Genomic DNA, 72,089 nt, shown 5'->3' on the forward strand with positions numbered 1-72,089 from the left:
TCCACAAGTAAATGCTGGAGAGGGTGTGGAGAAAAGGGAAGCCCCCTACACTGTTGGTGGGAATGTAAATTGGTGCAGCCACTATGGAGGACAGTATGGAAGTTCCTTAAGAAAACTAAAAATAGAGCTACCGTATGATCCAGGAATCCCACACCTGGGCATGTATCCAGCGAGAACTCTAATTTGAAAAGACATATGCACCCCAATGTTCATAGCAGCACTATTTACAATAGCCAAGACATGGAAACAGCCTAAATGCTCACAGGCTGATGAATGCATAAAGAAGATGTGTACACACACACACACACACACACACACACACACACACACACACAATGGAATATTACTCAGCCATAAAAAGAATGAAATAGTGCCATTTGTGGCAACATAGATGGACCTAGAGATTATCATACTAAGTGAAGTAAGTCAGACAGAGAAAGAAAATATATGGTATCACTTATATGAGGTATTTTAAAAAGTGATGCAAATTCTATTTACAAACCAAAAAAGACTCACAGACATAGAAAACAAACTATGGTTAGTTACCAAAGGGGAGGGGGAGGGAGAAATTAGGAGTTTGGGATTAACAGCTATACATTACTATATATAAAATAGATAAACAACAAGGACCTACTGTATAGCACAGGGAACTATATTCAATTTCTTGTAATAACATGTAATGGAAAATAATTTGAAAAGAAAAAATATATATGTATGTATATGTACAACTGAATTTGCTGTAAGCATGAAACTAACATTGTAAGTCAACTACATTTCAATACAAAATAAAATTAAAAAAGAAAATAATAAAAAAGATAACAAACAAAAAAGAAATTAGAAGCTTTTGTTTGAAACATAGGAAAAGCAGTTTACTTGCTACACATCAGCAAACTGCAAAGAGGGAAACAAAAAGAGGTTTCAAGAGTTATTTTTTTAGAGAGGAGCTCTTTTTCTAGGTTTCTTGGCAGCATTCTCACAGCCTTTACTGTGATTTCTTCCTGTGAGTCTTACCCCCTGATGTGAGAAGGGAAAGAATAAAGATTGTGACTTTTCCTTCTGTTTCTACAGTCACCATCAGGAGTTAATGGCAAAACTGGACGTGGCTGAATCAGAGTATAAGAATTTGGTTTATTTTCATGCAGTCATATTGGTAGGTCAAATGGTCGGTCGAGGGTATGGAGCAAAGTAACCATCAATACGCATTGCTAAATAAATGATGTCCAGGAAATTAAGCAAGCTGCTTTGAGAGTATCAGCTTTTTTGATCTTAACTGGCTCACGACACTTGTAGCTGACATATTCTTTTTTTCACATTTTGTTTTCATTAGTGAACTCAAGATTTTTGCTGAGGGAAGGTGATCCTAGCCCCAACTCAGGATAAATTCTCATTAGCTCAAGCCACTCCTTGCCAGTGTTAGTCCTAGTGATAGGCATGTGATAGAATTTTGGCCAGTGAAATATAAGAGTATGATGATGATGATTATTATTTTTTTTGCAAATGGTTTCCTCACATAAAAAGAAATCCTTAGGAAGAAATAGGCTTTTCTCCTCCTGGAAACATGCCAGCTATTTTGTCTGATCTTGACTGAGGACAAAGCCAATTCTCTGAGGATGGCAGAGTGGCATACAGGAAGAATTCAAGATCTTGATAATGTCATCAAGTTTAGAAATGACCAACTCTGGAGACCTGTTATATTTTATTTATGTGACAAAATGAATTCTCTACAGTTTTAAAGTTATTGTTAAGCTTCTTTTACTTGCAACCCAAAGCATCCTAACTGATACAGTACCTTAATGTGCTACATTTTTTTCAAAAAGGAGTGGTGATAATTCAATTGTGGAAGTGCACATATTCAAACACACATGGGCCATGCAGCTTAGAACAAATGGCAGTTGGAGGATAAGTTTCCATTTGATAATTCCATTTCTTCTCTGAAGAAACATGGATTTTGAACTAATGTAGAATTATTTGATAAATACAGCGTTACAATTTCAGAAGTTATTTATAGATCTGAAGAATGAAAGACACTATTACATTATTCTGCAATCCCCTGGATGTTTCTGAATTACCATGCATCTTTCCAAACAGCATAACTTACTTCCAAGAGAATCCGAAAGAGGTGAAGGAGATCTCAGTTTATCAAGAAGAGATAGTTTTCACATAATTTTTGGACGAAGTTAATGAGTCCTTAGGTTACACTGGCATTTCTGACTATGTGCTAAAACACTGAGATATGTTTGAACTAATTTACTCTCTGAAAGTGTATTTTCTTGTGAATTTACAGAACTCAAAATTGAGTGCTATTTCTACAGATGTGAATTTGAATCCAGAACTGAGTTCTGACCCATGAACATTTCTGTAGTTCTCCAGAAGAGTTCAGTTCAGTCTGCTAAACATCACCATTCTTACCAATTAACCACAGTTGATCAAGGACTAACACTAGACCTATAGACCTTTCTATGAAGTCTTCCTTATTGAAATTACAATATATTACTTTTATGTCAGTATACCTTTTCAGCAGCCTTGGGAATTTCACAGCCGCTGTAATCAAAATATGATTTACCTCTATATGGGATTTCTTTGAAAAGCTAAAATTGAGGAATTAGCAATCAAGGCAGCCATGATATTAGACAGGCAATGAACATTTGCATATAGAGACAGAGATAGGAAAAATGCCTTAGTCATATTATTGGTTACAAAAGCAATGAAATTACAAGCATCTTATTGGCATTGTGGAGAAGTTTATAAAATTTCCTGGTAACGAAGAAATAATAAATAATTAATTTTAGTGTTTCCATTGCTAGTAATTGAATATAAAATAGAATCATTGATATTTTCTTTATTCAATGTGCTCTCTATATTAATTTATTTGAATGAATGTTGTTATATTTGCACGTCTATAAATCACTTTAACAAAATCAGTTATGATTTCAGTTTCCTTACCGCTGTTTTCTATCATTTTTTATCTTCTTCAAAATTGAGGTTTTCAGGAATCTGACTTGTCTACTTTGAAAATGTCTGCTGTATATTGACATTTTTGGGGGTACAGTTATTGTATTACGGCTAAAAAATCCATGTTTTTGAATAGCTTTAAAAATAAGAATTTTCATGAAGGATACATGTACACATATGTTCTACTTTTGAAAATTTGTATTCGTCCATGCCCAGGACTTTGCATACCATCTCTTAGCAAACGCCAGCTGTGATATTGTGATATAATAAGTACGTATTTGGTCTCTGTCCCTAGTTCCTGGCACAAAACTCCTAAAACCCTTGCCGTTTCCTGAATGATAGAGATGACAGGAGCATGTTTTGTTCTTTGATAATAAGTCCCTTTGAACCATACCTGACTTTATGCTAATGAGGTGATGAAGGATGCAGGTTGGTTGCCAGAGGAACCAACCCTGTGAGTGGAAGACTAGAACTTCAGCCCCATCCCCTGAGTTACCAACAGGCAGTGATTTAATTAATCATACCTACATTACAGAAACTCCCTAAGAACCCTAAATGAAGAAGTATGGAAACCTCCCACATGCCAGGAGGGTGGTGCACCCCAAAGTCCATGAGGACAAACGTTCCTGTACCCAGGACCCCTCTGGACCTTTTCCCATGTGCCTTTTCATATGGCTGTTCATTTGTATCCTTTATAATAAATCAGTAATAGTAAATAAACTGGTAATTAGTAAAGTGTTTCCCTGAGTTCTGTGAGCCATTATAGGAAATTATTGAACCTGAGGAGGGGGTCATAGCCAAGTCAGATAGCAGTGTGGGTAACCTGGGGGACCGAGTTCTTGCAATTAGTGTTTGAAGAGGAGAATATTTTGTGAAACTGAGCCCTAACTTGTCTGCACCAACTCTGGGGCGTGTCAGAATGAAATAAATTATGGATAATCCAGCTGGTGTCCACAGAGAACTGGAGAATCACTTGGTGTGGAAAACCCACACGTTTGGCATCAGCAGTGTTGTGAGCAGAAAACCAATGAGATGTATATCTCCATATATTATATTACATATATTACCTATATCTGAATATCCTATTGGTACTACAAATATAATATTTCTGTAGTCAAAACTTATCATTTGCATTCCTGAAGACCACTCCTCTATCTGATTTTTCTATCTTTTCAGCATCCTTCTCATAGTGTCTCAGGTTTGAAACCTCAGAGCCATTTTTGATTTCACTTTGCCTCCTGTCTAATCTGCTGCCAAAATGCATTTTCTGCTTCAGGTGCTATTTGAAATCAATCAAACACCAAGCGTTTCTTAAGCCCCTCCATATACTCAATACTTTGCGGGCTATAATGGGGGACACACAAGAAGCATTACATTTGACGCAACACAAGAACAGATCACACCCAGGGGGTCTCCTCAACTGCCTTATCTGCCAGAATGAGGAATGCCAACACTAACTTGTTCAGCAAGTAGTCACTGTGTGCAGAGATATGACACCAATTCTATTCAGTAGTGTTCATGAATTAGGTGCCTAATTTGTAGGAGGAAGCTGTTGCAAGAATCCCAGCACTTTGAAAATGTATCCGAAGTGGAATGACAAGAAATCGCAGAACAAAATAACCCCCCCACCCACCCCAGGCTGATCCATTATTACATGAGGTATGAACTCATTTCACAGAGTTTAGATGTTAGATTGGGAGCCTTCTTTGCGCCACCTGAGAAGACAGTCATGTGTGTGGGTGTGAGTGTTCTCTCTCCCCTGCCCTGCCACTCCCCTGAGAAAGCTTGGATTGGGTAGATGGACTGTCTTAATTTTGGCATCCAGTATCTGTTAGGGACCACTACTTCTAAACTATTGTAACAGAAAACAACAAATCTGACTCCATATTAGATCTGCTCCTTTGGCTTTAACCCTTTGCTCTGTTTCCTGGGCTGGTTCTGCACCTTTTGTGAAAGAATGCTGCCTAGAGCCTGAAATAGACAGGAGAGCCTGTTCTCAAGGCTCTGACCTTTAAGGGTATTAACAATTTTCCATTCATATAAAGATAGAAAGTTGCAGAAGAGAAAATAACATCCGTTTTGTTGGAGGTTTACGGGGACACCATGACCTGGCCCACGTGGACGGCTGCAAGAACAAAGGATCCTTACAGCAAGAGGTTTGCAACAACCATCCACACTCCTTCCCTTTTTAGAAGAAAAGGCGCAGGAACAAGGATTCTCACACCAAGACGTTTGCAACAAGCACACCCCCTCCCTTTTATAGTATAAAAGAAGCCTGAATTCTGACTTGGGGAAGATGGTTCTCCAGGACATTCGTCTTCCATCTTCTCAGCCTTCTGGCTTTCCGAATAAAGTAGTTATTCCTTGCCCCAGCACCTCGTCTCCTGATTAATTGGCCTGTTGTGCGGCGAGCAGAATGAGTTTGGACTCAGTAACACTACTACTCACCAAATCTCTTTTCAAATTAATTTTTGGTGTTCTTACCAATGACTTAGGCCATTAACCACTAGCCTTCACAGATGATCAGAATTCAGGGTGATGATGACTAGGACAGAGATACCCGGTGAGATTCATGGGGTTACGTAGGACCAGCATTTCCCTTCTGAGGCTCTGGGACGGAGCGGAGTGGGGGTCAGTTTGGATGTGGTAGAGGAGATAACACCTGAACTGACTCTTACAGAACGAGTGTGAATCACCCAGTGGAAAGGCATTAGAAAGAGAAATTTCGGTAGAGAATGTAGAACATGTGAAGGCTTGAAGGTACGAGAGAGCATGGCACCTTCAGGGAGCTGTAAATTAAGACATGGAGTGTGGTATAACAAGTGGGGGCAGAGGGGGAGAGTAAAGGGGACTGGACTGAGCTGGGAGTCACAGGCCAGAACATGAAGTTCCTGATACGCATGTTGGAGAGTTCACGAGGTGACTAAATACACGCATAGGGCAGACTTTTAAATAATGGATTATTAGAGGACAAGACAAGAAGCAGGAGTGCAAGTGTGCAATTAGGAGGCTGTTGCAATATTCCAAGCAAGAACAGTGCTGTAACTTAGGGTACAAATGGCCGATGAAAGGGCCCTGCCCGATTTAGCATGGCTGGATTTTCAGAGGGGCAATTAAGGAAATGGATGAGGCAAAGCCCCTGGATTTGATGGCCACTGGAGGGTGTCAAGAGAGCGACCTCAGTGAGGGGCGGGAGGCTGCAAGCCAAATTATAAGGGCTTCAAGGAGTGAGGAGGAGTGAGGAAGTGGAAAACTCTGGTTTAGGCCAGTTTTATTTTTAGACTTTTGGCAGGGAGAGGAAGGTGAAACATGGTGGCTGGTGAAGGAACAACAGGATAAAGGGAAGTTTTGTAATGAGTTTTAAAAATTGTAAATGAGATCTAAGCATGTTGGTAGACTGAGAAGAAGTAGTAAGGGAGAGATTGGAGACCAGAGAGGAATTAGAACAATTAAAGAATGAAGGGCTCAGAAGGCTCGCTAGAAAAAGATAGAGATAATTAAAAAAAAATGTCGAGTTTGATTTTGGAAACAATGACTATGAATGAGTCCTTTTCTCTAAGACAGGAGGGAAGGAAAAGTTCGTATGAGAAAGATAAAAGGAACTTGATATGGAAAGGAGACAGCAAGTGCAGAAGAGCTTGGAGGTGGAGTCCCAGCAGCTCGTGAGGACAGTACCTGCCTCCCGGAGACACACTTACCGCTCATGGCAATGGTTTGGCTTAGCGGTGGTGGGGAGAAGGCTGGGAGTCAGTGAGCGACAACCGACAGCGTCATGGAACGTGAGCGAGCACTCCTTCGGGGTCAGTTACCGGGAATTCATAGAAGACCTTTGAGCGTGATTCCGAAAATCTTTCTCAGGGCTCAGCTGCCTGCTTGAAAGAAAAACTACGGGAGAGACCGCAAGAGCGATCTGACAGTAGCCTCCCTACCTCTCATTTCTCATGTCCAGCACCCACTCTGCGTGCTGTTTGGTTCTCAACTCGTCCGTGTTTTCCAAGTTTATCAGTAGCTATGTTTCAACACTGAGACACAGTGCTTACCAGCGGATACATTTGTGAAGGAAGTGGAGAAGCAAAGAGTAGCAGGTAAGCCAGACAGTGCTAGATAAGGCATCTCCTATATCCCGGCCACATCAACGTACTGGCTGTTTCCTGGATGGTAAACATTTGCTTTTTCCTGCCTTTACACAATCGCTCTGCCTCTCTACCAGAATTTCCTTCTTTTTACCATCTGAATGTAGTTAAGATCTACCTCAAATGCTCCCCTGGGAAGCCTTCTCTGGTCACTTCGCTGAGAATTGATGTCTCGTTCCTGAATGTCTCTGGTACTATGCACAACATTTGTGGATTTCATCATGTTTTATATGATTTCACTGATTGTTTGTGTGTCTACCAACCTCATTTCATTTGTAGGATCCTCAGACAGAGTAACCACGTTTTAAATTTCTTTGTATCTTAAACCAGAGACTGATGGATATAATAATTGCTCAATAATATTTATTTTAAAAATACAAAGTAAACAAAGGAGAGCTACCAAATGATATCTTTGAGATGCAGTGGCATACTGAAAGACCCTAAGCTTAAAGTTAGGCAGCCTTGAATTTAAACACAGCTTATAATCAGATCATAGTTCTGTGATTTCAGACTAACTAGTCAACCTCCCTGAAATTCCGTTCCCTTAACTATAAGATGGGGATAATAACTGCTTTACAGACTTGTTAGGAAAATTAGAAATGATGCAATCATCTAGCAGAAAGCCTGGCACATAGTAAATGCTCAATAAAAAGGCAGCAATTATTGTTATTATTTGCTTTACCATTTGTTCTTTTTTAATGTAATTTTTAAAATTGACCTATAGTCAGTTACAGTGTGTCGGTTTCTGGCATACAGCACAATGTCCCAGTTATCATTTGTTCTTTAGTTCTTAAAACTTAAGTAACGGAGTGGCAAAGACCCACATTTACACTATGTAGCTTAAATAGTAAGAAGAGGAAGCCAGCAACAAGCTATTGACACGCTGTAAACTGAACTGGAAGAAACCCGGGACATTCTGTTTATAGTCTGGTCTTGGATCCAGTGAGCAACTGACCACAGCTGCTGGATGGACAAATCACAAAGACGTCAGGTGCTCCCAACCCCACTGATCAGGGCAAGTGCTTATCCGGGGGTCTGCTCTCACCACTCAAAAATGGCTTCATGCACAGATGGTCTGGGCTTCACTTCATTTAGTTTGTATAGTTGACCACAGCCAATCTGTCACAGGGAATACTCCTGCCCTAACCAGATGGAAAGATCAGTTCACCAAGTATTGTCTCTTTTTCGTTTCTAACGACTCTAAGTACACAAAAGTAGTCTTTCTATTAAGCAAACATCTTTTATGCTAACAATAATGCTCACGGCTAAACCTGGAGGAATTCTTTGCTCAGGAGTTCTGGAATTAGCACACGTCTTGTTGGGTGAACAGCAGGGAACGAAGGTCTACCATCCAAAGTGAAAACTGGCCACAGTGCAAGAGCAACCGCTGGGGTAATTGGATGCGTGTATTCAGGGAACCACAGGGTTGCCAAGGAGACAGGCACTGTGATGAGCTGTTTAGAACAGAGTGAGTATTTTAGGAAGAGTAAAAAATACCCAATTCTATTTTGCCAGACATCATTTGTATATATCTTTCCATCCAGGGATGAAAGATTATATGTGAACAAGGATGTCAGTAACTCTTTCAACAAACACTTGTCTAAACTTGGCTAAGAAACCTAACATTGTCAAGGAAGTTGTTGCAAATGATGTGCTTCTCTTTGCTATTATCAAACATTCCTAAGCTGGCCAAGCCACGCTCTCCACAGAGTCACATTCTTGGAGGGGGTGCGGGTGGAGGTCTGTGTGCGGCAGGCTCTGGGGCTGGATGACTGGAGCTGGCAGTGATCACCTGGGTGAGAGAGCCGGTGCACGTGCTGATGGTGCTTCAGGCGCTTCCGGAAGGTCATCCTCTGGGCTCCCTGCCCCCAGGCTTGTGTCCTGACACTTCCTTTTGCACTTTCTCTGCCTCACTTATTCTCAGCTGCTGGCAGTGTCTGCAATAGGACAGGCTCCTGCTTCTCCCTGCAGCTCCTCTCTGGATGCTGCTTCCTCTGCTGGCACACACGTGCTGTGCTTCTCCTCCTCGGTAATTCTTTAGTTTTCCTTCAAGTCTCAGAAGTACACCGTGATGGGATGCCAGATCCATCTTTTTAAAGAAAGTTTTCTCTGAATACATCCTAACATACTTCCCCTCTGTTCTCTCATACCACTAGTGGAATGTGGAGACAGCTGGAGTCAGCAGGACAGTTGACCGTTCTACACATTAGCCACAACATAAAGAACCTTCACACCGTGATAAGTTGTCATGACACAGAGTCACAAGTTAATATTGGGTGTCAGTATCCTCGGGTATTTCCCCAAACATGGCACATGTCACATTACACGCAATGGTCACTTGCTTCCTTGTCTGCCTCCCATTTATCCCAAACTCCTCAGAGTCAGATGCCGAATCTTGTCCTTAGTTAAATTCTCAGTGTCCAGCCAGTTACTTGGGACATAGGTGATCAATAATTGTTTAACAGATGAATGAATAAACAAATAAATGTACTCCCCAACAGCCTAAGAATACCAGAAATGGACATGATGTAGAGGCTTGATGTTAAAGAAATCAGTCATCACAGAGGGGAAACAAAAAGATGTCGTGAAAATGTTTTACTTTGTAAAAATAATTTATTTTAAAAGAAACTTAATTTACACAAATTATTTAAGAACAGTATTAAGAATGTTTACGTACCCAGCCATTTGAGAGTAAATTGTTGATAAGATGCCTCATCAGCTCCAAATTCTTTATTGTGTATTAAAAAAAAAAACAATAAGGGCATTTTCCAATATAACACAATATAGAAAATCAGAAAATTAACTTTATAAATAAACTACAAGGATATATGGTGCAGCACAGGGAACATAGCTAGCATTTTATAACTTTGGAGTATAATATATAAAAATTTTGAATCACTATGTTGTACACTTGAAACTGATATAATGTTGTAAACCAATTATACTTCAATTTCAAAAACTGAAATTAAAACAGAAGAGAAAAGAAAATAAAGTGGATTACTGTCTAATCCTCAGGTCCTCTCCAAGCTTCACCAATTATGCCACAGTCCAGTCTAGTCCAGAATCACAGCAAGTCTCCTTGGTCTCCTTCAGTCTGCAGCAGCCTCTCAGTCTTTCCTTGGCTTCCATGACCTTGACATTTCCAAAGATACACAGGTTCAGTTTTTTGTTTTTTGTTTTTTTTAAGAATATCCTTCATTCTGGGTATGTCAGATATTTATTTTTGTGTGTGTGATTATGTTAAGATTAGGTTGGATTGGCAGGAATATCACAGAAATGATACTGAATTTAAAAAAATGTTCTCATTGAAGTACAGTTGATTTACAATGTTGTGTTAGTTTCAGGGGTACAGCAAAGTGACTCAGTTTTACATATATATATATATTCAGATTCTTTTCCATTATAAGTTATTGTAAGATGTTGAATATAGTTCCCTGTGCTGCATGGGAAGCCTTTATTGTTTATATATTGTATATATAGTTGTGTGTGTCTGTTAATCCCAAACTCCTAATTTATGTCCTTTCCCCTTTGATAACCATTAGTTTGTTTTCTATGTCTGTGAGTCTATTTCTGTTTTGTAAATAAGTTCATTTTTTTTTAGATTATACATATAAATGATGTCACATGATATTTGTCTTTGTCTGACTAACTTAGTATGATCACCTCTAGGTCCATCCATGTTGCTGCAAATACCATTATTTCACTCTTTTCTATGGTTGATTAATACCTCACTATATATACATATACACCACGTCCTCTATCCATTCATCTGTTGATGGACACATAGGCTGCTTCCTTGTCTTGGCTATTGTAAATAGTGCTACTATGAACACTGGGGTGCATGTATCTTTTCAAATTAGAGTTTCCTCCAAATATATGCCCAGGAGTAAGACTGCTAGATCATGTGATAAGTCTATTTTTAGTTTTTTAAGGAACCTGCATGTTGTTTTCCATAGTGGCTGCACCAATTTATATCCCTACCAGCAGTGTAGGAGGGTTTCCTTCTTCTCCACATCCTCTCCAGTATTTATTATTTGTACTTTTTGATGATGGCCATTCTGACTGGTGTGAGGGGATGTATCACTGTGGTTTTGATCTTCATTTCTCTAATAATTAGTGATGTTGAGCATCTTTCCATGTGGCTGTTTGCCATCTGTTGCTCTTCTTTGGAGAAATATCTGTTTAGGTCTTCTGATTATTTTTTGATTGGGTTGTGTGGTTTTGTTTTTTTTTTTTTTTTATTGAGCTATGAGCTATTTATACATTTTGGAAATTAATCCCTTGTCGGTCGCATCATTTTCAAAAAGTTCATGGTTTCTGCTTCTCTTTTGGATCATTCACTCTGCACCAACTCATTGCCCCAGGTCTCCACATAGTCATCCATGTGGACAACCAGGGGAGAGTCTGGTGCCACATCCGGAAAAGAGGCTCAGATAGTGAGGAATTGAGACCTCCAGCCAACCATCATAGTCAAGAACTATCTTCAGAATAAACCCTTCAGCTCCCAATGGCTGCACTGCTGGTCATCCACTTAACAACAATATCATGAGAATCCTTGAGCCAGAACCACCCAGGTAAGCTGCATCTGACTTTGTAACCCTCAGAAACTGAGAGATAAATTAATATGCATTGGTTTAAGCCACTAAGGTTTGGGATAATTTGTTATGTAGCAGTTGATAACAAATACATGTTAGTAGAGTGACTAAATCATCCTTTTTTGCCCTTAATTAAGGTTCCTGGCTTTAGCACTGTAAGTTTCATGTCTTGAGAAATCCCTCAGTCAGGGTAAATCAGGATAGTTGACTGTTCTACACATTAGCCACAATATAAAGTACCTTCACATGGTAATAAATTGTCATGACACAGAGTCACAAGTTCATGTGCACAGCAGAGAGCATCAGCTTAGTCAGCAGTGTAGTTAATATCATCTGTAAAATGAAATAATTAAAACGGATGATTTCTAAATTCCTTCCCAGCCCAAAATTAATCCTGTGACTTCAGCTTTTGGGTGGTGGTTATAAAAATGATTCCAAAACCTGGTAAGCTGAGGCTAACCAGTGAACTTTAATACTTAAGCTGCTTTACTGCAATACGGGGAATGTCTTGCATCATGGGCCCACAAAAAGTCTCTGAAACCAGGGGATTTTTAATCTAATTAAGCTGCCTGGCTGAAAAAGATTTAGGTCCTCATCTAAGCGTTTGAGCATTTTTTTTTCTCTCTCTAGTCCATGTGCGATTTTCCAAAAACACAAATTAATAGTCCCAATCACCTGTCATTTAAACAAAAGATTTTTTATTATTTTTATCCAAAGAGCAAATTATTACCTAGCCCAGCAGAAGTTTTGTGTGAAACTGCCCTCTGTGTGTGTGTGTGTGTGTGTGTGTGTGTGTGTGTGTGTGTGTGTGAGATAGAGATTCCCTGGACACTTTAATATTGAAAAAGAATCTTATTTTCCCCTAGAAATCCCAAGAACTTCAAGAATAGATAGTGGCTGAGGGTTCCATGGGGGAGCAGAGGGCACTAGTGGAATCTGGAGAATCTGAACATGGGCACAGTGGGCCTGGGAGGAGAAATATTGCGTGAGGGACAAAGAGGATGGGGAAACTTACAAGGGGGCTTGTGGCGGCATGATCAACACCAAAAGTGGACATGTAGGAGTCACTTGCTCTGCAGATGGCTATGTGGAGATGTGAGGCAAGGAGATGGTGGAGTGGTTCCCATCTAACATTCAACAGAGGTTCTGCAAAGCCTAGGGGAGCAGAGATAACCATCATAATAGCCAGGGAGATGCCAGAGTTCTCCCCAGTTTGGCTAGACCTTTAACTAGATTTCATGTTTGTATTGTGTCCTTTTGGGGTACTACATTGTACAGCAGACAAGGGCAGGCACAAAAGGATAAAAATGGATCTTCTGATGTGGTGGTTTTAAAACAGGTCAATAAATTCTCCAACACTACTCCATGCAAAAGGTGAAACCTAATTCCCTTCACCTTGGCTGTGGACTGTCCTTAGGACTGGTTTCTCATTGATCAAATATGGTGGAAGTGAGGATGTGTGACTTTTGAGATCATATTGTAATAGGCATTGAGGCTTTCTCCTTGCTCTCTCATGGAACACTTATTCTTTGAGTCATGAGGACTGTCAGGCAGCCTTACAGAGAGGTCCATATGGCAAGGAATTGAGCCTACCTGCCAAGAATCAGCAAGGAACAGAACTGAGGCATCTTGCCAACATCTGTGTGAATGAGCCACCTGGAAGCAGATCCTCCAGTTCCAATCAAGCCCTCAGATGACAGCAGCTCCACTGCCACCTTGACCACAACATGATGGGAAGACTGGAGGCAGAACCACACAGCTAAGCAACTCTCGACTTCCTGACCCAAAAACTATGAAATAATACGTGCTCATAGTTTTTAAAAAGCACTAAATTTTAGAGGAATTTGTTATGCAGCAATAGGTAATTAGTGTATCTGCCAATCTAAAGATGGAATCTTAGGCTTGTTTTAATAAAATTTGGTGAAATAAAAGAATATGACTCTATTTACCCTCTGGGTAGTATATCATGCGGACCAACAACAACAGGGGCACCAAATATAATAGAAAATGATAACATACACCCCAGCTTATGGGCTCTGTAGGCCACCAGGACCTTTCTAACCATTTCCTCTTCTGCCCTGCTCCATGGTTTTTGGGAGTCTGGCCTTGGGAAACTCGCATTCTGATGATGGTAAGCCCTAGAAATGTCATGTGGTTTCAGGACCTGGGACTATATTTAGTTATGCCAAGCCGATATAAAAGAGCTAGCTAGTCTGGAGACAAGAAGGAAGAATGGAGCTGAGAGAATGAGAAAAGAGATTATTTGCCTCCTTGAAGAGCGGGGAAGTATCTACTTGAAGTCCTTAGTTTGCAGGAGGACCCACTGTATTTTCTGCACTTGGGTTCTGTGCGATTCCACTGTATCCTTCCAATTGCTCTATTTATATTTGAGCTAATTTGAATAGTTTCATCTTTGCAACCAAATGATCTCTGTAAGACAGCATTGCAGGCCATGTTGCTGATCCCTTGTGTTGGCTCTATAAGAGCATGTGGGGAACAGAAGAAATTGCCTTTGGGGTCACATTTTCAGCAAAGCTAGTTCTTACAACACAAAACTGGACAACATGGAACTATTCTTATAGAAAGAACTATTTTTATAGTAAACCATTCCTGTAGGGATATAAGTCCAAGGTGAAGAATAGTCATTCATAACTGAGTTAAAAAAAATAGAAATATGCTTCTTTCTTGAGTAAAATGTGTTCTAAGCAATCTTAAGTTCTGAGGAAAATGAATTATTTCAACCAAAAATGATTTTAAAACCAGATGAGCTATTTCTGAACAATCAAAATGTCTCTGGGGTTTCTCATCGAAATTTCAACCAACGTTTGAGACATGATAATATGAAGTATAACAATTTCAGGCCTTTATTACAATTAAAAATAAATAAAATGCAAGAAAATAACAAAGACTGTCAACTGCCTCAGGCCCAGAATTAAAAGCTCGTGAATATTTTCCCTAAGAACTGACAGCCCTCTGAGCTGTGCCGCAGTGATTCCTCATTGTTAGGTGAGGAAATGCCATTTTGCAAATGCGAAGTGTGTTAGACAGACATTCACTGGCAATCTTCCAGAAACAAGTACCCTTATGTGGTGGAAATTCAACACAGCTAAGATTACTGTTTAAAAATAAAGAGTCATTGCAAGGTGAAAAGACTTGTCTGTACCACACACATTCCAATACATGCTGTAGATTTCTCAAAGGTTTTGTTTGCTGGTTCAATCATGACCTGATTCAGGCTCCTGGGAATTCCCCGTTGGCAGCTTCAATTGCAAAATTTAATTTTAGTTCAGAGATGATTTAAATAAAAACTGTTCAGGTTGTTAGCACTGTGAATACACAGAAAGAGAAACACACACACACACATTTACACGATTCCAATAGGAAGACATGGCTGCACTTCAGGTAAAGTTTAGTTAATAATTTTTCTGCTTAAAATTCCTTTTGCTAACAATTCAAAATAATGTCACCAGTCAATTTAAAAAAAAATATCTGAGATGGAGATTTTAGAGATCGGAGCAGGGATGGGGAGCAAATATCATTCAATTAAACAATTTCTTTCTAAAAATGTTAAGAGATCTCATCAGAGGCTCTAAATGAAGCAGTCTGGTGTCTGTCCAGGATGCCCGGGCCCACTTAGAATGCTGAGTAGAGACATTAGCTTTGCACTTTTGGAGGTCTGGGTGGGATGCAAGAACACAGTGGCATTTGGGGTTTGGCAAAACCTCTCAAATTATTTTTCAAACACTTTTGGTTTGGCAGAGGCAGATTTGATTTTGCCAAATGCCTTTTTTTCTTACTTTGGAACTCAAGTGTACTTCAAGGAAAATTTAATCCATATGCTTCTGATTTACTTATTCTTAAGTCATCAAATTATTGTCTTGAAACAATGGATTAATGCTCAAGAAAGTCTTTGGAACCCTTTGGTGAAATTATTGTAAACCCTCTCTGCACTCCATTCCAATTCCTTTGCCCTGAACGTCAGTGCATGTGATGCCAGCGTTAAATTCAGCCACAATTTTGGAAACTTTACTTTTGTTTCCTAGTTAGAATCCTGTGAGCATGAGGTGTGTTGACCTACAATTAAAAAACTGCCAGTTATTTCTCCTGCCAAAAATGGATTTATTTGGGATCAGCAAAGAATTGCAATTTGGGGTCTGCAACCATGGCCAGTCATGTGCAAGCCCCTGCATGGCAAGGGCAGGAGAATGCTTTCATTTAGGTGAAAACAAAGTCGGGGAGGGTTCTAGTAAACAGAGGGTCCATGGCTATTCATTGACTGAGTCCTTGCCAGCAAAGAGGAGCCTTTCTTCTTCCTGTTGGATTCTGGGAGAGCTCCCCCTTCTGGCCACCCAAATATTTTAAATTGAGGCTTCTGTTTGTTTTTTATAGTGGGTCTAAGATTAGCCAAAAATATAGCCTATTGTTACTGGATAACGTAATTACAGGATTATACAATTTTGGAGTTCAATCTTTTCCTTGGTGCAACATTCCTTTTTCCATCCTTCTGAGCAATCACCCACTCTCCATAGCAACACACAGCAGGAAATAGTCCCTTTCCAGTCCTGGATAACTCTTAAATGTAGGGTTTTTTTTTTTTCTTAATTCATGATTAAAGTTCACAGTAGGTGATGTGGCTGTTATCCAGGGAGATTATGCAAAGGTGACCTGGGAAGTGTCGGCCGTCCTTGGCATCACTTCACTAGGCTGAGTCTAGACTCTTTGCTTGGGTGGGGTCCTAAAGTCACTGCAAATCCCATGTGTCGTGAGCGGATCTCATTGCTCCATCCAAACCTACCTTTTATTCCTGTCTTTTCTAACTCAAAGAATGGTACTGGATTCTCTCCTCTGAGCCGTCTTCAGGCAAAGCCTATCCCCTACCTTGTCTAGCAAGGGCACTCACTCATTCACTGAGCATTTATTGAGTGATACTCTGGTTAGCAAATGAAAAGGGCTGAAGCCAAAGAGAAAGGTGCAAGTCAAATGGATATTGAATGCTCGTGCCAAGTTCTGTTCTGTTCTGAGTTTAAATGGTGAAGTGCGACTGGTCAGAGCTCTGAGGGACAAGCGCTTCCCTGTGGTATCTGGCTAAGCAGAGGCAGGGCATGGCCACAGTAAGAAGCCGTCTGATAAGATCAGTGTTGAGAATGGTGACTGCACATCCTCAACTGACCCAGAGGCTTCTAGGGAACATGAAGAGAATACACTCATGATTTGACATAAAGCCAGTTGAAAGAGAGTGGTTATGGGAGATGGGGGGTAAGGAATGGAATAGTCCCTAAGGGGGCAGGAGGAGAGACGGTCAGGGTACAGGAAAGTGGGTTAGCCCTGAACACAAGGGCACCCCTTCCTTGGAGCTTGGGGGGGTGGAGAAGTCTGCGATGCTCTGATACCAACATATTGCAGTGTGGCTACGAATAGTTGAGGGCATACAAATCACACGGTTTTGATTTTTCTTAGTGTTATTAGGAGGCTGAATTAATCTAAGAGAAGGGAGCTTGAGAAGAGTGGTGAGGTTGGAAGTCTGAAGAAACTGTGGCTGGAGAGTTTTTTTCCACAATGGTGCTCACCTGGACGGTTGGGAGATTTTCTCCAGCCGTGTTCGGCAGGTGTAAGGGAGAGAAGATGGATGGTTTGTGTTGATCCAAGATTGAGAGTTTACGGAGCGACCAGGTGGAGAAGCTCGGCGGCTGGAATGATGAATGTGCTGGACGGATGTTTGAAGAGACAAACCACAGGGTTTGGGCAAAAAAGCGAGGAAGTGAAGCAACTTGGTATCTCCAAGAAACAGCGGGGCGAAGGAGTCAAGCAGGTTTCAGGGTATTTAAAGAATGAAGGGGGAGAGGGCGACATTTTGTGCGGTGTTTGAGGGGGCCTAGAGAATTTTATATCCAGTGAAATGAAGACTGCAGACACCCAGGAAAGGCTTGGGAGAGGGATAAAGAACAATGGAGACGAAAACCAAGACTGCAGAAGTACACAGCTGTGAGAGGGAAACAGCGAGGACCCCAGAGGTCTGCATTTTAAGTGGAGTTAAGGAGTTTTCGCAGGCGTAGGGTGGGTCAGTGAGGTCCACAGGTCCTCATGTCCAGGGGCAATGAAGGCTGAACTGCAGGTGCAGGGGCCCCAGGAGGCTGGCTGCGGCCCTCCCTCAGGGTTCTCGACAGAATGAAGTGAAGGAATGTTCGGTCCCCAAGAGGGGCATCGGGGATGCTGAAGGTGATGAGAATTCAGGGAGAGGCCGCGCTGCTCAGGGGGTTACTCCTCCTTCAAGCCTCAGCTCAAAGCGCGTCTCCTCCAACATGCTCCTTCTTACCTTCAAGTAATGAGCAAACTTTTGTTTTTGTGGCATGTTTTTTTTAATTTTTTTACTTTCCCATTTACAAACTCAGGAAGCCGTTCTGAGAAAGGGAAGGAGGAGGCTGCCTGGATGGAGGCTGGGCCCCCGCATCGTGTGGGCTGGACACTTGGGATTCCTCACTGGGAAGCCATCCTGCACCCCAAGGGGCCTCGTTGTCGGACGGCATCTGAACTGGTGGCCCTGGCTTGCTCCTTGGTGGCTGGAAGGTGTGTTACTGTGGCTGCCTCGGCCCAGGATTTTATTTCTGGTGAACCTGATTAGCTAACTCACAGTCTAGGATGACGGCATTGTCAGAAATGGGTCTAGGGTGCGCATTTTGCTGAGATGGAAGGAAGCTGAAATGTGTAAACTGCACTGACTTGGCGATGCCGGCATTTGCCCGCACTTGCCTTGAGCTCCCAGGAGAGCCCTGACCCTGGAGGAGACAGGTGGAGAACCCCCTTTGCCCATCCACACGGGGGCCCATCAAAGACAAGAGGCGGACAGTCATCAGGACAGAGGTGACCGGGTCCACAGCAGCCTGAGCCCCAGCTCCCCACCAGCTCTTCCTCTTCCCAGGCCACGTTCACTCTAAGGCCCTTAAAGACGTTCCCTTTCTCAGGTGGGAAGAAAAGACACCAGGCAAAGAAAGAGGATGCAGCAATGTACTGGAGCAGAGAGTGGTTCCACCCGTGTGTTGTCTCAGTTTCGCCTCCCAGGAAGTGTTCTGGACAGAAGGAACCAGGATCACAGGCAGCAGGTCCGGCCGGAGCACCACATGACACTGGGGACACGGCCACGTGCAAACCCAGAGAAACTCCCAGAGTCCAGCCTCTTGCCTCCAGGCCAGTCCAACTAAAACACAGTTTTGGCTCAGAAGAAAAAGGCATGTTCCCATCCAACTTTGCCACTTGAAATGAAACTAGAAAAACATCCTCAGAACAGAGGTAGGTCTTGATTCACCCTTTCATTTCCTGAGGGAATTAGAGTTTTAATTATTACATTATTTCTGTCCGAAATCTGCTGTCGTGGTGGAATGATACCATTTTTGATCATTTACAGGTTTGATGCTTTATGTAGTGTTCATTTTGCCACAATTATGCGAGGTGACTGGATAAAGAGGAGGTGCTTGTTTGTTGGGAAATGCTATTTGGAACATCTTTTTTCAGAAATAATGTGTTATGAAACATTTTAAAAAGCTGCCAGACATAAGTATAACACATGTTCTTCATTATATGCCTTTAAAATATTTTTATACAAAAATGAAATTTCATTTTCATCAGACATTTTTCTTAATTTTTTTAAACAGTTGACAGCACTGAGAACATGATGGGGAGAAGAAGGGGGAAGAAGCAATTACCTGTTAGTGGTTTGATACCATGAATTTAAATAATAACTCTGCCGTTCACTTCATCCTATGTCTTGAACCTGCCCCGTCTCCTGCTCATTGCTGTTCTGGTTCCCCTCCTAACCCTCCAGAGGGCAAGAAACATATCTGGTGTTTCGTGGTACCCTTTTCCTACATAGGATGAAAAATGTAGGCCCTCCACTCAGAAAAATGCTTATAGGCATACACACACACACACAATTTCAGGAAAGGCATGCCTTCTGCCTCCACTCCACCCCCTCGAATCCCAACCTTAGGCTTCCAAATTAAGTCCTCCTACTCTATAAAAGGGACATTCAGTGCAGAACACCAGTCAATGCCAGGGGCTGCCTTTATCTCTGCATCCCTGCAGTGCCTAGTGCCTTGCCTGGCGTGGAGAAGGTGTTTCATCGTGTTTCATGAGCTACACTAAGAGAAAGATGTGCCATTCCAACTAAAGACGTGTAGGGAGGAAGGCGGAAGTCTCCTGAGCCTTGGGTTGTTAGGTGAGTGCTGGGGTGCAGTGAGGGCTGTCAGGGCAAAGATAGGATGACCAAGTTTAGCACTTGCCTTCTCTTAGAGTTCAGCCTGCCAATTAAAAAGACTGAAAAAGAAGCATTCTTTGGTTAAAGGAAGGAATTCTAAATTTCTGAAGCTGGGCTCTGTTGATCGTAGGAAAAGTTTGGATAGTCTCAGAAACCAAAGGAACTTCTAATGGATGATGTGGGTAAAAGAAATATTTAGAAAACAAACTTATGGTTACCACGGGGGAAAGTGGGTGTGAAGGGGTAAATTGGGAGTCTGAGATTTGCAGATATCAACTACTATATATAAAAGAGATAAACAACACGGCCCTGCTGTACAACACAGAGAACTATGTTCAGTATCTTGTAGTAACTTACAATGAAAAAGAATATGAAAATGAATATATGTATGCAAATGGATACACTTCATACCAGAAATTGGCACAATAAATAAACTGACTAGACTTCAATTAAAAAAGGAAATATTTGAAGGAGTTTTGAGACACAGAGTAAACCACAGCGGTGCCAGCATGATGACCATGACCGTCGACATCAACATCTCTCTGAAGCTTGGCCACCTCAGGGTACCCCAGAGCAAGGGCAGTCTCCCAAAGCAGTGGGCCCAGGACACAGTTGCTGCCTGTGTCATTCCTGTTCCCTCCTCGGCAGTGACACAGGTCACTCATCCCACAGTCCTTCCTGGATCCCAAGGGGCATTTCCAGCGGGGGGATTTCAGTTGAATGACTGCTGGCCTTTCTCCGCAGCCTGTCTTCGCTGGAGCTGGTGTGCTCAGCTCTTGCCAGAAACAAATTCCTGATGTGGAGGACTAAAATAAAACTGCCTGTGAACAGCTAGTTTATCCATTGAGACAGAGACATAGCTTTAGCGGCAAGTGTATTTACAGGGGAAAAATAAACAACAGAATAAATCATCAAATAACACTCTCTCCTTCTTTCTTCCTGACCCAGCTTTCCTTCTCATTTGTGCTCAACCCAGGATCTCACTGTGGGTAGTTTATTTGACCAAAGGAAGCTGTTTGATCAACTTGGAATATGTCAACTGAAAACAAATCTATTTGATCTAGAGAGGAGTGTCAAGAATCCTTTGTCTTTAATCTGAAAAAAAAAAGGGGGTGCTGAGATGATATTTACCATGGGAACAGAGTCATAATTTTGATGTCTTTCATCACTTTTCACTTGGCTTCCATTTAAAACAAGATCAGCCCCTCATCCACACACCAGTTGAGGGTCAAAAATCACCCCAGATTTTTTTTTTTTTTTGCTGCTTCCCAAATACAGCCCTGATATGTCAGTTAAGGAAAAAAGGTGAGAACTTCCTGTAGGTTCTTTCCCTCTTGGAGATTCTAGGGGAGGAATTTGTTTTGTGACTCTGTTGGTAGGGGTGGGTACACGAGATACTGATCTACTAAAGCAGACAATTTTACAGTGGGAGGAAGAGAGATATAAACGCTCCACCTCTGTTTTCTGGATTATTTCATCCTCCGTCATGACACAAATATCTATGATGTTAGAGAGAGAATTCTGGTCTGAGATATTCTACTCTTATCAAAATATGTGCTTGTTACTGTTGAATCACGGATTGATAAAATATGATCTAAATAGTTGTTAGTAATCAGGATTTGGTTTTCCTTTGGCTTAGCTTTTCCCATCTGGTTTCAGTTTTGTGGTTGCCTTTCCAATTTTGAGCAAATGTAATAAAAAAGAAGATTAAGAAAATAAAAACACAATATGATTTGTGAATCTCGTCCAGTTCAACCCTCTAAATAAGTAGATTTTTTTTTTTTTTAGGAAATCGATACTGGGTATGCTATTATGCTAGAGAGTCAGGTATTAAATACCCAAACCAGTATGCAGACAAAATGAACGTATTTCAACTTTGAATGCCATATTCAACAGAGAAAAATGATTATTCTACTCTACCCTGATACTCTGTAACAGTGATAATAGCAGAAGGAAAGAAAGAAAAAAAGAAAGGAGGAAAGAAAGAAAAGAAAGAAAGGGAAGAAAGAAAGAAAAAATGGAAAGAAAGAAAAAAGGAAAGAAAGAAAGAAAAAAAAAAGGAAAGAAAGAAAGGAAAGAAGAAAGAAAGAGAGAAAAAAGAAACTCCGCAGTGAGGGGCAGAGCACAAAAATGCACTGGTTAGAGTGGCCAAGAGATTGGAGCCAAGTTCCTGTGGGTACCATCAATCCCCCTCTAACCCCAGAGGACCCTCATCTTGTCCTCCACCAGATGTCACCTATCACGACACGAAGAAAGCAAATGTTCCCTGTGTCATCCTGGTCACCCCCCCGCTTGGAACTATGAAGTTCGTTAAGCCTATTGGTCATAGCATGAACGTAATAATAGTAATAATGATAGCTCACAAAAGCCGAGTGCCAACTGTTGCATCAAGTACATCACAGGCATTGTCTCTGGTCCTCCCAGCCACCCCCTGTGGTAGGCTGTGTCGTTATTATTACTGCTTTGTTGAGGGAAAATCAGAGCTTGGAGAGGCTAAAAGAATTGTCTTGAGTCTTAGTTACTAAGGGTGTGAAACAGGATTTGAAACCATATTTGCACATCAACCCTTATCCTTTAGCCTAGATCTCTGTGGTGGGAGGTAGACACCAACCAGGAAAAGCAGACTGCCTGGAAGGGCTGGAGCTCCCCCTCCGTGTTCTGATTCCCAGTTTGTGCCGTGCATGCCCCCAGCAGCACACTGGTTATTCCCTCTCCTCGTCTGTCTGCTTGTCTGTCTCTTCTACTAGACCAGAGCTCCTTGACAGTGAATCCAGAACACTGATAATGCGTGATACACGGTAGGTACTTAAAATCTTGTTGGCTGAAATATCCAAGAAGAGATCACATGCTCGGGAGTTGTAATAATAACGGAGCCGGGTCTTTCTCGCCTAGCTAATTCTGCATTCCTTTTCCAGATAGTCAATTATCTTGTTTGTAATCGTATACCAACTTTTAAAATGTAGGCAGGTGCAGTTGAGAATACAATTTGGTGTGTAATTGCCATTATTGTACTTGGCATTTGCAAATTTAATTCTAATTACAGAATTAACTGTTGCATTGTATGGAAAAGAAAAAGAAGCGTTCTAATTTAACGTCTTAATAGGAAGTGTACGCATATTTACTAACTTCATTATAAAGCTGTCATCGAGCAATTGTTGAATATCTATGGCACAAAACACAATTAGCTTTTCTTATGGAAGGTGCAGTCTTATTTTCATAGAGGCTTGTGTTACAACACTGCTTAGTTCTCAGATGCCCTCTGGTGGTGATAAATAGTAAATAATAAAATACGTGAAAATAAAAGGAATTTATTTGGTCGTGGCCCTTTTAAAATCAGTAACCACATCTGCTGTGACTTATTATATAGGTCAAATATAATTTAAAAAGATAGAGTATTTTCTTTGTCTTCCCAGGTTAGGGTAGCATCTTTTAAAAATATCTAACTGTGTTAAAAATTATTAGTAGAAGAACACACACATAATGCATAAGTAGGGTAGAGAATAATGAAATAAATGTGTGTCTATCCAGGATCTGGTTTAAGAAATAGAAAAGAAAATAGAAGAAGATAAATAGAAAAGAAAAACACTCAGTTTTTGTTTGATTTAAAATGCCTTTGTCTTTCCATCATGTCACACATCATGTCGGCTCTCCATATCCGCGGGTCCAGCATTCACGGATTTCAATCTGTGGTTGATTGAATGTGTGGCTAGGGGGCGCCAACCGCACTGTTTTATATAAAGGACTTGAGCCTTCCGTGGGTTTTGGTAACCATGGAGGAAGGGGGTGTGTCTGTGCCCTGGAATCAATCCCTCTCAGACGCCAGGGCATGACTGGATTTCCCAAGAAGCAAGATAAGAAAACTCATCCCCACGTGAATAAAATCAACCTTCAGCCTCACTAACTAACATGTTCTAGCCAGCTGATCAAAGCAGCAGGTTTTAGAGGGAAAAGAAAACGTTCACAATGCCTTGCACATAGTGAGCACTCAATGAATAATGATTTGTTTGTTTTGTACTTAGTAAGCAATCTTCTGCTAATAAGTCTTGATTATTGGAATATTTTAAAAGATAACCTGGGGGAATAAGAATTCTATCATGGAGAAAATTTAATACTCTCTATCTGCGTTTAAATTAAATGATTCCAAATCATTCCCGGAGGAAATTGTTTCATTTACATTCTAAAAACAGAAACAAGATAACCATTTGAAATGTCTACTGATTTAAAACTCATGCAGTAGGTACGATCAGGATCCCTCCTCTCAAGTCGTATCAACTTAGACTATTCGTGAACCCTCAGAAATAGCTTATTATTTTTCAACATCGTGAAAATAGACATGAAACCCTATTATCTTAAATTTGTATAGGGCCAAACTATATATCAGTGGTCAATATCTCAAAAATGAGTTGATGACAATTTCCACTTTGAAAAGGGAAGTAGTTTTGAAATTGTCAGGAACGTACAGATGCAACTCAGCATGCTTTTCCCACAAGATGTCACTGTGGTACCTATGAAATATAGTCGTAGATGTATTTATCTGTCTATGACTTTGTTTCTGAAAAACAATCAGAAAAGATCTATCCATCAGCTCACGATCCTCAAGTCAAGCACCCACAGGAAGCGAATTCACAGATATCCAATATCTGCTACGTATATGAAAGCAACATATTTGTTTGGATGCATATTGAAATCTTAATTACATGCAGCCACAGAGCAGTATGAAACTGATAATATAAAAAATATAAGGCTGCGTTTGAGACTATTCATTCTTTGACAAATGCTCTAAAATTACACGGTGTGTCACTCACACTGTGACACTTCTCCCCAAGTATGTGATAACACCCCTGGCTGCTCACAGATGGAGTTTATCCATTTAATGTGCATGTGTGGCGGTCAAAGGATGAGTACTGAGTGCTTTCTGAGTGATGAACAATGTGCAAATTCACGTCTGTCCTTTGTTTCTGCTTCAAACCAGCTAGAGATGAAGAGCCAAGAAGCCGGCTAGAGCAGAGTGCAAACTCTAACTCAGCCATGTACGTAACCTCTGCCCAGTTAATTAGCCTCCGGAGTCTGCGTTTCTATTTATGCAATGGGTATAGTACTATCTATCTCATTGCGGTTTCTCTGAGAGTAAACTGAGACAATGCATTGAAGGGATTATTTAATAAATAATAGTAGTCATTGTTAATTTCAAGAGGGAAATGTTAATTAAAATCACATTTCATGCTTTGATCACAGGCCTTAGCGTAGGGAAGGCCTGAGTTTTATTCACAGATGTGGAATGTTTATGTAAGAACATTCAAGCAGACTTATAAAAATTTAAACACTTGCAGTAACTGATACTCCGTAATGGCCTCTAATCAAAGTTTTGTTTGCTAAACTCAACTATTTGTTTGAAGAGTGAACAGAGGTCTGGCCTTGCTTTTTGGAACAATTCTTTTCTGCTGGTGACTGTAACTGAAATTTGCCTTCAGTCTGGCAGCTGCACATAGTTAAACGTCATTTGGCCAATTGTTAGGCAAACCGTGGAGCTGCTTCTCATCCTCTTGTGTTAGTTCCCCTGCATAGCACTGTGTTATTCTCCTATTTTTAAGCCTTCAGTAACTCCCCAAGGTTCCAAGGACAAAGTCCAATCTTGGTGGACACAGTCCAATCGTGGCGGACACCTGCAGCTTGCCCCGCCAGTGGAACCAGCCTCAGATGGCATAGCCCGCATATTCTCATCAGCAGCTCATCAGCCACACTTAACAAGTGAGGGATCTGAATGCCAGAGGCTGAAATGACTTGCACAAAGGAATACTGCTCCTAAATGACCGAGCTAAGGCTAGACACCAAGTGTCTCACCAGCACCATCTCTGGTTGGGGAGGACCCCTCATCCCCAAAGAGTGAGGGTTATCTTCTTTCTCCTAGGTGCTGTTAAAGGCCTGGACCGGGCTGGGACATCGGAGAACAGCAATGGTCCTTGCTTTTCCAAAGCAGTCAACTTTTAGTAAGTGATGGGAAGATGCTTCAAGAGCCATAAGAAACACATCTTTTTGTTGGATATCTCTTATTTATTTTATTTTTTCCTCTAAATTTTAAAATTTAACTAAGTAAAATAAATAATACAATATTGCTGATCATTTCTACCAGGCTAGTTGGCCTGTGGGCCACCCTGAGGTCGAGAGTCTTACCCTGGAGGTTGGGACTCTCAAATGCGCCAGGAACAACTGGGGGATTTATAGCAGAAATTTGCGACTCAAAAGTGTGGTCTGCTGATCAGCAGCCTCGCTAACACCTGGGAGCTTGTTTGAAATGCAGACTCACAGGCTCCACCCAGCTCTTTTGAATTAGAATCTGCCTTTTAACCAGGTTCCCAAATGACTGGGGTAGACACTCAAGTTTGAGAAGCACCTTCTTTAGCACTCTATGCAAGAGGCTTGTGGAGGGAATATTCTGTTCAGACTCCGTCCTGATGCTCTGGCTTGGTTGCCCAAGGGAAAAACTTGTGAAATCCTCGGCATAGTTACTGACACTTCTCTGAAACTCCACAAGTGATAATTTCCTTCTCTCTTAGAGTTTTATTGACTCTAGCTTCTCTGACAAGGAATTAGTTTTAAAAAGATGGACAAAAATGTTTGGCTTCTTTCTTCTCCTTTAATTGCAAAAGGAACATTTTTTTTCTTTAGAGGCAATTTGGATGACACATATACAAAAAAGAAAATAAACCTTTGACTCTTACCATCTTGATATTTTGCCTTCCATATATATGTGTGTGTGTGTGTACATATATACATATATATACATATTTATTTAATATTTTGGTTCAAACATATGAAAAGATATATAATAAAGTCTTTTGCCCATTCATATACTATATCTGCTCAGTTCCACTCCTAACCCCGATGGATAACTACTTTTATTAATTTTTTGTGTACCCTTCAAGAGATATTTTTAAGTGGAGTCACATAAACATTCTGTATATACCTTCTCCATTTTTAGCACAAATAATAGCTTTACTATACACAGTTTTGCACCTTATGTATATGCTTTTATATTTTGCACATTGCATTTCACTTTATATTTTGCCATAAGCATTGCCCATGTGTTTTTTTTTTTTTTTACAGAGTTTTCATAAATGTCATTCGAAATGGCCACACAGTAGTTCATTGTGTGTATTTGAAATAATTTGCTTAACCAGTAGAGGTTACTGTTGTGCATTTTGACCCTTCCCCTCTCCCCTCTTCTATTGCAGATACCTTTGTGATGAAATTCTCTGTGCAGAGTTACTGCCACCCAGTGGGGGCGGGCACACCCCACAATGCGGCTGAGAGTCCCCGAGCAGCTGTGTTCTTCCTTTCCTCAGTCTTGTAGTTCAATTCTTTTTCAGTTTTAGGGATTCCTCTGCAACCTACTAATATAGTCTCTTTTCTCTTAATATATAAAGAAGCATTTATAACTTGCAACAAATAAGGCTTAACTAACACATAAAACAATGGGAAAGAGAAAGAAGATGACACTTCCATCTGGCAGAGGGTTAATCCCATATTTGGTAGAAAAGAAACGGGATTACCTAAATGTAAGCAAGTAGCAATGAAAAACAAACAAATAGACCAAAGCCCAAGCTCACCTAACACTGAGGAAATGACAAAGGAACATCCCTGGGAAATCAACACTGTGCGGGGATCAGTTCTTGCTACAGGAAGAAAAAGGCTGGAAAAACAGAAGCATTTCATTTCCTTGAAAAAGTTCCTTAAACTCTGGAGAGCTTACATGGCCGCGGGAACAGAGTTTCCGTGGGGAGGAGCGCATGGTCTGCCTTCGTCTCCGAAGCAACAGGCTTGAAAACTGTCAAACAGAAAAAAAATTTCTTGTAAGAAACTTTTCGAAACAGATGTACTAAGCGGAGCAAACTCAGTGCCCTAGTGTATCGCCAGGCAGATTCTAGAGCAGCAGGCAGCTGGCCATTGCAGCGTAAAGAGATGAGCAAGGATTGGTTTCATTTCGAGTTGTAGAAAAACAGAAAAAACCCATGATTTCGGGCACTTGGGGAATGCACTTTCTTCTAGGCGGGCAGGTGTGTATAGCAGGAACCAGCGAATTCTCTCTCAAGAGAAGGGGTGGAGTTATTACTCCTCAATCTAATCGGATCCAACTCTAAATTCAGCCTCAGAGAGCCAGTCGGCCAGGGGTTAGAGGGCAAATGAAGCCTTAATTATTTGTGATGATTTAAAAGGGAAGGGAGTCTCAGAAAAGACCTAGGGACTGAAGGGGTATGTAAATATGTAGATTTGTTAACTAGCATGCTACAATAGCAGAATTTGCAGGTTGCAATCATAAGGAAACTCTAATTGTGCTCTTTCCTTCTCTCACATGGTCCGTAGGAAATCTACAACTTTGACACGTGGTAAATGGGAGTTCACTTACTTCCAACATGTTTCCTGAGATTGCACTGCTAGAGGTCGATCCAACTGGCATCTCACCCCTGAGATGCCTCAGGCATGAATAGGACACCAATACACCGTGTGTACCACCCTCACAGGAGACATGTCTAGTTCCAGCAGCCATTCTTCACTGGGCTCCAGGGAAAGGAGTACCCCATCCCTCCCAAGGGCAGGGAAGGTCCTCACAAAACTTTGTCTTACCTCCTACTCCAGCTCTCGGTAGGCTGAAGGTGGATGGTTAGCTAAGGGGTAAAAGACCGACCGCTTGGTTTGCAATGTATCTTTTGGTGGTCTTACATCAACACTTTTATATGTGGTGTGATTAAAATGCACTTAACCTTGAGTCATTTTTAATATTTGATAGGCACGTGCATATGTAATTAGTTCATGTTCAAATTCACATCAGGTTTAGAGTTGCTTTGTAAGATACTGAGAAATTTGTGTGATATGTTATTCTAGGAACAACAGCCTAGGAAGGGTCTTGAATTTTCTTGAGTTTTTTTTTTTTTTTATGTCAAAGGGGTGGCATACTCTTGAAGACTTAAATGTTCAGTTTAGAAGTGTATTTTATTTTCCAGAGGGAAAATTCCATGCTATTTTCCAGAGGTGTAAGGAAACAGAACGCCAGAAGTGAGGAAACGATTTAGATAGGGGATTGTGTAAGTACGTATAAGGTGCTGGATGTCTGTGAGATAAATCTGTGCGGCAGGATCAGAGCTTTATGTTGTGGGACGAGAGCGGTGAATAATTGACCCTTGCCATTTTCAGTTTCCACTGGTTTCTCGTGCAAGTAGACAAAATGCACGAATACTAACTGCGCACGTGAAACTGCTCCTTCACAGATGAGGATTTTCTAAAGGGACATATTTAAAGAGCATCCCCCAAATCACTCAATTATTCTGGGTCCCCTAGGCATGTCTCAGCACAGTGCTACGCTATTATCACGTGCAGGCTGACGCAGCTCACTCTGCAATTGCCCTTTTGCGGTTTCAACCCTGGGTGAACCTCGCTTTGAGCAAATTTGTCAGTTGGGGTTGGAATATTATTAATATTTTTAACATTCAATAACTTTTCCGTTTACAAAAGTGTCACTGTAAACTTTTTCTGATTTTAGATCTTCTTCGATGTAGTTTCGAAAATTCAATGAACACAAAATTGGTCCAGATGGTTTTAGTACAGCCTGGAGCTTCCTCAGAGGACACTACGGTATTGAGGTGCCCCCGGTACCTGAGGGGCAGTGGAGGGAACTAGTCATCGAGGAATATGCAGACCTTGTCCCTGCCCCTGAGGGCTGTGGAAGTAAACAGGGGGACGCTGGGGATCCTGTGTGGGCAGGCAGGGGACTGCGTCAAAAACATTTGCTTATCAACATTAATATCCTGTCCCTTGTCCCCACAGACAGGGGGTGCCTGTGGGGGAGGAATGAAGGGTACTGAGGACATGGGTCTTAAGGGGTTGCTCTTCCTCTGGGTGGTGCTGTCTCCCAGGATTACTTACCAGATTTGGCGGCTTGGTGAGGACCGATCAGCATCACGTAAACGAACAGCAAGATGAGACCATCACGTGGAGCCACCGGAGAACAAGCCATGTCTTGTTCCCACGTGAAAAGTGGGAGAAAAAGTTAACGTTCACGGGGGCATCTTGAAGACAGGAACAGTGCCCTCACCCGTGGCCGTTCGATAAGTGTTGTTTAATAAAAGAATGACTGGATCATGTGTGTGCAGCAGACAGCCTGATACGGTGTCAGCCCTGCCTCTGACGCAGAGCATAAATTTCTCAGAACGTGATCTCCAGGCGGGCAGGGCCGCCTGTGGGACTTGTAGCCTGTCCCTCCCCTGCCTGCCTCTGGTGCCCCCTCCTACCTGCAAGTACCGAGGAAGGAAGGATTATGTACCCGCTCTGAGCCTCATAAATGACTGTCTGGGATGGTCAGATTCAGCTCATTATGTCTGAGACATGCTGGTTAGCATGTTACTTTTGAATTTTAAGAATTACATGAGACACGTATGTGCGATTTAGAAAGAGTAGAAAATAGGTAAGTGAAAAAGAAGAACATCATTCACCCTGGCACTAATTAGGGAGAACAAGATAGAGAACTCTTTGTACAAAAATGGAATCACATTGTACAAAATGTGTCCTGTTTTTTCCCTTCGTGACAAACTATGAATTTTTTTTTTTGGGTGGTGTGATGTTGGAGGTGCCCTATTAATGTAATGCCCACCTCTTATGCTCTACTCTACTCAAGATTAATCAGCTACAGGTCCTTTAAATAAAACTGGTAGTTTCTTCCCTGCTCTGAATGAATCACTACCATTTATCATGCTTCCGAGATCCAGCAAACAGTGTCAGTTCTGCCTGTGATATGGTAAAGAAGTGGGTTCACCTAAAGACAGATGATAACTTCAAAATCAGCTGACAGTACATAAAAGAGTGGCCTCAAGGAGAAGCTGGGCCTCAGCAGTGAGAGAGTGAGGCAGCCTAGAGCACATGCAGCCACTAGCCTCCCTGCCTCCACACACTCGTTCAGGTGCGGAGAGACACCAGGAGTGGGAAAGAAGCAGCTCCCCAGGACAGAGACACTCATTCAAAGAGATTATTTGGGTTTTTATAAATTTGTGGCAGTGGTCCTAATACCAGGCTCAGGTTCAGAACCACCCTGGTGTACATCTGTGGTATCAGAGCCGGGTGCCCGGGAGAGAGCTGGACCTTGCTGGGTCCTACAGAGCTGCAGATGGAGGTGTTCTCAGGGACTTCAGATCCTGGATTTTGTTTCCTCCTTTCAGTTCCAGTGAGGATGTGGCATCATTGATGGGACTTTGGTTCAATAAACAGAGAAGCTGATTTTTTCAAGTGTACATTTCAGTGGGTTTTGGTGTGTTCACAAGGTTGTGCAACCATCCCCACGATCTAATTTCAGAGTATTTTCCTCACCCCAGAAAGAAGTAGTCAACAGCATTCACTGTCCTTCCCCCTCTCCCCCAACCTGACTACCACTAATCTCCTTTCTGTCTCTATACATTTGCCTATTCTGGACATTTCATATAAATGGAATCACACATTATGTGGCCTTCTGTGTCTGGTTTCTTTCACTTTGCAGGATATTTTCAAGACACATCCATGTTGTAGCATGTATCAGAACTTTATCCCTTTTAATGGCTGAATAATATTCCATTTTATGGATATACCACATTTGTTTTTCAATTCATTAGTTGACAGTTGAGTAGTTTCCACTTTTTGGCTTTGCTGAATCATGCTGCTATGCACCATTGTGTGCACATTTTTATGTGAACATATATTTTTAGTTCTCTTAGGGGAATCTGATGTTTGAATATTTCCTTACACAAAAGTGCAAGGATTTGGGAACTCTTTGTTTTCAGTTTTTCTGTAAACCTAAGACTTTTATAAATAAAGTCTTCTAACTAATGTTAAAAATACATGGATTATTAGTTTTTAGGATGAATGGTAATTATGCCTGTATGTGAAAGGCAGTGGCATACTAAGAATTTAGCTGTTTTCTGCCCCATCCCAGTTTTCCTGAGGTATAGTTGACAAAAATGTATTTGGTTGACCCTTGAACAACATAGGTTTGAACTGAAAACAGGTCTGGTTATACATGGATTTTTTTCAATATACATTGTCCTGCTGCTGTACCCACAGTTTCACATCTGTGAATGTGGAGGGCCTGCAGTGGGTCTCGAGCTTACACAGATTTTGGTACCACTGGTGCTTCCTGAAACCAGTTACCCCGGGGATACTGAGGGACGACTTCTATAGTGTGCAAAGTGATGATTTGCTACACGTATACATTGTGAAATGATCATGTCGATCAAGTTAATTAACACATCCATCACCTCACAGTTATCCCCTGTTTGGGGTGAGAATGCCTAAAATCTGGTCTCTTAGCAAATTTCAAGTACACAATATTAACTATAGTCACCACGTGATACATTAAATCCTCAGTCCTTATTCGTCTTATAAATGTAAGTTTATAACTTTATCCACATCTCCCCATTCCTTCCACCCTCCGGACCTTGGCAATCACCATTCTACTTTTTGTTTTTATGGGTTCTACTATTTTTCTTTCCAGATTCCATCTATAAGTGGTACTATACAGTATTCGGTTTTTGTTTGCCTGAAGTTTCACTTAGCATAATGCCCTCCAATTTCAACTATGTTGGCTGTTGTGAGTAATGCTGCAATGAACACGGGAGTACAGATACACTGATTTTGTTTCCTTTGGCTCTTCCCCAGCAGCAGGATTTCTGGACCATATGGTGGTTCTATTTTTAGTTTCTCGAGGAACCTCATACTGTTTTCTACTGCGGCTGCACTAGTTTACTTTCCTACCAACAGTGTCCGAGGGTTCTCTTTTCTGCCTATCCTCGATAACATTGGTTATCTCTTGTCTTCTTGATAATAAAAATTTGGCTGTTTTCTCAATGCTGATCAGAGGGACCACCAGTCCCATGGAGAAGCCAGGCCTGAGGAAAAAGCCAGGCCAGGAATGACTGCATTTGCCCAGCTCTGTGTGGCTGCCTGGAACCCGTTAAGTTCATACTGTTGCCTAAATAAAACGGAGCACACGGTAAGCGCAGGAGAAGGCGTGCTCTCCTCCACATGTGGTCACCTGGAATGCTGCAGGTAATAGTCTTTCCTTTAGAATATTAAAAATTATAAAATAATTCAAGTTGGTTTGAGGAAGTTATGAAACAGAGAGGAACATAAAGAGGAAATTAATTCATTTCCCCAGAAATTAGATAGCATTGTTAATATTTCTTTTTACAAAACATGAATTCACTTTTTTGATGAGAATAGTTTGTGTTCTGCTTTTTCCTCTAATCAATGAACTGTGAATGTATTTCAGAGGCATCTGGTTAGAATTATCTACTAATGTGGTACCGTTTTTCCTTTATGTTCTGCTGTAAACAAACTTAATCATCTTAAGACTTTTTTTCCTGGAAGGAAAAATCGGGGAAGCAATTCAGTTTCTGGTCCAAAGCAGGCACTCCTGTTCACTTTATCCTAGGGTCAGACAGCACTGGCCTTACAGGAGGCAGACCGCACTGGGTCTCATATAAAGGGACATGCTGACATTTAAAAATAATAGTGGATCTGTCTGGAAACAGTAGGGGAAATGCAAGAGGAAATGGGAAACCAGGAAGAGAGAGTTTGGTTTTGTTATAGGAGGAAAAGAGATAGAAACAGGAAGTCTGGGGTTGCACTGTGGTGGTAGAGGTTACTTGACCTGGAAATTTTGAAAGCCAAGGAAAGGGAAGTCGAGAGAAGCTTTGAGCACGGAATTTCCAGACCTCACTGTCCTGACACCCAGGCACCCATGGTGGTACCAGGAACCAGCAACTTGAGGTTAATGAACATTTGCTGGTGATGATCTGTTCAACAAATTATTTGTGATTATTATCATAACCAGATACGGTGTGCTCTGTTTCAGAGGTAATAGTTCACCATCAAAACTGTAAAACCATCCGTACTCCACATTCATTTGAGAATAATTAGAAAATGGAGATAATAAAAATGAAATAAATCTATTCATTATGTCTCTTCACTTAAAAAGGAGTGTAAGTATCTCTTTTTATAAAAACGGCATGATAAATTCGTACTATTGGTGTCCTGGCTTTTCCCATATTAGTAATCTATAAATATATTTGCAGTAGTGTAGTTTTGGGGATGTGCACTCGGATTCGGCGAGGCCTCGTCTTGCTCTCAATTCTAATGTCAGCTAATGAGATGAAGACATTTTCTGGCTAGAGGAAGCAGGCACATGTCCCCTTCATATCTCCTCTGGTAGGTCACTGCCATTCAATGTGCCTTCAGAATCCAGGAAAGTGCATTGGTTCCACATAATTAGAGAAAGAATGGGACCACCTAAAGGGGCAGGCAGAAGCTAGAGGGGAGAAGAAAAAAAAAAAAAAAAACCCAGCTGTAACTGCAGGGAACTAAAGACGAAATGTCAGAAAGAATTGAATACTTGAAACCGGGGATGGTGGGGAGAAGATCTTGCTACGTTAGAAATAAAAAGGGAGCAGAGGCTTTCTGTTTGGTCATAAGGGTTACTTTACTTTTACTGGGAATTTTAAAAAATGAGGAAAAGCAAGATACTTTATAGGAGCACATGGCAGAGTCATTGCTTCGTTCCTTGTCCCGGTCCTCACGACACCTGGTGTAGATGGTGCTGGGCATTCCTGTGGCAGGGTGTACTTTCCAAGCACTGTGAACATAGCCATATGTTTAATAAAGGTGTTTAGAAATAACTTGTGTTTGGCAATGATGGGTTGATAGTCCAATTCACTTTCGAAGCTATGATTTCACTTTTTAGACTTTCAAGATGGTGGAAGGAATATGGATTTATTTAAGAAAAAAATAGAAAACGCAGATGGGCAAAAAGGTAATAATTTTTCATTATTTTACCAAAGGGGGACCATAGTGCTCATTTCAAAAATTTTTCCAAAAGAATAAGCTGCAGCACACTTTTGGTGGCATTGCTTTTGAGGCACCCAATTACTTTGGCGGTGTATCTTTAACCACTACGAATTAGTTCAAGGCTATTTTTTTTTTTTCCCCTGTATTGGATGGGCAGCCATATTTTCACCTCCAGTCCTCTGTCAATCACTATCATCCACTTACTCTGGGGTCAGCCGAGTGCGGGGCAGGCAAGGACAGCTCTGTCTTCGAGGGAAGGCTGAAGTCTTAAAATCCAGCTGGGTCCCCTTGAAAGTGCTGAACAACACAAAGGGAATGGAACGCAGGAAGAAAGAGGAAGGTCAGGAAACATGCTGGGTGAAGGGGAATCCTGAGCTTTCACTGTGGGTAGTGATTACTCAGAGCCTAAAACCCTTAAAAGGGGACACAAGAGCAGGTTTTATGGATGGATGCGTGGCAGAGTCGTTGGCCTCCGGCCCCGTTTTATCTAGGACCGTATTGTGCACGTACTCTGAGGTTAATGCAACACTTATACTGACTAGGATAATGGCAGGTTTAAAGATATGATATATGTTTGTAAATGACCACCGTGAACTTGAGGGAGCTGCTGGAATCTGTTGCAGTGTTACTGAGGGAAATGGCTTTCTGAACCATGTCCTAGGACCAAACTAACGATCAGCGTCGCATCAAGTGTGACAGTGGTACAGCAAGAATTTTATTCTTTTTGTTTCTCCCCAGCTCTTTTAGGGTTTTCTCTGGCCAGCAAATGTCGCAGGCCAGCTGCATACCCTGTAGGGAACCCAGGGGTGAGGGAAAAGCCAGGCCAAGGTCAGCCGCATCTATTTCTACTCAAAGCAGCTACTTTGCTTCCATGATTTCTGAAATCTTGGCTGGTAAATTGGGAAAATACAGCAGGGGGTTTGTGTGTACGTGGTCTCTTCCTGCCAATGTGTAACCCACCTGCAGTTACCTTTTTACCTTTTTAATGCTTAAAATACCACAAGTTTATTTAAGGAAAAGCAACAAAACAAAGCAGGAAACCCTGATTAGCAAAAAGAAAAAAAAAAAAAACTGGGGGTGACCCAAATCGAAGATGGTAATATAAATACGTAAATATATGTTCACAAATGGAATTAGCTTGTATATACTGTTTACATCCTGCGCTTTCTTTTAGGATGGATGGAGAATATCTCATCCCTGCCATCAGATTTGAATCGCATTAAAAACTGAGGGCTGTTTCTTCTTTATGCTGTTCTCTAACCAATATTCCCCACTGTAAAATTTTATTTTCCTGTTGAGACAGTTGTAATTCCCTTTCCTGTCCCGCAGAAGGCGGTAACATCCCCTGTCCTCATGATCCAACAAAACAGTGTTGGAAGAAGAACAGGGTCTTCTAGAACTGAGTTCCTATGGGAACTGCATGGGAGAGGTAGCAAAATAATAGAAAAGAAACAGCAGTTAAAGGAGTCAGTTCTTTCTGCAGGAGGAAAGCGGGGCAGAGAGGAGAGACTGGACTTTTCCTGGGGCAGTGAAATTTCTGCCAATTTCAGGCGCAAAAGCTGCAGAGAATCAACACCTTACAGAGGAGTGAATGGCTTTCCTGTCTCTCTAGGAGAACATTGGGTCATTACCCGCCACTGTTAACGAACACTATGGATAATGTATTCAAAGATGTCATTCTTGGCATAATCCCACGACTGAGAGATGTTTTACTTTCAAACTCCTAAAGTTATACAATACATATTCATTTAAGAATAGATAAATATAATGAAGGAACTCATTATTCTCTATCCTGTCCGTAAAAATTCCATTTTTCAGCCTGTTTTCTCCCAATCTACGTTTCTTTTTCAGTTGCACGGTGACACGTTTTTCTCTTTGACCTGCCACGTGATAATTGAGAGAAGGTGCATAAACTCCAGCTGCCACGATACCTTCAACTGCCCCACTTCCTTAACTTACCAAGTCTGGAGTGTTTAGTTCCGTCTTCAAGTCTGTGAGATACCCCCCCGGACCCTTTCAATAAAACCTTTCTTCTGTTTAAGCTAGGGAGTCACTTTTTGGTGTGTGATACCAAGAACATCTTAAGCAACATACACAAGAATTATGGGAAGAACCAAACCATAGTAATTCTAGAATAGGGGCTCCGGAGGATTCTCCCGCTGGCAGAACGCCCGCTGTGAGACAACAGTTACTGGATAAGATGCCAAGGAAGAGGTGAGACATCGGCCAGTACAGCAAGAGAGAAGAACAAGAGTTAATTGTTTTCTCAAAAACATTTTCAAACGTTTCTACGTTTTGCAGCTATCTACATTAAGCATGAACAGAGTAGGAGGCTCTGTCTCCTTTAAGATAAAGTGCAGATGTTTTATTAAAATTTTAAATTAGTTTACAATTGCCCCTTCAGAAGGAAGATCTTGTAAACATATCAGCTCTTCTTAGATGATTTGTCATATTTCTTAATTTTTTTCTCACTGTGTTAAAGAAACAAGGAGACCATTTTTGAGTTAAACTAATATTTATATTCAGAAGAAATTAGATACATTGAATCTCTAGGGTGAGTCCATTTTCTCCTAAGACCAAAAAAAAAAAAAAAAAAAAATCCAGGGGGAAAGAGACTATATGCAGATATTTTTTACATTGAGCGTACGAGCTGGGAAACTAAATTTGTCCCTCAAATTATACTGCATGATACTGCCCTCAAATTCAGGTCTTGTATGACAGCCTGTGATTGGTCTGTGTCCTGCTCTATCAAGTTTCAGGCTTGCTCCTGTCTTTACTGCCGATCAATGTTCAGCATTTACTAGGGCACTGATGGAGCTCGATCCGTGATCTCAGATCCTCAAACTCCTTAGCCTTTATATTGTATATTTTAAGAAACAGGTATTCGTCTTTCCTCGTTGGTATAGAGAATGGCACATTCATAGTAAGGAGTCACTGAGAAGCTAAAATAGACTTCTGACTGTCAGTCTGCTTTTCAGAAGCATTTACAATTATCGGGCACAATTCCACTGGCAGTACAGAGAGTTACGTTAGTTTTGGAATAGCTCTTGAATAGACAGTTACGTGTTGCTGGAGCTGGCATTTACTTCCGCTTTTCCTCTAAGACGTAGTATGGACAGTAATGAGAGTAATGAATCTAATGACTTCCTTCGAACACATTAACTTTTTTTTATTGACCTGTAGTCAGTTTACAATGTGTCCATTTCTAGTGTACAGCATAATGTTTCAGTCGTACATATACATACATATATTCATTTTCATAGTAGGTTACTACAAGATATTGAATATAGTTGAACATATTAACTTTGAAACGGAGGGAAGAAAGATAAATGGTCCCTGGAGACTCTTTGACACCCCACAATAAGGAAAAGGAACAGGAGGTTTTAGAAAAGGAAATCTGGAAAGGAGAAATACTATGGATGGAGAACAGGTGATTTATTTAGTTTTTCCAGGCAGGGGTCCTCAGATAAACATGAGAAAAAGGACAAGGAATTTTAATTCCCATGAGCAAATATTATTTGTAGCTTATTTAAAGCTACATTAGAAATTGACTACACTTATAAACATTATTTGGCATGGTTTTGTGACTTTTCTTCTACTTTATGATTTATGTTGCATTTGAAAAATTCTGACTTTGTCTCAACTGAAGTAGAGGAAAAAGATGGCTTTTCATTCCTTCAGTGAATGAATTTCTTTCTCTTTTTTTTTTTTTTTCAGAGAGAGGAGACATATACCTCGTTTAATTGCTAGGAACGTTATTAGATGAAATCAGTATTTCTTAGAAGTCCTAGGTACCTATTTCCAGATGGACAGAGAGACACATATACACACTTAATTCCATGGGGTTCTGTGTTTAATTATTTAGAATAAGGTTCAGACTGGGAGATGGTCTGGTTCGTGGTAAATTCTACTGGGCTGTACTCTAAGAAATTGATAATTGTTTTTGACCCATAAAAAGCAATTTCTTTTTTGGGGAGGGGGGGCAGTAATCAGGTTTACTTATTATTATTATTATTTTTTATTTAATGGAGGTACTGGAAATCGAACCCATGACCTCCTTCTTGCTAAGCATGTTCTCTACCACTGAGTTATACCCTCCCCACCAAAGGCAATTTCATATGGCTCAATCTAATACATCACCATATTCTAAATTAATAGCTATCTGTTCAAAGTTACTAATTGGATAACACTTCCAAAACTAAAATTAGACTAAAATTATTGTTTGCAAGTATAAGAGAATACAAAAAGTATATTAAAACAGATGTCTATTACAGAACAGCCCTTTTTTATTTATTAGAGGCTTTAAACAAACAAAAAAATAATTCTGCACACTGACAGTGACTTGGCAGCATGGAAAGACTTCAGGCTGGAGAGGCACGTTTGTTCTTGATGAATCCTTCAAGCTTTATGATTTTTAAACTGAGTAAGTCAGATCTGCCAGCAGATCCAAGAGCCTCATTCAGGAATCAAAGTCAAGGGCTCAGAGATCAAGTGCAAGAACAGATTTTGAGGCAAGAAGCAAAATGAAAACTGAGTAAAAATGCATTTGCCCTCAGAACAGGATGGAGATGCCCAGAACATCTTTTTGCCAAGTGCCAGTGTCCAGTTGGCTGGTGTTCCATTGAACACATAATTACTCTTAGAGCAGATTGATGGCCCAGCATGAGGTTGATCCTGTGGATTACCTCTGGGAAGAGAGAGCATGGTCTTTTCTAAATTTGTGTTCACATTCTTGCTTGCCTCCTCAGCTTTTATGAGAAGGTCAGCCCCATCCCCAGTATGGCTCATCATCAGAAGACTTTGCTCTATACCTAACTGGGATCAAACAGTAACCCTCCCTCAAGTGCTGGTCAAGTAGCATAACCTTAAACCCATAGCTGCCAGGTGGCTATACTCTGAGGAAGGGTCTGCTATTCGCCCCTTTATGTAGAAACTTAACATTTTCCCGTGGATGATCATTCCACCAGGAAACAGGTTCCTGGACTGTACTGCTGCTTTCCTGTAGAACGCTTTTACTGAATTGCGCCTTCCTGAGGGTGCTGGAGTAAAGGTTGACATAATTGGATCAGATGTGTTCTTTCTGAATAAAAGCTAGTAACTGGTTAGCTTGATTGGTTCAGGATTTTGGCCTTGATCTTTTTTGCCATGTGTGGGAAGGCGTACTGAACCGAGCTACTTCTGACCCAAGAACACTGAGTTGGCATCATTTCAAATTCTGATGAGCCCTTGGGCTTTCTCCGAGTACTTGTACTTTTCTCTGGGTGTGGGGCCCAGATATTTTTCTGGTCCACAGATCTGCTGAACTCCCTCTCTTGAGCAATCTCTCATCCCTGGGCAAAAAAAAAAAAAAAAAAAAAAAAGCCGCTAAGAAAAGTTATCAAAACTTGGAAATAAAGCAAAAGGATGACTGTATATCATTTCAATATCATTCTGGAGTGTTCTCTAACAGATTTACCAAAAGACGATCTAATTCTTTAGAGAAAAAAAAAACCTTTGATTTACTCTTTACTGCTGATGATGGCTTGAACTCTGTGTAGTTAGATGACTGTTAAGTTACAAATGATTTTTACCAGTAGTAACTAATTGCATTCTTTAGTAGAAAAAATAAACCCAGAGATTACGGTTTTATTGTCTCATAGATATAAACTAGCTTTTAAAAATCTAATTTATCACATTTGTTTCATCACCGCTTTCCTGGCTGACTGTATAAACCCCTGTTCTGCAAATGCCCTTTGAACCAGTTTTACCATTCTGCCGGCTCCATCACTAATGAGTTAAACAAATCTTTGACACATGGTCGCCATATATTTGAATTTAGTTGTATTTTGAATATTTTGAGAATTATACTTTGAGGGAAAAGCCTTTCTTATATGCTGTGTTCTGTGAAGGTCCATCTTACACTGTTTCAGGGTTTCTTTTGTCTCCTTTCTAAAGACCTCTCTGTTCTTGCATTCCTCTGAGTTAGATTCTTGCTTCTGACGATTGTTACGAAAGACAGAAGAGTGTCTTGAGTGGAGAATTAGTTTTAGAGTCGGACAGATTGCAGCTGAATTGTAGCTTCCTGACACACAAGCTTTGCAACCTTGAAAGGAGCACTTCACTTCTCTGGTCATATTTTCCACTAAGATAGAATGAATCAACATGGGTTGCAATAAATAAAATTTTCAGTTTATTCATTTTTAAAATGAGGAAGTCAAACTGATTAATCTCCAAGTTCCTCTTCAGTTCCAAAATCTTCTAGTTCCAACATTTTAGAGCTTCTTATTCCCATTTAACTTTTAAGAATCAGCAGTTTAAATGTGCCAAGTTCGTATCTCCCGGTTCAATACTCAGTTATAGATCGACAACAGTAGGTTGAGCAGGGAAAACTCAAGTGTCCCCCACAAAGCAGGCTCATAAATTCCCAGGATGCCAGGTCACCAGACAACCTCCAGGTCACTTTCAGTTCCACTCATAAAAGTACCGGTTGCTTCCTTATCGTTTGAAGCTAAGTGTCTAACAATTTGAGGATTTGACATCTAACTTTAAAATAAAGATAGCTTATGGGTGAAAAAATTGTTACAATTTGTGCCAAAGTCCACTGGAAAAAAAAATACCAGGTGAAGTTAGTTTATTTCTGGGGCTATGATACCATCTTCAAGGACAGACGTTGGCAGATGGTGCTGTTTGAGAGAATTACACAAAAATGAGATTCTCTAACACGAAATTATATCTCTCTATTCCTTTGGACTCTTAAAACCAATTTTAATATATCCTTATATAAAAACCTAAAAATAGGGGATATTTCACCGTGTGTGAGCTTAAAATTCTGTCTCTATTTTAATTTTTTACATTGACACCAAAATATATTTTAATAAAACTTTTTTTTACAGGTAGTAGCATGGTGTTACCTGGTTAATGTTTCTGATTTCAGTTAACCTGCTTTCATTTTCTTGAGTAATTTTTATATCATTTTGGGAATCGGAATAATAATTATAATAATGACATAAGTGTTTCCAAAAACAATTGCCGTAAGAGCTGATAATTTCCGGCATGTGAAGCGTATATGAATAATATAAGCATTTTCACGTTATCTAGTTTCGACTGAAGTTTGAATCCTATGCAACAGAATCATGAAAGGATATTTGAAGCAAATCCCAGGTGCCATTCACAATTAAGGGCAGAGGATTGCACAGGGCATGTATCCCAGAGGCAGGGATGACTGGGGGCCCACTTTAAGATCTGCTTACTACAATTCACAAACAAAAAAAGACTCACAAAGCTTTACCTATGATTTAATTACATAGATGTAATATTTTTCAAGGAAATCATTCTGTGTGTGACATTTAAGAGTACGTTCTCTGGTATTTCAACCTAACTGAACACGCAACCCGGCAACTATGGTAACTGAGGCTCATTTAATTATTTGTTTAGCTGTAAATATCTTAGAAAATGGTGCATTTTTTTAGTCCAAAATTCTAGCTGGAGACTTAAAAAAAAATAGCTCCTTTTTCCACTAATGGCAATAGTTTTAATAGCTACATTAAGTCTCATATATTAGAATCAACTCATATATACCCAGTTTGTGCTATTGAAATACCACTCTCAGATTTGTTCTGCCACATACGTCTTCCTTCCCAGAGATAAATGAAAAAAATCTATTTTATTGTTTTTACTTTTAAAAGCTATCTTGGGGATTTTATATGTCATGCAGTCCTCACGTCTATGGTTCAGTTGGCTCAGTTATGGCGGTATGTGAATTGACTGCTGTGTACAAGCTGCTGTTTCATACCACTGTTATCAAGAAAATGATTTCCAGGGAGAGAAGTCTAGGGTTTTCTTACAGTAGCATAATCCCCAAGCTTGATCCCTCTTATTTAATCGCATGACACACCTGAGTGTTTTAGGGTTAGTAGGGTGTGCTGTGGGGACTTGGTAACTTGGGAGCTGGGCGCTGTGTAGGTCAAAAGGACAGATCACCTATGGGGAATCATGATTTAACGTTATGAAATGAAAACATCACCGTAGAGACAGAACTGTGGAATCAGGAAAGCGCAGAAAGTCACAGCTGGAATTTTAAGGTCTTCTAGCTCAACCCTGGGTGTTTTATTCAAAGTTTTATGTGAACAATTTAATGTCCCATAGCTCACTGCAGAAGAGCCACTGAAATGTGTTTGATGTAATAGTGAGGAAGTCATCAGTTAATCTCCAAACAAGAGAAGTGTGTGCATTTTATTTTCCCCCTTTGAGCAATGGTAAGATTTCAGCCACTTCACAATCAGATGTTGCTTCGTTGCTAGACAACTTCCACTGGGTCAACGCTACAGCATGTAACTTCGAAATAAGAGCTTCATGTGTTGCATTTCATCCGAAAGCATATAATCACACCAGATTTAAAACGATGATTATAAACCATTTATTTCAACTATCTCTCAATTTCCAAACATTTTCTGAAAAATTTTTTATGTCAGTTCAGTGTGGTACAGAAATGTAAAAAAAAAAAAAAAAAAAAAAAAAGCTAGTAAGTTTCCCATGTTACACCTCCTACCCCACAGTATGTAGCGCCTTCTCACTCCTTTCCAAGAGTTCCTTCCAAAGTAGGGGGAAGACAGGCTCCCGTTCCAGATTCTGTCATTTGGAAGGGACTGAAAGGAAGCAACCCAGAAGAGGACAAGGCTTTGTGTTTTTAAAAATTAGTTTTTACTGATTTTTAAAAATCACAACATTTCTATAATACATTAACAAAATGCGGTCTTTTCAACTTTATACAGTTTATGATAAAACCTTTGTCTTTCCTCCCTCTCCTCTCCACTAACACTGCCAGTAGTTTGACATGTAACTTCCTACTCATTTTATGTGCACATACCTTCAAAAAATTAGGTCATTTTTAGACTGTTTTGCATGTTTCCCACAAATTTAACAATATACATTATTGGTAGATAGAGAGCTCACTAATTATTTGAAATAATGACATGGTGTTTCATGATATGGATGTGCAATCATTTTTTAAATTAAAAATATTTAATTGATTTATAGTTGATTTACACATTTTATTAATTTTGGGTGTACAGAATAGTGATTCACAATTTTTATAGGTTATACTCCATGTAAGGTTACAGTGAAATATTATCTATTTTTCTTGTGGTATCCATCACAACCTTGTAGTTTATTTATTTTATACCTAGTAGTTTGTACCTGTTAATCCCCTTCCCCTGTCTTGCCCCTCTTCCCACCACCCTTCCCACCGGCAACCACTAGTTTGTTCTCTGTATCTAGGAGTCTGTTTCTGTTTTGTTATATTCGTTGATTTTATTTTTTTAGATTCCACATTGTAAATGCTGGTATGAACATTGGGGTGCACGTATCTTTTCTAATTAGTGTTTTGTTTTTGCCAGTTATATACCAGGAATGGAATTGCTGGATCATATGGTAGTTCTATTTTTAATTTCTTGAGTAAACTCCATACTGTTTTCTATAGGCTGCACCAATTTACATTTCCACCAACAATGTACTAAGGTTTCCTTTTTTCCACATCCTCACCGCCACTTGTGATTGCTTGGCTTTTTGGTGATGGCCATTCTGACCAGTGTGAAGTGATATCTTGTTGTGGTTTTCGTATGCATTTTCCTGAGGATTAGTGATATAGAGCATATTTTCATGTGCCTGTTGGCCATCTGTATGTTTTCTTTGGAAAGCTGCCTATTTAATCTTCTGCTCATTTATTAATTGGGTTGTAGTTTTTGATATTGAGTTGTAGTTTTTGATATTGAGTTGTATGAGCTCTTTATATATTTTGGACATTAATCCTTCATCAGACATGTCATTTGCAAATATCCTTTCCCGTTCTGTAGGATGCCTTCTCATTTTGTTGACCATTTCTTTCACTGTGCAAAAGCTTTTAAGTTTGATTAGGTCCTATTTGTGTATTTCTGTTTTTGTTTCCCTTGCCTTAGGAGACATTTCCAAGAAAATACTGCTAAGATGAATGGCAAGAGTGTTCTGCCTTTGTTTACTAAGAGTTTTATGGTTTTAGGTCTTACATTTAAGTCATTAATCCATTTTGAGTTTATTTTTGTACATGGTGTGAAAAAATGTTCTAATTACATTTTTTTTTTCACATGAAGCTGCTCAGTTTTCCCAACACCACTTATTGAAGACACTGTCTTCTTATTGTATATTCTGGCCTCCTTTGTCATAGATTAATTGAGCATATGTGCATGGACATATTTCTGGAGTGTCTATTTTGTTCCATTGGTCTATGTTTTTGGTTTTTTCTTCCAATACCATAACGTTTTTATTACTGTACAAGGGTGCCTTTACTATATATTTACCTTCAAAAGTGAGAATTTTCCTTCCCTATATTTTCTTATTTTTTTGATATAGCCTTTTCTTTTTCACTTAAAGAAGATCCTTTAACATTTTTTTGTAATGTCAGTTTAGTGGTGAGAAACTTTTAGTTTTTGCCTGTTGGGGAAACTCTTCATCTCTTCTGTTTTGAATGATACACTGTCTGGGTAGAGGTGGTAGGTTGCAAGTTTTTTCCCTTCATGATACTTGAAACGTATCATGCCATCTCTTCTGGCCTACAGTGTTTCTGCTGAAAAATCAGCCAATAACCTTATGGGAGTTTCCTTGTATGTGATTTCTGGTTTTTCCTCTTGCTGCCTTTAAATTTCTCTCTTTATTTTAAGATTTGATATTTAATTATATTATGTATTGATATGAATCTCTTTGGCTCCATCTTGTCTGGGACTGTTCAATTCCTGGACCTGGATATCTGTTTCCTTCCTCAGGTTAAGGCAGTTTTCAGCCATAATTTCATCAAATAGATTTCCTGCCCTTTTCTTTTTCTCTTCTCTTCCTGGAGCCCCAGTAATGCAAATGCCAGTATGCTCGATGTTGTCCCAGATTTCCCTTCAACTATGCTCACTGAATTTTTTTTTTTCTTTTTGCTGTCTGTGGATGACTTCCACTAGTCTATCTTCCAGATAACTTATATATTCTTCTGTGTCACCTAATCTGCTGTTACTTCCTTCTAGTGTATTTTTCTGTTATTGTAGTCTTCAGCTTTAACTGGTTCTTGTTAAAAAGTATTTTCTAGTTCTTTGCTGAAGTTCTGACTGTGTTCCTCTATTCTTTTCCCAAGTTCAGTTAGCATTTTTATTACTGTGACTTTGAACTCTTTATCATGCAAATTATTTATCTCTTTTTCAATAGTTTTTTTTTTATCTTGTTCTTTTATTTGAAACATATTTCTCTGTCTTCTTCTTTTTTTTTTTTTTTTTTTTTTTGGACTTTGTCTGTGCTATGAAATCAGTTGAAACAGTTACCTGTCATGGTCTTGAAGGAGTATCCCCGTATGGGTGTGTCCCTATATAGTCTGTGTGTCCCCAGTGGCTCTGGTGGGAGAGCTGGATCTGAACTGAGCATGGACTGCATCTTCTCCTGGGGTGTGCTGGTGGCCACTGCCTTGGTGGGAGGTAGGACTGGGATCCAAGGGGCTAGAGCCACAGCTTGGTGTGAACCAGGGCTTCTCCTAGGCTAAATGGCAGTTGCTACCTTATGAGAGGTGAGGGGAAGGGACTGAGAGGCAGGAGCAGGCGCCCTGAGGGAGCTGGGCTCCTTCCAGGCATGGTGGTCGTCTTCACCTCGATTGGCAGTGCTCCAGTGGGACTGGAGCAGCACTTCTGAGCTGCCCTGGATCTCAGCTTTGGCTATAGGTAGGCCAGGCCCTGAGCTGGCTCAGCTATTTCCCTGGTGCTTGAGTGCTCGCAGTGGCAATGTGGTTTCCACACTGGCTGGAGGCAGGGCCAGGTCCAAGGTGGCCCTGCTCTTCCCTTGGTGTGTGCACACATGTTGGCGGCGGTGGCCTCCCCCTTAGTGGGAGCAGTACTGGAGCAGGAGGTGGTAGAGGAGGAGCCTAACGCCGGCTGATGCAGGCTGGGGTGTGCACTGGGTGGTCCCGGCCAGCCAGTCAGAGCTCCAGGCTGCTTTCAATCAGCCGCCCCTGCACTGGGGACTGGGAGCAAGTCAGTCTGGGCTCATGCTCTTCAAGACTAGTCTTGGTTTCCTATAGCCCTCTGATGAGCCCCTCTGGTTTTCAAACTTGCTAAAGGGGCCTGTCTTCCTGGTGTTGGACTCACAATAGGGGACTCATAACCCCTGCTCCTTAGGGAGGATCCCTGGTTCCCCCCTCTCCTCTTCTAGGTCACCCACTTGGGGTGCAGGTCCTGATTAGATTGCTTCCCTCCATTCATACCAGACTCTGTGTGGTTCTTTCTTTACAGCCTTAGTGTTAGAAGAGCAATTTTGCTGGTCTTCAGGTAGTTCTCAGCCAGAGTTTCTCGACATGTTGTTGCAGTTTTAATGTGTTCTTCAGAGGAAGTGTGGTCAGTGTCCTCCTGTTATGTCATCTTGACCCCTCCTCTGGATGCACAATAATTTAACTCCTTTTCCAATTCATTGATGGGTATTCAGGATGTCTCAGTTTTTCTCTCCTCTATTAAATGTGATTTAATGTAACCTTCTAATTTAACGTAATCTGCTTTACAACAAATAATCCAAGAAATTTAGTGGACAACTTCACATGACTCTGGTAGGAAAGAAAATTAATTTGTCAAAAAAAAAAACATTAGTAGTTTCCACGTTCTGAGAAAGCACATTGCCAAGTAAATGGGAATCAAAGAAGTATAATGTAGAGGTTTACCCTTAAGGAGCTTGTAATGTAATAAAGTGCTTTAATGAGTGATGTGTCCAAGGTCTTGAACCTAATTATTCGAATCTCATGTTTTGATTTAGAATTGCTATACAGTGCTGTCTTTCTGAACAAATTATTTAAGTGGGTAAAAATTCATCATCATAGATTAGTTATCCACTGTTATCTATCATAGTATCACAGATTCAGCAGCTTAAACAGCACATTTATTAGTCACAATCTGTGAGTCAGAAATCTGCACGTGGCTTACCTGTCACCTCGGCTTTGAGGTCTCTCACGAGGCCACAGCCAAGACCGCAACCAGAGGTCTCATCTGCCTCCAGTGAGGAAGGATCTGGTGCCAAGCTCATGTGTCTGTCGGCGGGACCCAGTTGCTTGTGAACTGTCATGCTGAGGAACTCATCTCTTTTTCAGATGTTGGCTGGAGGTCCCCCTCCGGTCCTTGCCATGCGCGCTTCCCCATATGGTGGCTGATGAAGGGGAGTGAAATTGTCCCTCCAGAAATGTCACTTGGGCATAAGGGTTCCTTCGCACTGAAGGAAACTGAGAAGAATCAGATACAAGGAAAGCTCACTGCCCTCCCCCTGTTTGCCTAAAAGCGGGGCATCCATTTGAAAAGTTTTCTCCCCTCCCTTTTCTACCAGGAGGGACAGAAGTTAATCGCTAGAGACAACACAGCCCCTTATCAGCCTAGAGACTGTGCTGAAGGAAGAATCTACATGACGAACTGCGCTTACCAGCCCTTATCTTCCACTACGTCCTCCATATATTTACCTTCCCACAATTTGCCAATCCTAGAAACTCAAATTCCTTTTCCTTTGTTTTGACACTTCTCCGATAATTCATTATTCTTTTGCTAAGATGCTATAAAAGCCCCAGTTCCAACCACCACTGAGCACTCCCATGTGTATGCATGATGCATGCACGTGTTAGTAAACTTCTGTTTGTCTTTCTGTCGTTAATCTGTCTTCTCTCAGTCTAATTTACAGAGCCTCAGCTGGAAAACCTAGGAGGGTAGAGGGAAAAAGTCTCTTCCCTTCTCTGCACTTATTTCATCAAAGCTGGCACGAGAGAATCACAAAGAATGTCTGCCAGCAAGTCAGAAATTACAATCCTGTGTAACAAAATCACAAAATGATATTCCATTATCTTTGCTGCATTCTGTTGGTGAGAAGCAAGTCACAGGTCCTGCTTTCACTCAGTAGGAAGGGATTACACAGGGGTATGAATACCAAAAGGTGGGGGTCATGGGGTGGGGGGACGTTTTAGAATCTGCTTACCACAATGCACAAACAAAAAATGTCACAAGGTAAAGCTAAATTAAATTCTAGAGGTACCGATAACAGGCATAATAGTTGTTCAGAAACCAGAGAAAGCACTGTAGCAAAACAGATGAAAAACAATTTGCGTGACTTAAGCCCAAATTGCTTTAGCACTCTGGACTTATTTTCATATTTGTAGAAATAGATAATCAGACTAGAGGACGGATAAGGTCCTAAACCTCTATGGTTGCAAAATTACTTTACTGAGCCTTGGCTTTCTTATTTGTAACACTTTATTTATTATTATTATCTCCCAGGGTGAGTTAAAAAAGCCAAGAATCTGCAGATAGAAGGAGCCCATGAGCTTTGAGTTGCCTGCGTTCATAAAAGCCATTAAAATATTCACAGTACGAAGAACAATAATTTATTTGTGATGAGTAGAATACTGAAGATCCTGTTTCAGGAAGTGCCTCCTCCTCTTTGTAAAACACAAATACAGATCTCTGGGCAGTGGAAAGCCCCTTCCGTGCAGGCTGTTGGCATAAGCCTATGAATGCTGTTTAAGAGTTCTGTGCCATCTGACAATGGAGGGGAAAATTAATTATTTTCCATCTGTTTCACCCACAAAGAAGAACTACTTTCTGGATACAGGTACCCAGGCACTTCTAAACTAAGGGTATACAGAATGGGTCCTAGTGAAATTTAAAAGGTTACATATTAGTAGAATCATAATCAAGAGATTCACTAGAAACCAGTAAAAAGCTACAATATTTGAATTAGAAAGTTGGCAGAGACAAAAAAGCCTGCTTTGCACTGGCAAGTCCTGGAGAGTGAGGAACATTGGATTCTATCAAAATAACAGAAAAAACTGCTCACACAATATCTGAATAAGCAAGTGGAACAAAGTCTGCCTAAAAAGGGAGAGAAAACAAGTTGAAATTATCCTACCAGGGCATTTCAACACATTCTTTTTGGATGAATTCTTAAACTTGGAGCTGGTGCAAAAGAGTGTACAAAAATAATTTCTAAGAAACAACTTTCACTTCCAAATCATCATTCTTTTACAAATTGCCTGTTTTTCTACAGGTCACTCTCCAGAAAGTCATGCTGACCTTCCCATCATGTCAATCAAAGTAATTCCATCTTGAATTTTAGATTGGATTGCATTCTCCCTGTTACGTTTCCTTAATCACACCTGTGGATAATAAATCTGCAATCTCTTTCTGTGTATGAGTTTCTGAACTTCCATTCCCTTTTTTTCCCTTGAGTTCAGCCATCTTGATTTATTGAAAGTTATTTGAAATGGCATTTTGAACTTTTGCTGTTGAAGAATGATTCTGCCTGAGTCTTCTTGGGGCATCGGAAGAAGCCTGCTCTCCTTGTGAGCCTGAACAAGTGGCAAAGAGAGCAGAAGGGAGCTCCTGCGCCTGCCTGGACTGCCTCCCACACAGGGCGGCATGTCCCTTCCTTAAGTCAGCAGCTGGCACAGCATGGTGAGCCTTGTGCTGTCTTCATGTCTCCAAATCTAAGTCATCTCTGTTGGGTGGGGAGCTGTAAGGAAGCCATAACCCCATGAGAAGATGCACAAATGTGAACAGTCCAAACTAGCGCTGATATAGGGGAAAGTGGGGTGTGAGAGGACGGCCAGGCCCCAGGCAAGCCCCTGGGATGTGCCCCATCAAGGGACAATCCTTGGCTTTGTGCAGGAAAGAATTCAAGAGTGAGCCGTAGTTGAGTAAAGGCAGATTTACTGAGGAGATACACACTCCACAGAGAGAGTGCGGGCTGTCTCAGAAGTCGAGAGCGACCATGAGGTGTGAGGGTCATTAAGTTTTATGGTCTCGGTAACTGCATATGGTAACAAATGAAAGGATTATTCCAACTACTTTGGGGAAGGGGCTAGGATTCCCAGGAACTGGGCCATCACCTACTATTTGACCTTTTATGCTCAGCCTTGAAATTGTCCTGGCACCTGTGGGAGGGCCGTTTAGCAGCTATTGTTTTACAATGAGCGTATAATGAAGCTCAAGGTCTCCTGGGAGTTGAATCTTCCGCCATCTTGGTGTTAATTGCTGTGTCATTGTTTTAATGTTTGTGCCCTGCGCTCTTCCCTCCTGTCTCAGCACCTCTCCAAGAGCAGGTGGCTTGTAGCCTGCTTGGGTCCACGCAGGTTTATTAGAGTCAGATTTTGGCATTTCATGGGTATTCTCTCAAAGGACAAGCATTTGGTTTTGGAAAGGTCAGTGAAGATGGTTAAGGTCTTGATTTAAAATGAGAAAAACACCAGAATTTTAGACTTAGAACAGAGCTTTGGAGTTCAGTGACTATGCATGTGCAGCACCAATCACTTGATAATATGCAGATTCTGATACAGTGGTTCCGAGTGAGGCCTGAGGTTGGAGGTTTGGCCTTTCTTGCGGGATCCAGGCTGCCCACACTGGGTGTAAGAAGGGTCTGGTTTAGAACAAGATGGCGGCGGCGGCGGCGGCGGAGTGACAGGGGCCCCTCCGGGCGGGAGCCGGTGGCAGTGGTGGCAGCGGTATCGCCGCCCTGAACTCACCGCGGTAACCGCCAGAACCCCCTCAACAATCTGCCGCCTGGCCAAGAGAAACCTGACAGCGGCGGTGATCAGGTTGCCTTTGGCCGATCCTGGTCCCTGTAAGTGCCGAGAAGAGCCAATGTTTTCCATTTCCGCCGCCCTCAGCAGCCCTGCTCGGTGGCCGAGCTCCAGCGGCCTCCGGCCTCCGCTTAGAGGTGCCGGGGCTCAGCCCCAGCCTCCATCCTCGTCTCTCAGGATGGCGAGCAGCAGCGGCTCCAAGGCCGAGTTCATTACCGGAGGGAAATAGATCGGGTCTGGCTCCTTCGGGGACATTCACCTGGCGATCAACATCACCAACGGCGAGGAAGCGGCAGGGAAGCTAGAGTCTCAGAAGGCCAGGCATCCCCAGTTGCTGTGCGAGAGCAAACTCTGTAAGGTTCTTCAAGGTGGGGTCGGCATCCCCCACATACGGTGGTATGGTCAGGAAAGACTACAATGTGCCAGTCATGGATCTTCTTGGACCCAGCCTCGAAGACCTCTTCAATTTCTGTTCAAGAAGGTTCACAATGAAAACTGTACTTATGTTAGCCGACCAGATGATCAGTAGAATTGAATACGTGCGTACAAAGAATTTTATACACACAGACATTAAACCAGATAACTTCCTAATGGATATCGGGAGTCACTGTAATAAGTTATTCCTTATTGATTTTGGTTTGGCCAAAAAGTACAGAGACAACAGGACTAGGCAACACATACCTTACAGAGAAGATAAAAATCTCTCTGGCACTGCGCGATATGCCAACATCAGTGCACATCTTGGTATTGAACAGAGTCGCCGAGATGACATGGAGTCACTAGGAGATGTTTTGATGTATTTTAATAGAACCAGCCTCCCATGGCAAGGACTAAAGGCTGCGACAAAGAAGCAAAAGTTAAAGAAAATTAGCGAAAAGAAGATGTCCACACCTGCTGAAGTTTTATGTAAGGGGTTTCCTGCAGGATTTGCCACGTACTTACACTATGGTCGTGGGCTGCGCTTTGAGGAAGCCCCGGATTACATGTACCCGAGGCAGCTATTCTGCGTTCTTTTCAGGACCCTGAACCACCAACGTGACTACACATTTGACTGGACAACGTTAAAGCAGAGAGAGCACAGCAGGCAGCCTCTTCAAGTGGGCAGGGTCAGCAGGCCCAAACGCCCACAGGTTTCTAAGCATGAATCGAGGAACAGAAGGAGCAGAGCAGATGAGCGGAGCAGCATTTGTTTCTCCCCAAATCTAGACATTTTAGTTCATATGTACGGTGGCCAGTGGTTGTGGACAACCATTTACTTGGTGTAAAGAACTTAATTTCAGTATAAGCTGGCTCTGGGCGGCATTGGTGACGCTGTGTCCCGAGTTGCAGCCGCTGTAATTGGGAGTATTAACTGAGAGGGTGAAACATGCTGTCCAGTCTTCTATTGCATTTTTTCAAGTGGAAAAGTAAACTAAATGGTTGACCCACAAGTTGGTGGAGAAATTGTGCATATGCCAATTTTTTTGTTAAAACCTTTTGTTTTGAACTGTACTGCTTTTGAGATCTCCTTTCAGAAGAACGGCATGAACAGTCTTCAGCCGCAGTCATGATGGTTGTAAATGCTCACAATTGTGTGTTCTTAGGGTTTATTCATCCTGGGGTTTGCAAGTTGTTCGCTTAAAACATTCTGAAAATGGTTGGCTTCTTGTTTGCAAGCCAGCTGATATGGTAGCAACCAAAGATTCCAGTGTTTGAGCATTTGAAAGACTCCGCCTGCTTACCTGGGCTAGAAATAACAGCAACTAAAGTGAACACTTATGAAAAATTTAGTGACTACGAGGTTATCCTTAGGACTCTGCATTAACTCTATAATGTTCTTGGCATTAAAAAAAAAAAGCGTATTTGTCACAGAAATTTAGTTAATCTCTTACAACTGAACATGTATGTATGTTGCGTAGATAAATGTAATCACTGTAAACATCTATATGATCTGGGATTTTGTTTTTATATTGAAATTTGAGCTTTTTTGTTTACAAGTTCATTAAAAACTAAAAACTGAAAAAAAAAAAAAAAAAAAGAAGGGTCTGGTTTAACCTCTCATTTTATAGGTGGCTAAGGAAGATTTCTGAGTCTGGTTGACAGCAACAGAGCCAGGACTGTAAGCCAGATTTACTGATTCTCAGTTAAACATACTTTACCCAATATTTTATAAGACCCTCTATTCCCATATAACATCCCCAATATTAGCATCATTAAATTTTAATATATGTAGATTTTAAAGCTATCCAATTTACTACTTAATGCTAGAGGGTGTGAATTTTAATCTTTGGAGAATTTTATTTCAATAATATCTCTTTTTCTTGGAAGATAGAACTGAGGTTTTGTATTTTCCTTAACCAAAATGTTCTTGATTACTTTGGAATCCCTTAGTTAATATGAAGGATAGGAAAAAAATTAAAGAAAATAAACCATAGGCCACAACTGTTTCCTCAAAGGGGGAAGGGAAAAAGACCCCAGTTCTTGTCTTACCCAAAAGATAAGAATTCAGAGGGGAGATGGAAATGTTGTGTAGTGGAAGATTTTAAAGATTTTATTCACAAACGGGAAGTGCACCTCCAGGAACGGGAAGTGGGCTGATCCAAGGGCAGATAGCAGTGGTCTTTGCCCCCTTCTCTTATACCCTCACTTAGAGGTGCTCTCTTGATACACTGATGGCTCTTGGCCCTGGAGAGCTTAGTCATGTTCGTGCCCTTTTGCACACGTCCTTACCCACGATGCACACAGAAAAACCCATGGTGGGGCCTAAACCACAGTGCTAATTGGATTATGTCTGGTTACATATTTGCTGCTCCTGTGCACTTGGGGCCTTCGGGCTCTAACTGGTTTCTTGCTGGCACTCATTTAGGGGAGGTGAAGCCCCTTTATGCTGACGGTGGGCACAATGCCGCCTTCTGGACCATCTTCCCTCTCCTCCCCCTTATCTGCCCGGTGCCCCCACTTATCTAAATACCTAACACAACCGTATAACATCTTCGGTAAACCACAAAGCTGAAAAAAATCCCACATTTTATATTTAGGCCTCCGTCGTCTACATGAACTTTAGTACGCAGGGAGAAGAGAGGACAGTGAAATGGGGGCAATGAGAAAGAGAGGACCGGAAAGACGCAGGCAAGGTTGTGAACGAGATCACTCCTCTGTTCATCTCAGGAGCAAATGAACACACAGACGCAAAAAGCTTTGCAAAGCGTATATTCAAGTACCAGATCTAAAGCAGAAGGCGGGAAAGATAAAAAACAGATCTCCACATCCTGGTGTGGAATCCCAGGTCAACTCTCAGCCACAACAAAGTTGAGGTGGACGATTTGGCTTGAGTGCCCTGGCTGTGGACAAATCCAACAATTCAAACATTTGCATATCGAGCATCACCCAGGAGCAGGGCTGGGCATTGTTTTTGGAAAGTGGAGCCTCCCCTTCTTCCACACAAGGCCCAGTGTAACTCCCACCAAGGCACACACGCTGATAAAGTGTCGCGAAGTGATTTTCTGGGTCAAGCTCTGCATTACAACAAATATGGATTCAACCCGAGAAGTAAGCCTTAAATTGCTTACTTTGTCTTGTGACTGCAGTTCCTTTTGCTGCTGCCTAGATTGTTACACAAGCAAATAAATCGTTTTAATTGGCCCACCCCTGGGGCAAACAGCTCGCCCCAGTCAGTAATCATGCAGAAAAGTGAAGACCGAGGAGGTGGGGCGCACGCTGCTGAAAATTCTTTGCTTTTATTTTACCAACCGATTTTAAAATGCGGCATTGTAACGTGGCATTAAATATTGAAGAATGATATTAAGGTAAGATTGATTCATTTAACAGGCATAATGGAGTAGGGAAGCCGCATGGAGTGACTAAAGGGCTTCACAGTGGGAAATCCCTGCTAGCAGGCGTCAATCCGCACCTTGTAATGGCCATGGAAAGGCTCGCTGTCTTGCTATTTAAATAAATTGATGTGCAATCCATCTGCTGTTTAGAGCTATTGCAAACGCATGGCACTAACTCTATTTCTTGGCAAGCATCCCAATTAAGTCCCGGGTCATTTATCAGAGTGCCAGGCATAGTTCAAGTTGCCACCAAGCTTTTACCATTTACCCAAATGGCCATTTATTCTAAAAGGGGATATAGGGGATGGGAGGTGGGGAGTTGCAGGGTCTGGCGGACAAAGATCCTGGACTCAGACAAGTGCAGCTGGGTCCTGCCTTCTCTACTGATTGGCATATGTCATTGCATCTCCTTCAAGTTGTCTCTTTGTCGCTGTAATGGGAAGAATCACCTGCCGGCTTTACTTACTTGTGAAGCACAAAACAAGACGGTAAAAGTGGAAGCACATTTCAGTTTAAAAAAATGCTATTCACGTTATGAGTCATCAGTAATAGCATAAGTTCTTGCGGGGGCACCGTAAATGCCTGACATTTATTTTCCCTGGTGTTCAACGCTGTTCCTTGTCCTCCCTTTTCTTGTTTTGATCAGACAATCTCAGACCTGGGAGGAGAATAAAAGCATCAACCTTTTAAAAGTCTCGCACCTTCTGAGATACATAGGTTTGTGTTTCTTGGTGCTAAAATGTTCAGAGTAGCCTTGTAGTTTTATTAGCCACATCTTGGTGAAATATAAATCAATAGGAGGGCACTTTAAAAGCACTCAACATAGGTATGATCATAAAGAGAAGCGAGCTAATTTGAGAATATTATTTATTTTATGATAAGACTTTTAATAGACTTCTGTGGATTCCAGGTATTTTCAGACACGCCAGTCTTTCTTCCATCTTGCCCAGTTGGACGTGTTTGGCAGATTAGTTGTGCAATACAGAAATATGATTTATGCCTTTTAATTTTAGAGAAATAGAACTCAGAACAAATTAAGTCCATGCTCTGCATGGAAATGGCAGTTCTGAAAAACAACACGCTTATTTTTCAATAATGAGTTGTCTTCCATTAAAAGTTTGAAACAGGCAATAAGATGGGCTATAATCATTTACGGTCCACGTTTCTCCGCTGATTCAATTAAGCAAAGTGCACAGTAGCTCACTAAATGTCCACCGGTAGCCGTGTGTCTATTAGAAATTGTGTTGACTTCAGTTGCTTATCATTCTGATTCCTTTTTTGTTTGCTTTTCTAATTATTTTGTATACGCTACTAAATATAATAATTAACAAAATGATTAACTATAGTTTGCTGCCTTTTAGTTAATCATTCATGTCTAATATACCTCCATATCCTCTGTGACTGAAGCTGATAGCTGACTTAGTCAAATGAAGATATTTCCATTAAGGGCAGGGAATGCAACGGTAATTCAACTGCGCCCAGGGAAACCCTGTGCAGTGTCCCCTTCTATGCAGCAAGGTGGTATTTTCCCGTCCTTCTCACTATGCTCCACCAATTGCCATTATATGGGCTATAACTCATCTGTCTATTTTGCCGTCCTCTGTTAACTTTTATTTTTCCTGGCTGTCACCAGAATAATGGTTTCAACAAGAATTTAGTTGGTATTAAGTTCCTTTTGCCTGGAACCAATACGTACAAAGAAGCATTGGTTACATGATGATACAAATTTAGTGAAAAAACAGCTGGCCACTCCGTTCTTCAGCTTGGAAGAGAATTTGTAACATTTTTCAACTGGACATTCTTCACAAGATAGTAAGAAAGAAATAGTGGTAGAAGCTGATTAGGGAGATAGGACACTGCTAAAACAGACTGTTGCCTTCCTGGACTTTTGAGATGAATAGATGCTCAATTCTCTGACCTTTTATGTAGTAAAAATCCAATAGAGCTCACAATTCTCTTTTTTTTTTCTCCAGTTTTATGGAGATATAATTAACATACAACACTGTGTATGTTTAGAGTGTACAGCATAATGCTTTGATTTACATACGGCGTGAAGTAAATACCACATTAAGTTTAGTGAACATCCATCATCTCATACAGATACAAAATTAAACTGGAAGTTGGTACCTTTTGACTGGCTTCATCCAGTTCCCCTTCCCCATCACCTACCTCTGTTAACCACAAATTGGATCTCTTTTTCTATGAGTTTGTTTGCTTTTGAAATATAATTGACTTATAACACTAAGTTCCTGGTATATAACATAGTGATTCACTATATATTTCAAACTGATCATCATGATAAGTCTGGTTGTAGATATGGAACAAATGTCAAAATTTCATTGTTTATGGTTGAGCAGTATTTCATTTTATACACACACACACACACACACACACACACACACACACACATCATCTCTTCTTTATTCATTTATCTGTTGCTTGGCATTTAGGTTGCTTCCCTATCTTGGCTATTATAAATAATGTTGCCATGAACGTAGGTGTGCATACACCTTTTCTAACTGGTATTTCTGTTTTCTTTAGAAAAATGTCCAGAAATGGAATTGCTGGATCCTTTGGTAGTTCTATTTTTAATTTTTTTGAGGACTCTCCATACTGGCTGCACCAATTTATATTCCCACATGCAGTGCATGAGGGGTCCCTTTTCTCGACCTCACAATTCTCTTCTTTAACTCAACTCCCCACCTCTCCATACATACAGTGTTGTGACTTTATAGTCATATTTTTGTTCAACTATAACTTCACGATATCTAAAATCATGCCACTTACACAAATACAAAATAAACATTTTCCAAGATTTTATTTAACTTATTAACAAACAGGCAAACCATTAAAATGCTGTAACTCATTCAAAGCAAGATCTGAGGAACAGATCTGCATACCAGGCAACGAAGAGTGATGAAAAATTTTGACCCTTTTCTGAGCTAGAAGCCCTTGGGGTGGTAGACTGCAAGGAGGAGTCAGCAACTTGTAAGGAACATTGTCTCTGAGCTAAACTGAAGTTTCTGTAACTTGAAAGCTGCCAAGGAGACCTATGACATTTAGAAGAATGCACACTTACCACTGAGGCTTTAAGAACACAGCTAAGCACCTATTGTGAAGTTCTGTCCTCGGATAAAGAACTCCTGATTTCAGGTGATTAGTGAACACATTGCTGAACATCTGTGCCTAACCGGTAGCTTTCATGGATTCATACATCACAAAAAACATTGTAGCTTAAATTTTAATTGCCTTCATAGAGCAATAAAGTCAATAAAAATGGGGTTCATTTCCCTTGAGATAATTAAAATCTTGATTTTCAATAGTTACTAGATGCCCAGATAGTCAATTGAACCCATTTTTAAAGTGCATTAAAGACTCTATTTTCATAAAATTCAAGATTTTAACTACTTGAAGGCAACAATCCTGGGTCAGATGTTACAGATCAAGTCTACTCTACAATTTATGACCATTTGATCCTTAAAGTAGCATTGCAACATATTTCTGTACATTTTTAAGTAGGTACATACAGTAAGTTATTCTAACCTATTATAATTCTCCAGCACTAAGGATATACTATGGGCACCTTCACTTAAGCTCCATTCTTAGGTATATGCATGCTGTCTCTAAAGCTGTGAGACAAAGACTTCCAGAGTGAGAAGTTTTCCAAGTAAATGGAGGTATAGGCAAGAGGAGGGCTTGACTTGGAGGAAAGTTGGTAGGGATCAGTGTTGTCATCTCGTAAAATAACCAGGACCACGACAGGGGCTTTAAGAGAGCACTTGCCCTGCTCATTGCAGAAATACTTCAAAAATTGCATTGTCTTGCTTTGCCTTCTAAATTTAAAAATAGATTTTTTAAAAAGCTTAAAATTTATTGAAACCTTTCTTAGTCTATTAAACAAAATAGGACTTGACTCCGTATTGAGTCATCTACATTAATGAAATCACTCAGTTTTTGGTGTAGGACTATCATAAAAAGTTTATAACTGGGGAAATCTTTAACTTATCACATTCAGTAGTGATCCTTAAACAATCATTTGTTTCACAATGTTCAGGTGAATTCATATAATATATCAAAGAAATAATTTTTGGTGAAAATTGATTATTTTGAAATGCACCACCTAAAATTGTCACCAAGAGAAATTAATTCATAGGCTGCTCATATCAGCTCCTTGAAACAGATATTTTACCTTAATTTCCCAATGTGTTAATGTTGATAGAAATGTAATATGAAACATTACAAATGATTTATGCTATCTCCATGGCTTATTTCTTATAAATAGATGGAGCAGGCCTGGGTAAGTAGGCTTTTTTTTATTAATAATTGTATGTACAGAGTACAAAGCATTTGAAGTCAGTGACACCTTCCAAGTAGTCCCAGTTACCTAAGCTCTCTGGGTGCCTTGGCTTTTTCTCTTTCATGAGAACTGATGCTCTTCTTATTGGGCTGCTTTGCGGACTAAATAAATCAATACACGGAAGTTTAGGTCCTGGAACACACTAAATACCCAGGAAATCATGCTTACCATTACCGTCATTATTTGTACAATTGGCTGCTCCGTTCAAGGCCACCTGTGCACTGGCCTTGCCTAGTTTGTGCTCATTTCGCCACACCTTCCCTCTTCCACTCTTGCCTTTGAAACAGTATCTTCTTTTTAAGGTTCTTTCCTGAGTCACAAAACCTGCCCTGAGCCAAGGCTCCCCTCTTATGTTTCTGCTGGTTGCACTTTGCACAACTCTAGGGGGCTCCCTTTACCTCGTGATCATCATATTTGGAGAATTATTATGATAATATTCCAGCAAATATCACAAAGTATCTTGAGAAAGGATGTTTATGCCAATTGTACGAAGTCAATATTTGGGCTGGTGGGGATGCAACTTACTATCACCATTGAGCTTTTAAAAATTTCTAAGTATAGTGTAGCTCCTGGAAAGACAGACTTGGCATGTGTGCTCCTCGAGAATGGGGAACTCAGGTGGCCAACAAATATTTGTTAAGTGATTAAGAGCAACTGACCCTTAATCCAAGAACCAAGTTGCATCAATTTTAGTCTGAAGTTTAAGATAGAAGATCTCAAATCTTGTTGGTTGTCTTGCTCAAAGCTGTGCCTGAGGGCTTGGTCTGCAGCCACAGGAATTAACTGGCTCCCACCAAACTCTGAAACTTATACCATCTCTTTGAGTGTCAGCTTTCTGATTTTAAACCTGGGCTAAGAGCACTTGTCCTGCCTGCCTCATTCTGAAAATCAAAAAGAGATCATGTTTGGGAAAGCGACTCATAAATGTAAGAATATTTTATTTCGTTCCACCAGTCTTGGCAGAAAGTCTCCCAATTTCTTTTTCTTACCATAATCTGCTTTGCATCTGCCTTCCTTCTACTTCCTTCTGGAAGCCCTACATGGACCACACGTTGGGCAGGCAACAGCTCCAGCTTACTGTTCGCGGTGTCAAAGCAGCTGTTAATACAACTCTGCATCTCGAGAAGGGCTTGATCAGATTTGCAGTCTGTTGGAAACCCCCAGTGAGAGGGATTTTGGGTTGGGCGAGGTCCCCAGACAAATGGAGCAGAGACACCTAATGAGAAGGCAGGTTTGGAGTGGTCAGTGGGAAGTGGGCCCTGGAGGGGTCAGAGGAAGCCACCCGTGTGGGGGCCATTTTTCTGGTCATCTGCCTTTTCTGATGCCTGTAGAGTCAAGTGTACTGGGAGCTCTCGGAGGCACACCCCTGAGCAGACACAATCCGTGTGATTTAAGATCACAAACACTGCAATTCAAACTGACACTTGAGGAATCTTAACATTTGGCTCCTGGATGAAAAGAGACAGCTTGTTCCTTTTCACAAACACATGGTTTCCTAGACTAAAGACTGAGCAACCCCAAATTTAGTAAGCAAGTTCTAAGTGGAACATAAGCTGGTACTTTAATGGAATGAGGACGGATGCTCCCAGTTCCCATAAACATTCATTTTTTTTCCGGCTCATATGCACATTTCTTGGGGACGAAATCAATCTTTCTGAAATGAGGAAATGAACTGTGTCACTAGCCCTCAGAGTTATGCGTGAAAAATATGGTAGATGTTCAGCCTCTCATAGGTGCAGCGAATAATTCAGTACATTGAAGATGTCATGTCGACCCCGCAGATGATTTTAGCCTATAGTTACCAAAAATCTTCCTAGTCTGAATTCTTTAAAAGTTTTCAGATTATCCTGTCTGTTCTGTGATCACTCTATTTTTTTTAAAAAACAAAATCATAGCTTTTTATAGCCAGAAGGGTCCTTAGACACCCTGCAGTCAAATTCTTTCAGCCTAAATATGAGATACTGGGGCTCAGAGAGGTGAAAAAATTGCCCAAGCTCACAGAGCAGGAAGTTGTAGATCTGGGGCTCATGATCAACCTTTCCTCCTTCTCTTTCCTCCACACTACACTCTTAAAAGAAAAAGAATGAAGAAGGCAGTTTCTTCTCATCAATGACAACCTAATGGTTGGGTGAAAATCTTTTGGTTGGAACTCAGCTCCACATGTAATAGTTAAGAGCTCGGGTTGATATCTGACCTTGCCTCTGTTCTGGCTCCTTCATTTCTGGGACTTGAGGCAAATTAATCTAAGTTTCAATTTCCTCATTCATAAGAAGCTGAAAATGTACATATCTCACTTAATCCACACAATTAGATGAAGAAGTAATTCACGTAAAGCGCACAGTATCAAGCCAGACGCAGAGTGAATGTTTAGTATTGGTCATTGTTTTCTGGTTACGCCTGACAAAATTTTTCGAGGTCACTTTCTGTAGTTAGATCCTTCTGCAGTGAAAAAATGTGACGACCAATGTTGTTTGGACTCTAAGTAATATTGGGACCCTGATGAGCAGATTGAGGTGTTTCAAAGTCAACCACTCCATTTGCATATCTTTCAATATCCTTTAGAAATATCTGCCCTCCTATGATTTTTGACATCAATCAATTTCAGTTATTTTCCAAGTGGGTAGCAAGCATAGCTTTACCAAAGGGGAGAGCAGCCGAGCCAGCTTCCCTGCCTTCGTCTGTGCTGTTCCAGTCAGCTGGGAACGCTGTTCTCTTTTCTGCCTGTCCAAATTCCACGCATCCTTCACAGTCTTGCCTCAAATGCAGCAGGGACCCTGCACTAGCTTCCTGTGCTTGCCTCTCGAAAAGCATTTATCACTGTCACTTACCGGCTTCAACGTGGATGTTGCTTTTTTCCAGGCAGCCTTTGGAACTCCTTCCACCCCTAGATTAGATCTTGTCTCTGCACCCTAGCACCCTGCGCTTTTCCCATCAGAGAACCTGGAGGGGTGCCATGACCCCTTAGAGCACTGGTCCTGCTGCCAGGTCACCTGGGTTCAATTTTTGGCCCTGCCACTTCCTCAGATTTAATTCTGAATGGGTTCCACACCCTCTCTGTACCTGTTTTCCCCTTTCTAAAGTGAGGTTTAAGCGGTGCTTTCCTCAGGAGGTCAGCATGAGGATTAAAGGGGCTAATCCTTTTAAGAATTAATAAAGAAAGTTTCGCTAGCCATTATTATTGTCTCATAGTATCATGACTGTCCTTTTGTTTGTCAATATATCCTTCTGGATTATAAACTCCATGAAGTCTGTACTCCTGTTTTTCTCATCATCACATTCTCTAAGGCCAAGGAAAAATATTCACTGATAGAATGGAAGTGAGGCTCTTTGATCTTGAAGGGCAAGAATTAAATTTTATTCACCTGTATACAGTCACTGCCTAATACTGGCCTAACACATTGATATTCAATAAATGTTTGATGAATGAATGAATGAATGCATATTCCTCCTAAAGCCTCTCCAACATCTTCTCTCTACCAAGCCTGGAATTAATTGCTAATTCCTTTGTGTTCCTGGATGCTCACAGCACTTAGCTGGTTTCTTCCCTACGGCACTTATGCATGACTGCCCTGTGCTATATCATTTGCACTTCCGTTTCCCAGACCAAGTTTTGAACTTGAATATGAGGCCCAACATTCATGCCATATTCCTTCAGCACTTGGCATAGCGTAAGTGCCCAAGGCATGCTTGCTGCAAAATGAAACTAAAAAACCATGACTTTGGTCAAAGGTGATTTGGAACATGTTGAGAATCTTATTGATCACTTAGTCCCTGGTTCCATCAGAATTTCACTCCAAAAAGTTTTTTAAGATGAGTTTCCTAAAAAAAAAAAAAAAAAAAAAAAAAAGCCAAAAGCAAAAAAGGGAACTTATTTTTTTAAGTGCCAAGTAGTCATTCTCAGAAAAAAATTCCAAGAGAAGTTGTTTTCTACTTACTCCTAACTTCATATTCTACTATTCAGAACTACATATTATATTTGGTTTTAAATTTTTCTTCTTTATACTGTGTTATGTTTTGGATCTTATTTAAAAGAGAATATGTACTTCATCTTAACTTAAGTTACTGAAATTTCATACTATTCTCTGGAGACATGAGGCCAGCTCGTTATAATACGGATATTGAGATCAAGTTGAATTAGCAACAACTCAGAAATGCACTCCATAGCTGAACACAGCCTCCAGTGTTGGGTGTGTTGTTATTTCAAGAGCACTCATGTCAGGGCTAGAGCATACATTCTTTCTCTGGTTTGTTAATTCTGCCAAAATGTCATTCTTGTCAAAGTGTCTCCAGAGGCCCACAATAGACGTTAAAAACGTAGCCTCATGGAAAATTACTGTTAATATATTTTTTGCTTTGAAGTCAAGATGCTTTTCTTGATACGCATTTTGGTTTTTGACATACCTCAGCATGGATACTTCTGTGTTTGCTTGACTTTCATAGAGGAAACTGTTTGTTGAAATATCATCACGCAACTGGTAATTAGGCATTAAGATTATCCCCAAATTCTGCCGGGGCACTAAGGGTCATGTAGGTTTGTAGATGTCTAGCTCATGAGTCAGACTCATTGAAAAAAATCATTTATCATGCTTATTAGAATGAACTTATATTCCTTTATTACCCAGTACAAATTCTTTCCATATCAAGCCCAGAGCATAAAATTAAAATTGCATGAAACTTTGATCTCCTTCTTCATTAATCACGCTGATAATTATATACAGGTATCAGCCTCTGTCTAATGGCAGGTGCTTTCTGACCCCCAATATAATGCAGAATATTTGCTGTGTACACTTTAAGAGAACTGACATGTGTATAATACAAGCCATCCTCCTTTCATTATACCAAAAGTTGAGAATTTTACCTGCATTATATTTTGGGATAATTTTAATTAGGAAGATCTCACAGCTAATCCAAGGATAACGAATTTGAGGCCTTAAATGAACAAAAGGATGAAAAGTGTAAAAGAAAGTCCAGTTAATTTTCACAAAATTAAATACTCATTTAGATAATGTTTTGAGGCTTTTTTTTTTAATTTCTTTGTTTAGCTTACTTAATACGTTACCTGAAACATGTAACCAACTAGCAATCACTGTATAATTCACATGGTATTGTGTCTAGTGAAATGTGGGGCATGCAATACCCTTTGAAAAGTGTTATATAGTGACCATTAACAAAGTCTTGTGGGGGGAGGGTGTAGCTCAAGTGGTAGAGCACATGCTTAGCATGCATGAGGTCCTGGGTTCAATCCCCAGTACCTCCTCTAAAGATATAGATTAGTAAACCTAATTATCTCCCTCCTAAAAATAAATAAATGACAATAAAGAAAACAAACATTTTGAAAAATGTTTTGTGCAATCGAAGATAGTCTGATATGAGAATAAGTTTTCAATCCATTGAATTCCTTTTGTTATAACTTTAAATGTCTATTCTCATTTAACTTTCAATCAGCTGCCCCCACAAAGGGATAAGAGTCTATGAAGGTATAGCGTAACACATGAGCTATGCCTATACGTGTTTCATTCACTCTGTTTTGTTTTTCTAGGAATGCCAAACAATAGAACCTTGTTAATGATATCAAAGATGAATCAAGAACTCCAGGTATTTAGGCTAATATAGGAGCATTATTCTTAGAAAAAAAGTCAAATCAAATGTTAACCTGGCCAGTGAGTTTAGGATTGGTCAGTCAGCAGAACTTATTATTATTATTTTAATTTACTTGACATAGATATCCAATGTGCTAGATATTTAATGTATAAACCAGCCTTATCTTAAATAGAATAAATTGTATGATTACACAGTAATTCAAGGATTGTTTGCTGAACATTATCTGTACATCACTGTTCTAGGTCCTGGGGATACAGAGATGAAAAGAATTCCTTTCATAGCAACACTATTTACAATAGCCAAGACACGGCAACAACTGAGATGTCCATTGACAGATGCTTGGATAAAGAAGTTGTGGTATATTCATACAATGGAATATTACTCAGCCATAAAAAAGAACGAAATAATGCCATTTGCAGTGACATGGATGGACCTGGAGATCATCATTCAAGTGAAGGAAGTCAGAAAGAGAAAGAAAAATACCATATGATATCACTCATATGTGGAATCTAAAAAAAAAAAGACAATTAAATTTATTTACAAAACAGAAAGAGACTAACAGGCATAGAAAACAAACAGGATTACCAGGGGCAGAAGGGGGTGGGAAGGGATAAACTGGGAGTTTGAAATATTATATATAACCTAGATAAACAACGTTTCTTCTGTAGAGCACAGGGAACTATATTCAATATCTTACAGTAACCTATAATGAAATGTAATATGAAAATGAATATATGTATGTATATGTATGACTGAATCATTTTGCTGTACAGTGGAAATTGACACAGAGCTGTAAACTGACTATCCTATAATTAAAAAAAAAAACACAAGAAAAGACTTTCTGATCTTAAGGAGCTCACAGACTACTGCGGAAGAAAGATTAGCAAACCAGCAATTATAATGGCATGGTTTGCAGGGAGTGCTGCAGGTACTCAGGAAGGAGGTTCTTAATCACAGATAGGGAGGTCAGGAGAGTGATCCCAGAAGACAATCTGAAAGGAATATTAGTTCATCATGAGAAGAGTGGAGGGAATGTTGTTCCAGAAAAGGAGAGCAGCCCAGACAAGGTGGGAAGGCTTGGAATGGAACTGCATTCCCCTCCCTGGTCAGGGCTTTGGGGTACAGTATGTGCAAGAGATGAGGATGGAGAAGGCAAGGATTGGATCATGACATCTCAAGTGTCACACTCAAGAGTTTGGATTAGTTCCTGAAGGCAACCCAGAGACTTTGAGCCATTTCCAATAAGCTTAGGGACCCGGTAAGATTTGATTTTTGTGTTACCATAACCACACTGATGACAGTGAGGAAGTTAGACCAGGGAGGCTGCGCTGGTTGGTTTTTATATTGTTTCAGATAAGAAATGATACAGTCTTAGGCCAACGTAGTGACAATGGAATTAAAGGGAGAGGAACAATACGAGACAGTAAGAATCAACAGAACTTGGTAAGGTGCACCCATATTAACAGGAAATCTGACCAAAGTCAGATTGGATCAGTATGTGAGACATTTTTCTCCCTGCATCTCTTTCTGTTTCCCTTGTTTGCCATCAAGCTGGTCTTGTTATGCCCTCATTGCCTCAAGGAGGTAGGGGGCAAATAGTGTAGAAGTAGCCAACATACTGCTCGCTCACTGTTTTTCAAAGGCCTAAGGTTTCAGAGCATTAGAGGGAGTTTGCAGAATCGATAAAAAAAAAGTAGGATGCATGGGAATAGTGACTTGTTATTAAAATATATATATAAAGGATTCCCCTGGATTAAAAAGAGGTTCACCTGTGACCAGAAGGAAAGGATCAGAAGAATTTAGCTGAGTGGCCCTGGCTCTGGGTCCATCAGGAGGTGGCTGGCAAGACGTGGGCCAGGGTTGCAGTCACGTGATGGCTTGACTGAGGTGGAGGATTGGCTGGGAGGCGGCAAGATCAGAGAGAGCAGGGGTTACAGGATGCATTCTGGCACGTGGAACTAACGGCAGTTTTGAGACCAGAAGTCTGTGCTTCAAGGGTGGCCTGGAAGCAGCAGAAATCCATAGGTTCTGAGTGGATCACGTGGACAGGAAGAGGAAATGTTCTCTCATTTAATCTCTCAGATTAAACTGATACCCCAGTAACTAGAGAGGGTCCACCACGTGGTCGGACAATGCTTAAGCCCTTAGGAACCTTGAGATGATCTTGAAGGTAACCTCCAAAACGAAGAAGGTTAAGTTTTCCCCTTGCCCTGTGAAATGGGAATGCAAGCTCTGAATACACTGTATTGCTTTATAGAAAATAGAAAGAAGTTTTATTTCTTCCCCTGAGTTTGTAAACTGGGCTTTATATTTACTCCACATATTTTGGGGATTTGAAAAAATTATACTCCTCACATTCTTTTTCAGATTTCTCTGGAAAAGAGAGTAGCAAGAAACACAAGTAAATGGAGAAGAGAATAGGCAATATTAGGTAAAAAATAAGAAAAATAAGAAGGAAATAGGAGTATTAAAAAGATTCTTTAGCAAGGACCTAGGGTATTATAGGAAAGTTTTTCTTATCTGGCACAGTTTTTGATTTTTCTCTAAATCATCCACCTGATCTATAAAATGCTTTGTGTTCTATCTTTCCCAGAGGTCTTTGAAATAATAGTACTTTTTTGCATAGATCAGTTTCTGTCCGGAACTTTTTCTTTATAAGTGAACACTTTATGATGAAAAGAAAATTTTATTGTCCATCTGTTTTCCTTTTTAAAGTTGCTCTCTGCTCTGGGTGGGGCCACCTGTCACCAAGTGGGCTCAGAGGAGGAAGGGCCTCCCATAACCAGCAAGGACTGAAGCTTCCTGGGATGGTTGGAACTGTGAGGTCACAGGAAGTGCAGTGGGGCTCCTATTTCATGATCTTTGGTGTCATCATTACCTCCCTATAGTCTGGCTTTGCTGCAGATGATAACCCCAGTTTCTGAACAAGCTCTTTAAAACACAACTCGTGTTCAGCTTCGGTCGTCTCTTTTCTCCTTAATTGTCCTTCAGATGTAAGTTATCATCAAAATCACTTATGAAGATTTTGTCTATGATACTCTCAAAGGCACTCTCCCAGTGTTGGAACTTCTGTAAACGTGTGGCTTTGATTGTGCTCTTTATAGAACAAGTCTGGGAGACAGCCGGGCTGGTTGACATCAGCACATACTGAGCATCTTATTTGCAGGAACTGGGGACATACGGGGGCACTTCTTCAGTCAACTTTCGGAAAGCTTTTCATGCTTAAATGCAGTTCTCCTGCCCACTGTTGTGTATGACTCCAGTTTCTCATTAAATACTTGATTATCTTTGTTTAAGAACTCTCCTGGTACCCACATAGGAATGTCTGATAAAAAACAATAACACATTTTTCGGTTAGTTTGAAGTGAAAATTCACTATTGATTCAGATCTTAGAGTTGATGAAAAATTCTTACAGCTTTACAGACTTTTAAAAAACATTGTTCAGAACTTATTTGTGTTTTCAGCCTCTCCAGTGGTTTTACAGATTTCTCTCCAGAATTCTGGAGTTCCATCTGGAGACCTTGAGTGCCAAGTTCAAAGAAGGAGGAAATGGTCATTCATTCATTCATTCATTCCATGAACAAATATTTATTGAGCATCTTCGTGTGCTGTGGTAGGAAACTAGGATACGTGCTGAACAAGGTAAATCAGATCCTCTCCCCAAGAACTCCCCCCTTGGAACCTGTGAGGCAGAGAGTGTGTGTACAGTGGGATTATGTGGTACAACACACGTAAAGTACCTACCGTGGGGCCTGGTTTGCAGTAAGTACCCAGTGTAACTTCTGTTATTATCGGATGGGTGCAGCTGGGCTATCCTTTCAGGCATTTGCTGTTTGGGGCTAGGTTTCCTATAGTTGTCACACTTTTACATAAGGTCAGTAATAAGTTCATTGACCTCAAAAACTGTCCTGGTGTCTGGCATCAGGAGAGAATCTGTTTTGGAGGAAGTGCTGGCTTGCTTGTGTGCCCTGAGTCTCAGTCAAAGGAGATACTGCCAGTAATTCCTTCCCGTTGCCCTGAAGTCACATTTCCATCTTCTAGAATGCATCATGAAAACTTTTTTCTTCGTTATTTTCCTCCTTCATTAGTGTGATATGTCAAAACAAGATGCAGCATATCAATCATTTCTTGGAGGAACTGAGTGGCAGTTCTTGTGAGTAATGAAAATGATGACCAGATTGATAGTGAATTTGCTATTGACAATCTGATACAACTGTTGTATTGTATCAGGTGCCTCACATGGAAGCGAGCGTTAAATAAAGCTGAGAAGAAAACTGAGATACTGGTATAAGTAACAATGGAGAGAGAGAGTTTACTCATAAAACTGTAACTTATGATCAGACGTTTCCCACCATGGTTGAGGATCTAGATGGAAAATTATTGACCAAGAATTTCTAGAGCACAGACTAGAACCCATAGCTTAATCTCTTACTCATGGATATTTATATTAAGGGTAAGATAACTTGGAGAGTTTATCTGATAACTTAGCTTTCATCTCTATTTTACATTTAATTTGATTAATTTAGCTGTTTGTTCAATGAATAAGACCTTCAAATTTAAAAATAAGCATGGAAACCATTGTAAGTTTGTCAATTTTTATATAGTTAAGAAAGAACAATTTAAAATATTTTTATCTATTATTTTCATTTAGTGAAAGAAAAGACATTTTCAACACAAAAAAAGGTAGGAAAGGCATAATCTCAGAATAAAGAATAGTTCTACAAATGAATAAAATGTATTTTATAAAAAACTCTACACTGTCTTTATTTTCCTTATTTTTGAAAGCACTTTAGGACAAGCTGTCACAGGTTGGTACTATTCAACTATTGTTCTTTAGTGATTCCATATGAAACTGCTGCCTTCCCAGCATGCTCTGTAAGGGCCAAGATCACAGCAAATCCCTTTCATTCCTGCTGCCAGGGCTCCCCTGTACTGCACTCAGAATAAAGGCTCAGTGAGATTGTAATCGATGTCAGTTCACTGTAAGAATAATCTACTAATGAGAGCTACGTGAAATGGGAAAGAATTATTTGTGTATCACTAAATTGCGTGTCACTTGAGGTCATCCAGCATCCATCCGATGCTACTTTCTTTTCAGCTTTATTGAACACTTGCTTCACCTCCTATGGCAGGTGGCTTATTGGCCTCAGGTGGCAGAATCCTGTGGGCACAGGCAGTGGTGGCTGTGCTAGACAGAGCGGCCGAGGGTCTGGGGGCCAGGTGACCCTGAGAAAACCTGGGAATTATATAAAAATTGTGTCCAAGTTGGTATTCAGGTATAGAAAGCTGAAACAGACCAATGTTTTCCAATGTCTGTTACAAGCACCACATGTGGTATATGAGATAATCTTAGGAGGACTGCAAATGAATATATTTTAAATGTTACACATGTGTTTTCATGTGTAGCAGGATAAAATAACTAGTATTTTAACATAATAATATTTATATATTATAATATATTCAAAACAATATAAACTTTCTCTTGAACATAAATGTAACAAAAATTAGAGTCAGTATAAAGAAGAATAGTAAATCAGAATATAGATTATATACAGATGTGACAGAAGTTCCTGTGTAATGACTGAAGTTTGGAATTACCAGACCAGATGATTCTTTCAACTCGACTGTCCATGATTTGATGAATCTCTACAACTTTGTCCTCGTGGTAACAAGAGCTGCTAAGATGTTGAAAAGGCAGGGCCCCTGTTCTCCAAGCCCCCATGTGCATCGCTTTGGCTTGGATTTGATTTTTTATATATATATATATATATTTATAGAACCCTATACTTTTTCTCAGTCAAGCTCTGCTCGTCTCCCAGTTTGGTTTTATAGAGCCCCATTTTTCCTTTCATTAAATATTTACTTATTCCAGTCTCCTAAAGTGGGAAAAAAGGGAAACGTAATAGTCATTTGTCGGGGTACTTCCTTTCTCTCTCCGCACTGAAGCATTGCCACTAACAAAGACGATTCATCTCCATCCTTCATTAGAGTGTGTTACGCACTGAACTGGTTGATGGCCAAATAGAGTTGCTGGCCTTGCAGATTCTCCTTGGGGTGGTACTGAATCAAATGTGCTCTTGATGTCTGGATAAATCATTCCTTAGATTCTCGTGGTTGAATTTGTGTTAATTTCCAAAACTCACTGGCAATGCTCATGAAACCTTACTAAAAAGCATGCTAGTGTGTGGATGCTCTAATTCAGACGGTTTTTCATGCAATATGCCTTAACTTGAGTACATACTTAAATGAATAATTACGATGTTTTATTTTTTCCAAAGAAACTAAAAACTACAATGTATGAAAAGATGAGGGTATATTTTTTGATGACAGCACGTTTCAAACGTGTTACAGGAGAGTAAGATGAAGTCAGAGCAGCACTGCCAGGATAGACTTGTTAAAAATTTACAAGGACTGGATCCAGGATCAGGATCTTTTTTGTCAAGCTTGACCCTTCTCTATAGACTATAGCCAGGGTTTCTTGATATAAATTTAAAAAATGACATCAGGGATCCTGTCCCAGTTTCTTTAGAGGTGATTCTCATTTATCCCTTAATGCAATTTTGACAAAAAGTTCTTTTGATGCCAATGCTGTAAGGGTGTCAACACTAACAGCTACCTATTTATTAAAGCACCCATGCACTAAGCACCAGTACTGTATGCACTGTGTGCACTATTTCATTCAGTTCTCATCGTGACTCTGTGAAATGGACATTAATATTTCCATTTTACCATTAGTATTAGTATTTCCATTTTAAAAAAGGAAAAGAAAGCTAATTAACTTGTCTAAGATGGCACAACTGGGATTTGAATTTGGTTTTCCTGTTTGCAAACTCTGCACTTTTAACCATTATTCGGTTCCTACAAAGGCTATAGCTTGAGAAAAGCGGAAGCAGAATTGATCAACTTGAGATGTATCACCCAGGTTTTTATCTAAAGTAAGGAAGAGATTGAAATAGTG

At 40.5% G+C, this 72,089-nt stretch overlaps 1 protein-coding gene and 1 long non-coding RNA gene across 2 annotated transcripts; both read left to right on the forward strand.

Moving 5' to 3' along the window:
• Nucleotides 1-18,847: 18,847 nt before the first annotated feature.
• On the forward strand, nucleotides 18,848-27,808 carry LOC116666593. The gene is made up of 3 exons (XR_004323535.1): nucleotides 18,848-18,964; nucleotides 25,837-25,915; nucleotides 27,161-27,808. It is a non-coding gene; the product is annotated as an uncharacterized LOC116666593 (long non-coding RNA).
• Nucleotides 27,809-30,448: 2,640 nt separating this feature from the next.
• LOC116666301 (casein kinase I-like) lies at nucleotides 30,449-53,588 on the forward strand. Its single transcript, XM_032488282.1, has 3 exons — nucleotides 30,449-30,630; nucleotides 35,122-35,127; nucleotides 51,590-53,588. The coding sequence occupies exon 3, from the start codon at nucleotides 51,759-51,761 to the stop codon at nucleotides 52,623-52,625; it is 867 nt and encodes a 288-aa protein (XP_032344173.1). The 5' UTR covers nucleotides 30,449-30,630; nucleotides 35,122-35,127; nucleotides 51,590-51,758; the 3' UTR covers nucleotides 52,626-53,588.
• Nucleotides 53,589-72,089: the final 18,501 nt, after the last annotated feature.

Source organism: Camelus ferus, chromosome 10, assembly GCF_009834535.1.
Source record: "Camelus ferus isolate YT-003-E chromosome 10, BCGSAC_Cfer_1.0, whole genome shotgun sequence".
In the NCBI taxonomy this organism is placed as follows: Eukaryota; Metazoa; Chordata; class Mammalia; order Artiodactyla; family Camelidae; genus Camelus; species Camelus ferus.

What these genes read in the sequence shown, in the direction of transcription:
- LOC116666301 (XM_032488282.1), top strand. Translation starts at nt 51,759, where the DNA reads ATGGTCAGGAAAGACTACAATGTGCCAGTCATGGATCTTCTTGGACCC.